Source organism: Panicum virgatum, chromosome 4N, assembly GCF_016808335.1.
Source record: "Panicum virgatum strain AP13 chromosome 4N, P.virgatum_v5, whole genome shotgun sequence".
Taxonomy (NCBI): Eukaryota; Viridiplantae; Streptophyta; class Magnoliopsida; order Poales; family Poaceae; genus Panicum; species Panicum virgatum.
The window spans coordinates 5,663,509-5,714,834 of record NC_053148.1 but is presented as its reverse complement, the minus strand read 5'-3'; the positions used below and the strand labels follow the sequence as shown (position 1 = coordinate 5,714,834).

At 46.6% G+C, this 51,326-nt stretch overlaps 8 protein-coding genes, 1 long non-coding RNA gene and 1 other non-coding gene across 11 annotated transcripts; 5 read left to right on the top strand and 5 right to left on the bottom strand.

Annotated features, from left to right (window-relative positions):
* Positions 1 to 880: 880 nt before the first annotated feature.
* Positions 881 to 4,353, top strand: LOC120669823. Its single transcript, XM_039949661.1, has 3 exons — positions 881 to 1,146; positions 2,677 to 3,151; positions 3,565 to 4,353. The coding sequence occupies exons 2-3, from the start codon at positions 2,690 to 2,692 to the stop codon at positions 3,712 to 3,714; spliced, it is 612 nt and encodes a 203-aa protein (XP_039805595.1). The 5' UTR covers positions 881 to 1,146; positions 2,677 to 2,689; the 3' UTR covers positions 3,715 to 4,353.
* Positions 4,354 to 4,405: 52 nt separating this feature from the next.
* LOC120669822 (hydroxyproline O-galactosyltransferase HPGT2-like) lies at positions 4,406 to 8,684 on the bottom strand. The gene is made up of 12 exons (XM_039949660.1): positions 8,448 to 8,684; positions 8,293 to 8,356; positions 8,150 to 8,199; positions 7,868 to 8,061; positions 7,548 to 7,608; positions 7,334 to 7,406; positions 7,006 to 7,129; positions 6,822 to 6,909; positions 6,291 to 6,341; positions 5,538 to 5,609; positions 4,842 to 4,954; positions 4,406 to 4,744 (listed from the first exon to the last, which is right to left on the bottom strand). The coding sequence occupies exons 1-12, from the start codon at positions 8,600 to 8,602 to the stop codon at positions 4,722 to 4,724; spliced, it is 1,068 nt and encodes a 355-aa protein (XP_039805594.1). The 5' UTR covers positions 8,603 to 8,684; the 3' UTR covers positions 4,406 to 4,721.
* Positions 8,685 to 9,930: 1,246 nt separating this feature from the next.
* On the top strand, positions 9,931 to 14,843 carry LOC120670882. The gene is made up of 5 exons (XM_039951062.1): positions 9,931 to 10,769; positions 10,902 to 10,978; positions 11,078 to 11,189; positions 14,163 to 14,215; positions 14,328 to 14,843. Exons 1-5 carry the CDS (start codon positions 10,010 to 10,012, stop codon positions 14,538 to 14,540), a joined length of 1,215 nt encoding a protein of 404 aa, XP_039806996.1. The 5' UTR covers positions 9,931 to 10,009; the 3' UTR covers positions 14,541 to 14,843.
* A 660-nt stretch (positions 14,844 to 15,503) lies between these two features.
* Positions 15,504 to 19,111, bottom strand: LOC120670346 (cytochrome b-c1 complex subunit 8-like). Its single transcript, XM_039950428.1, has 2 exons — positions 18,811 to 19,111; positions 15,504 to 15,823 (listed from the first exon to the last, which is right to left on the bottom strand). The coding sequence occupies exons 1-2, from the start codon at positions 18,978 to 18,980 to the stop codon at positions 15,775 to 15,777; spliced, it is 219 nt and encodes a 72-aa protein (XP_039806362.1). The 5' UTR covers positions 18,981 to 19,111; the 3' UTR covers positions 15,504 to 15,774.
* Positions 19,112 to 20,282: 1,171 nt separating this feature from the next.
* LOC120670605 (cystathionine beta-lyase, chloroplastic-like) lies at positions 20,283 to 23,899 on the bottom strand. The gene is made up of 12 exons (XM_039950749.1): positions 23,604 to 23,899; positions 23,394 to 23,506; positions 22,589 to 22,659; positions 22,423 to 22,514; positions 22,231 to 22,318; positions 22,032 to 22,143; positions 21,819 to 21,915; positions 21,646 to 21,727; positions 21,203 to 21,320; positions 20,953 to 21,060; positions 20,723 to 20,825; positions 20,283 to 20,610 (listed from the first exon to the last, which is right to left on the bottom strand). Exons 1-12 carry the CDS (start codon positions 23,857 to 23,859, stop codon positions 20,435 to 20,437), a joined length of 1,416 nt encoding a protein of 471 aa, XP_039806683.1. The 5' UTR covers positions 23,860 to 23,899; the 3' UTR covers positions 20,283 to 20,434.
* Positions 23,900 to 24,965: 1,066 nt separating this feature from the next.
* On the bottom strand, positions 24,966 to 25,068 carry LOC120671683. Its single transcript, XR_005673782.1, has one exon. It is a non-coding gene; the product is annotated as a U6 spliceosomal RNA (small nuclear RNA).
* Positions 25,069 to 28,136: 3,068 nt separating this feature from the next.
* Positions 28,137 to 30,010, top strand: LOC120671461. The gene is made up of 3 exons (XR_005673654.1): positions 28,137 to 28,413; positions 28,608 to 28,701; positions 29,758 to 30,010. It is a non-coding gene; the product is annotated as an uncharacterized LOC120671461 (long non-coding RNA).
* A 6,698-nt stretch (positions 30,011 to 36,708) lies between these two features.
* Positions 36,709 to 43,324, top strand: LOC120671071 (putative clathrin assembly protein At5g35200). Of its 2 annotated transcripts, none has more exons than XM_039951308.1 (16): positions 36,709 to 36,995; positions 38,508 to 38,639; positions 38,745 to 38,814; positions 39,070 to 39,167; positions 39,316 to 39,457; positions 39,551 to 39,651; positions 40,216 to 40,299; positions 40,391 to 40,441; positions 40,568 to 40,633; positions 40,734 to 40,799; positions 41,192 to 41,272; positions 41,367 to 41,435; positions 41,984 to 42,136; positions 42,213 to 42,288; positions 42,376 to 42,488; positions 42,598 to 43,324. In XM_039951308.1, exons 2-16 carry the CDS (start codon positions 38,541 to 38,543, stop codon positions 43,003 to 43,005), a joined length of 1,677 nt encoding a protein of 558 aa, XP_039807242.1. In that variant the 5' UTR covers positions 36,709 to 36,995; positions 38,508 to 38,540; the 3' UTR covers positions 43,006 to 43,324. The 2 variants fall into 2 exon arrangements, with proteins under 2 accessions (XP_039807242.1, XP_039807243.1); XM_039951309.1 differs by having other exon boundaries at positions 36,896 to 37,186.
* Positions 43,325 to 43,385: 61 nt separating this feature from the next.
* Positions 43,386 to 47,604, top strand: LOC120671072. Its single transcript, XM_039951310.1, has 3 exons — positions 43,386 to 44,413; positions 45,421 to 45,590; positions 46,820 to 47,604. Exons 1-3 carry the CDS (start codon positions 43,963 to 43,965, stop codon positions 47,333 to 47,335), a joined length of 1,137 nt encoding a protein of 378 aa, XP_039807244.1. The 5' UTR covers positions 43,386 to 43,962; the 3' UTR covers positions 47,336 to 47,604.
* An 803-nt stretch (positions 47,605 to 48,407) lies between these two features.
* LOC120669045 lies at positions 48,408 to 50,097 on the bottom strand. The gene is made up of 3 exons (XM_039948870.1): positions 49,548 to 50,097; positions 48,785 to 49,146; positions 48,408 to 48,701 (listed from the first exon to the last, which is right to left on the bottom strand). The coding sequence occupies exons 1-3, from the start codon at positions 50,095 to 50,097 to the stop codon at positions 48,408 to 48,410; spliced, it is 1,206 nt and encodes a 401-aa protein (XP_039804804.1).
* Positions 50,098 to 51,326: the final 1,229 nt, after the last annotated feature.

Here is a 51,326-nt window from a genome sequence, read left to right as displayed (position 1 = left end):
CAGGCCGCGGGCACGCGGGCCGTTGCCGCGAGTCCTGCAGGCAGCAGGGCGCGGGTGCTCGGGCTCGTGGACCACCGCCGCAGCGGGTATGACCCCAACCGCCATCTTTGCGCAGAATGTGGACTCGTGCGTCGCCCCGTGGAGGAAGTTGTGGTATGGCTCGATGCGGAGGCAGCCGCCGGCGTCGACGCAACTCTGGTTGGTGTTGATATCGGTGAAGTAGCGGCAGAGGCCGTAGTGCTCCAGCTCGAGCCGACGGACAGAGGAGGAGGAGGAAGGGAGGAGGAAGAAAGGGTTATGGAGGTTATTTCCCTCCCGGATACACGTTGGCATGCCGAGATGGAGCGCCACGTCAGTAAAATTGGCAAATCTGTTGAGTTCTCTGTTTGATGATGGCAAAAATATAGGAGCCATCTTAAGGATGGCAACTGAAAAAGTGCCATTCGGAAATATGGCAAAAATTTTAATAACCCGAAGCCTGAAGCATGCCACTTTTGATTTCCCCAATCCCCGAGCTCCATAATGTATATTCTCTGTTTGAATACGAGATTATTCACGCTGTATTTTATAGACTTGTACTAGAGTTGCTCACCTACACAAGTACACCGAATTAACCATTAGATTATTAATAATAACTTTATTTAGTTAGATTATTAAATTTATTCTAAATTAACCTAAGAAATTATTTACTATTTATTACCACTAGTTTATATATATGAATGTTATTATATATATTATGTAATGTTTATAGGAAGTATCTATTACTCTTACTATGTTGTCATATAAAATGAATTTTGTGGATCCAATCGAATTTCGCGTGTCTACGGGTTTCGATTTTAGGGATAAATTTTCAGCCGAATCGGTGTTTGGAGCGGTTTCATGTTTTAAGCTCGGGCGCCCCGTTGCCATCTTACGGTATCCCCTCCCCTACCGGCGGCTACCGCTGCCATTCTCCTCTGATCTCGCCGCCGCCGCCCTTCGCTCAGATCTCTCTCCCTCGCTGCCGCCGCCCTCCGTTCTCCACTTCTACCATCGCAGCCAGGACGAGCGGCCCCTCACAGGCAGCCTCCACGCGGCAGCGCGGTCGCGCCCGAGCGGACGGGACGGGGAGCCGCGGGCAACAGGCGGCGGCGCCGGATCCACGAGGTACGTGCTACTGCTGCTCCTGTCCTCTGGGGCTCCGGGTCCACGGTGTCGCTGCTCCCCGGTCGGGGAGGAGAGGAAAGAGGGGGCCTCATCCGTCGGGGCTCGGATGAGAGATGCTCGTGTCCACAGCCAGAGCCGCGCCTTCTCTCCGACTATTCTTACTTGTCCAACTCTGGCGGGTAGCGGTAGACGGCCAGCGACGGGGTGAGTCCTGCCTGCTCCTCATCCCTCTCTCAGATTGAGGCATGGTGGTGGCTAGGTTAGGGTTTCCGATTCAGGGTCGTCGGGGGAGGGTTCCATGGCCGGCGGGCTAAGAGGAGCGTCTGGCGGCGGCAGTAGGCACAGCGGGCGGTGGAGGGTCAAGGCTGGCGAGGTGAGGCGGCGTGGGTGCTCCGGGCGGCGGATGACAACTGACGGGAACGTCTAACGGAGGGGGCGAGTGTCTTCCTCAGTTGGCGAATGGGGGTGGAGGGTGGCTTGTGGGTGGCGCGGGTGGCGGCGCCATTGCCTGTGGTAGTGGTGGTAGACAGTAAACATTTTCATTGCACGAATGATTGATTGCGATTATGATTACATGGTGCTTATCCATGGATTGTCATTTCATTATGTTCGCTAGGAGGTAATAACAGGAAGCATCAATCACTAGAAACATAAATATCACCAGTTGATCTAAAATAAGGAAACAACATTTTTGGCTAATGATCAAGCAATCGAGCAAACCATGATTCCTAAAATCTGATATCTACAAAGGAGATACTCAATAATCTTGTCAATTCAGGTGTACATAGAACTAATGTTAAGCTCATCACCATTATGAAAAATTGAAAATGGCTCAAACATTGTCTTAACATGTTACAAGGCTGACAAAAGTACTCGCAGGACCATCCAAATCTTTAAATTACAAATGAAATGTTCTGGCTGAAAGCAGCTGCCTAAGGTTTTTGAATGGCAGATTCAAGTACTAAACATTTAATTTCTCTGTGTTTAAAAAGTTCATCGGAAGAATTTGCAGGATGGTAAAAGAAACAGCATTTTTTTTCTATCGCCGCTATTGCCATCAGCTAGAAATTTATTATCAGAACTTACAAAATCTAGCTTAACTGAAGCATCACTGGTTATCATTTTGGATCCAGAACACAACCATAGTCAGGCATTTCTTTTACTGCTCTAAGTTTTTATCAAGTTTTTCGTACAATTAGGCTTGGAATTGGGATATTCTAAATCGTGCTGTTTTCCCCCTTTACTACAAGTTACCTATTGTTATGTGTCTTGGTTGAGTGGTTTAAGTGCTTAGAAGTTGGCCCTACGCATGCAAATTCAGCAGCTCCACCACTGCTAATGAACAAGAGATAAACAGATTTACTATGTCAATGACACCCAAAAAACAATTATATGGTTTGTATTTGTCACTTTTTTCATCGCTAAACCTATAATGCTTTTGTACACTTTTCTCATGAAATCTGTATGTGTACTTCTTGCACAAAACAGTTACAGATTAGGGCAACTAAGCTTTGAACCTTATTCCTGCAGAGATTGCCCTTCTATGGAGACATCCAAAGAAAAGGCTTCCAAGGACAAGGAGTATGCTGATTTCGAAGAGAAGGTTAAGAGGACCATATATATCGACCATCTTTCTCCTCAAGTTACGACCCCAGTCATCAAAGCAGCTCTTGCCCAGTGTGCAAATGTTACCAATGTGGAGTTCATTGTCAACTACACAATCCCGTATGATATACCTTCTGCCGCGTTGGTAGAATTGGATGATGAAATGCAGGCCAAGGCTGCTGTCGAATTGATGACTGATTTCCCATTCATAATTGGTGGAATGCCAAGGCCTGTACATGCTACCCATGCAAAGGCTGAGATGTTCCGGGATCGCCCTCCTTGCCCTGGTCTTAGGAAAGATTTCCGCTGGATAAAACAAGGAGATGGTGAGTATGAAGTAATGAGGAAACTGAAAAACCTTGCAAAGAGGCATGAGTCAGAGAACATGGCTCTAATAAAGGTAAATTCTTTAGTTCGCTCATGATTGCATTCATCCATGCTTTGTACAGTCCTGCAAAAATATGCATATTGCGTTGATACCTTTGTGCAACAATATATGCTTAATTTGTTAATAACTATGTCAAATAAAATATTCCCTCTGTTCTTACATATATGATGTTTGGGACAAGATGATTAGTTCATGGTAGTAGGTATTTGTTAATTCCTTAGACTGGAGGCCCGTATCTTATATAAAAACTATGCATACTCGTCAGATTGGTGCCTGTGCAAGTACTTGGTTTGCACCTAACTACAATATTAGTAGTTGGTGGATGCTGTTACTTTGATCTTGATTTTTTATTGAAATACTTTGATCCTAAGTTGAAAATTACACATGAAAATACTGACATGAAGCTGTTGTTTTTACTATCTCAGAATCTATTGGATGAGGAGAAGGAACTGGCAAAGCAGCAGCAAGAAGCACTTAATGGGAACGGCAAGAAGTATGAAATGCTGGAAGATGTGGTGTCGGATGGAACCATCAGGAAACTTGCTCATCATTACGGAGTGCGCCTGGATGACTGAGGGGACAAATTCATGGAACAGCTGCGCAGTCATCAGTTTGTCCTGGGGCGTTGGAAGATGCTGTGATGAATTAGATTACTTGTGATCCAGTAGCTGGATCCTGCAGTGTAACATTTGGCCCGACAAGCTGTGGCTGCATTAGAATCCGAGATAGTGGCAGCCTTAGTATACAACCTTTTGTTTCTTAGCCAGTCACAAGTCACCGAAACTGAAGCATCCACTGTCGTACCTTTCTTCCTTGTGTCCAACCTGGTGGACGGCTCCAACCTGCCCATGGCGATCAACCCGGTGAACGGGCAGGGCAACTGCATGTCTGCAGCGCGGCGGGGTGCGACCGCGGCCCGCACGTCGGAGCTGGCCGTGAGAGCCAACGGCAACGGGCATTCCTTCCCACGACGACGTTGTGCTCCAACCTCGAACAACTATTCTTTCTGCAAGTTACGCCTGCTACTACTAGCTTTGGTGCCTGTGTCGTTGCTGCGTTGATGGTATGGTTCTAAGGTATAGGCTTAGGCACCACTAGGTTTCTACGATTGATAATTCGGGATATCGTGATTGCAACTGTTGTCCCAGCAGAGGTACATTGTTGTTGGGCAACTGCAACAAATTTTGTGGTTGGAGTAAAGAAATTATTGATCCTTCCCAAGGAAAGCTAGGGCATGCTGAGACATTTTGGAGACAAATACCAGTCTTTGCAGTAATTTTTCGCTCTGTATTGCTGAGAAGAGTATTTTATCAGAACTATGCATCCATAAATGTATTGCAAATTCAGGTGTATGGTTCTTCATAAGTGTGGTCTGGCTCCAAGGAAGAGGGTCAGCAGGAACATCAATCTACAGGTGAAGAATTCTATGGTTGCAAAAACTTGTTCTCCTAAAGTTGGTTAGATATTCTGATAGAGCAATACAATACTATCTGGATAGTAGCCTTTTCCAGTGTGTAAAATGCCAGATGTACAAAGAATTCTTCATCGCGATAAGCAGCCAGAACCATGCCTTCCGCTCAACTCAAGCATTGGAACATACTTTCTCTGGGAATGATGGTTAAAAAACAAAGCATTAGCAAAAACAGATTCCTTGGAACTGCCCAGAGCTGATAGGTAGTTTTGGTTAAAAAGCAGCTTCTACCTTGTCTAGAACTACCGCAGCACAACTGATCATCATCAACGTAAGTTGCATTCACCCCCATCATCCATGAACCTACTGATATATCATCATGTGCATAGCTCTGAAGTGATGCACTGCATGATGAAGAGAAAAACTTTGTTCAGATAAAAGATTAGATGTTCAGAAACCTGGTTTGCAGAAATAAAGCATCAGAAAGTGTAGGGCTTTGTCTAGGGTAATTTTGGCAGCACATACTTCTGACCAGAATAGTGCTCAAAGTTTGACAAGGGCATGCTTAACAGGATTCTTGCATCTTGAAGATCAATCAGTAGGCAGGGTATGGAATGTTATGTGCCCTTTAGGCTGTAATGGCATTTCAATCAATGTATCAATTTTCATATCCTGCAGTCTATTCAGTTACGACTATTTGGGTAATTATTCATGACAGCGGACTCACCATGTGATCACACAATAATCAAGTGTATGAAAGCAAAATAGATATATGAGAGCAAAATTGGAAATACTGTAGGGTGTGGAAGATTCAGACTAATGTCACATTCAGTTCCGTGCTGATACAACTCATGGATAAGATGTTTAAATTCAAAAGCTCAGGACTCAGGAGATGTGCAAGCTAACTTGGATCCTGTTGCTCAGAGCGAGTGCAAAGTGACTTGGCACTGATAAAGATAAAACAGGAAGACAAAAAAAACCAATTACCTGTTTATGTTGATGTAACGAGCCAAATTATTCGAGAGAATAAACAAAGAACCAGAAGCATGGCGAAAATATCTGTTTTATGAAAATTAAATCACCGTCAGTGAGAATGCAAAGGCAAGGCACAGTTCATAATGGAAAAGAAAAATCATTCCTCATATGTCAGTTTCATCCAAAAAGGACCTTGAAGGCTAAGGTCTTGAGGATGCACATATAACAAGAAGAAAAGGTACCAAAGAATATCTCTGAATAGGGGTAAATGCACCATGTGTACTGAAGGTGCAGGGCGCAAGAGGTGGTAGTGCCAATGCACCATGTGTACTGAAGGTGCAGGGTGCAAGAGGTGGTAGTGCCATTCTTAAATTTAAAATTGAACTAGAATAGTAGAATGGACTTTACAAGGTTGACAAGGCCACTCATTGCCCCAAGGAGGCAGTGCGATTGAATAACAGTTACTGGGTCATAGAGTTTCTGGTGAAATTGTCTGATGCACGCCACTCATGGTTATGACAATGACAGGTTGGACTAATGATATCACATAGTAAGGCTGACATCACAGGTTGGATAACAATTATCAAATTAACAGACTGTGAATCTGTAGTGTCTGAGCTCGAGCTTAGGTGACTAACATACAGGCACACTTATTACTTACTAGCCAACATGGTGAAACAAATAATTAGTTGAATGTTCATATGTATCAACTCCAGAAAAAGTAATTAAGTAGTTTAGGAGAATGAGGCCGTGCAAATTACTCACGTTTTTGAGTCTCCAAATTTCCACCACTCAGGTTCGTACCATTGTTGGCCCCTGAAATTCAAATTGGCACCAACACTCTTAATAGTTGACTAAAAAGAGGCAAAAAAATTCAAACTAAAATGCCATTAATTCTTGATACAGTACATGAGTACAACAATGGAAAAATGCAACTGAGCCAACTACAAGCATGTGTTTCTCAGGTTCGCACAGCAGTAACACCTGAAGTACAAGCTGTTCATTCGAATAATTTATAAACGAAACTGAAATTTCAAAAAGACCATGAACCATCCACAAGGTAGTTGGACTGGATAAAACACTATTACACTAGGGTTGCTGAAGTGTATTCCACTACATGAGCACAGCTTTTGAAGGATGCAGCATAGAAGCAACATTACTGAAATAACCAGAAAAAAAAGCTACTTTACTTAACAATGGAAAGTCTAGTTGGAGTAACAGAGATATCAAACATGCTAGGTAACGAATAAATTGAAGACCTAGTGGGCTAATGATTAAATAGAAGAGAGCACATACTCTTCGCTTACGACAACGCCTGATTTCATACAGCCCATGTACAATCCTTGGTTACCTCGCCGGCCTTCAAGCATCTCAATTAACCCAGCTGAAAGAAAGCTTGCAATGAGTCAATGGGGAAAAAAGGGAGAGGTAAATTAACACTAATCATATCAACATACACAGAAAACAGGAAAAGTATTACCTAAGTCGAGATTAATGTTATCCTCAACTTTGACGTAGAATTCTGCATCCCAGGCTTCAACTGCAGCACTAAAGAAAATTTTTGCTTTGCTCGGTAATTCTTCTGCAGCCTCTTCATGACTTTCCTGCCCAACCATTTATAATTATTTAATTAAGACATTCCATTGACCACAAAATGCTTACAGTTTAAGGGCACACTGATGACGTGTATAAGATCACATGGGTTCAACATTGTCTTTGATGGAAGCAATAAAGGTCTAAACTCTGAAGTCCTTTTCAGTACTACAATTTGTGAAGGACAATTGAAAATACAAGAAGTAGAACCTTACAAGAATCAAGAAGTCGTTTGTCCTCCGATTTTCATCATCAATATTACGGTCCAAGGTATCCCCTCTATTTGCACTGCAGGTCCAAAAGGTACATTTCATCAAGAAAATAAGACAAAAAAGGGAGCAGGGATTTCTTAGAGAATGAGAATGGCATAGTCCAATTCTAAACTAAGAACTATATGCAGTAATTCAAAGGTATAATCAAGAAGAAAACCTCCGACCAATAACAAAACGAATGACTACACCCTTTTCCTCAAGCTTCTTCAGAGCATCACCTGCAATTTACAATGATATCGAAGAATAGAGTTATAGTTATGAGATGCAGTAAATCCTTTGCTAACTAAATTTTAAGTTTTATTCCATGTCTATTCAACAGTTTCAAACAATTCAGATTGCAGGCACTTCATCTCTTGAACTAGCACTTTTCAATCAGTCAGTTTTTTTTTACCACAATCAGTCTCTTCAACTGCCCAGTGTTGTTAAGGGATTTCTATCACTAAGAGCTATTGAAACCAAAAGAACAAGAGGGCAAACCTCTTGGCATCCACGAGCCACGGAAGGTGTTCCTCTTGAGCCGGGAGCCGAAACCAGTGTAAACTCCAATGACGGCAAGAAGCTGCTGCTTCTTCTCAGAATCCACAGCAGCAGTCCTGTTCCCCCACAAGTATCCCTCGCTCTTGGCCTTGGTCAGGTCCATCTCCGCCTCAACAATCTTCCTCCCGATCTCCCTGCCACCAAAACACTCATTTCGAGTCAGCAAACCCGGAACTCAGACAACCAAGCCCCAAATTCCCGTCAGAAGAAGTGACAACTCACTTGCATCCGAGGTTCCTCAGCTTGTCCTCCACCGACAGCACCTTCGGGAGCTGCAATCAGGCGCCATCGTCAGGACCGACCAAGAGATACTCGTAGCTAAAAATGCGAGTACGCGGAGAGAGGAGGGAAGGAGAGATCCGCACGTTGCCGGAATTCTTCTCGAGGAGACCGGACAGGATCGCCCGGGTCTGCGCGTCCTGCCACAACCTGGCGACGGAGTGAAGAGAAAACATCAGGAGCCCTCTCTTGTGCGTCTCGGATCGGGGCGGGTGAGATCTGAGCTGGGATGGGGACGTACCGGCCGGCGACGTAGAGCCAGGCGAGGCAGGAAAGGAAAGCCATGACGAGAGGGACCCTGCCCGAGGCGACGCCGGCGCCGGCGGAGGCGGCACCGGCGGAGGGGGCCTTGAAGCGGCGGTTCTCGCGCCGCATGGCGCTGGCCAGCGTCTCCATGGCGGCGGCGGAGGGGGGAGATCTCCGGCGCTGGGCTCTCTCGGCGCCGGCTCCGTCTGCTTGCTGCCGTGCTTTCCTCCAATAGGCAGAAATTGAAGGAAAACGCCGAGCCACCTAATTGTGGGCCGTGGAAGGCCCGACTTGGGCCGTGTAGAAGATCATATATAAGACTTGGGCCCAAGGCTAAAAGCTTGGATCAGGGTTTTTTTTTTTTCCCTCGTGAGATTATGAAACGGGTAGTTCTTGCCATCCGTGCTCAATATACTCCCAACGTTCCTTTTTGTCACTTAAAATTTTTAAAAAGGACTTATATTTTTTTTAAAAAGGTGAGATTATATGGGACCAACAAGGAGTTACAATTTATTTCAGCAAAATTTGAACGGCATCTACATCTTTTGTTTGCTACTAGTGCACGTGCCATCCCCACTAATTAGCACTTTAAGATGTTTGGATCGAAATACTAATATAAAAAGTACTAATAGGGTGGATTAAACTTTGAAAAGGTTTAGAAATTTTAATAAATATGTGAGTGATAGTATGTGCTAAAGTTTAGTACGGAGTACCTAACTTTAGTATCCAAAACAGGATCTAACTTTCTTCAATGCGAGCGTCGCTATAGACACATTTGTAACAGGAAAATTGATCGACGGATAAATAATTAACAGTTCCTTTCTGGAATTATCGTTAACTTGAGCAATTGAAGAGCAAGACGAGACGCAAAACCTTGTTGACAATGACATGTGAATGACTTTGCCCTTTTTGCAAATAACTATGGTAGAATTCTAAATCTAGTGTACAGAAGTCGCATCCGATGATCATGGGAACGGTTTAAGATTTGCAAGTCTAGTACTTTGGGTGTGTTTAGTTCATTTTGCAAAATTGTGTAAAGATGTAAACAGGACATTTAAAGTATTAAATGAAGTCTATTTGCAAAACTTTTTGCATAGATGGGTTGTAAATCGCGAGACGAATCTAATGATGCTAATTAATCCATGTTTAATCAATAATTAGCGGATGGTTACTGTAGCATCACTGTTGCAAATCATGGATTAAGTAGGCTCATTAGAATCGTCTCGCGATTTACAGCCCATCTATACAAAAAGTTTTGTAAATAGACTTCATTTAATACTTCAAATTAGTAAGATACCATTTCACTTTAATGCGTTTACGGTTTTTTTCCGTTTACACGCAAAGAAGCCTTTGTCAGGAACGAGCTGGACGTGTTCACCGCGTTTCGGAAAAAAAAATTAAACGAAACCACGGCCCACTTTGAGGCAAGCTGCACACACAGCCACGGTGCTGGTCCAAAACGAGCACCTGGCACGAGTCCACGGGTGACGGGTCCCTCTTCAAAACCCTCCTCCTAAACCACCCGCCGCCGGCCATTCCCCTTCCCCCGCCCCGGCCATGGCGCTCCTCCGCGCCCGCATCCGCCGCGACCCCCTGCTCCCGCGCCACTTCTCCTCCTCCTCGCCCTTCCCACCTCCCCCATCCGAACCGGCCTCCGCCGATCCGCCCCCGCGCTTCCCCTTCGCCGACGTCCGCGATCGCCTCCGCTCCACCTCCACCGCCTCCGCGCCCCCCATCGACGACCTCCGCCGCAAGCTCCGCCACTTCGCCAAGTCCCATCCCTCCACCTCCACCGCGCATTCCCCCTCCTCGTCCTCTCCGGGCCCCTCCTTCCTCGACGTCTTCGCCAGCGCGCCCTCCTCGCCCCTCGCTCCCAACAACCGGCCCTCCCCGACTCCCTTGGACTTCGGCCAGCTCCGGGATAGCCTCAAAAGGCCGGGCTCCGCGGCGGCGGGCCTCCCCGTCCCTGGCGCCAGGAAACTCGACTGGAAGCCCTCCCTCCCTCCGCAGCGGCGGAGGCCGGCGGGGGCGGAGGCTGCGTTCGGGAGGGATCTGGGAGAGAAACCGGAGCTCCTGCGGCAGTACAGCTACGGCGACCTCGGCAAGCGGCTCGGGGACCTGCGGCCCGCGGGGGCGGGGAAGGACGGGAGGGAGTGGTTCTCGCTGGAGGAGCTGAGCTCGCGCCTCGGGAGGCTGCGGGAGGTGGAGAGGGAGGAGAGGGAGAGAGCGCTGATGGCCGGCATGGGCATCGGAGTGCTGCGGGAAGCACTTGAGGCGCACGCGCTCCAAACCAAGGATCAGAAGAAGGCTGGCGGTGGTAATGATGATGGATTGTGCAGCTGCTCTGATCATTTTCGTGTTTAATTATGCTAGTTGATTGAACTGATCAGTGGTCAATTTTTTTGTGGTTTCTGCCAATGCCGCGGGTGCGTTCAATTGGTGGTGGCAGTGCCGAGTATGTCAGCTTTGATGGGCTTTGGCGGGCAGACGGTGCAGGGCAAGCCACAAGAGGAGCTGATGGAGAGGGTGAGCTTGGAGTGGCAAATATTTGGTGGACGCTGCTCCATTTGTTTTTTTCTGTTTAGGGGATGTGATTTACTGATTTTTTTCAGTTGCTCTCTGCAGTATTTCCATCCTGACCACTTGTCATCGGCTGAGAAGATGAAGCTGGAGCTGAAGAGGGTAAGGGACAAGTTCAAAATGTCAGAGAATGATTGTGGTTCTGCAAGAGTTCAAGGTAACCTCTTGACCATTCATGACCATAGATCTATATGCTACTGATTTTAGTACATAACATACATTGCCTTGCATTCGAAGTCTAGAAATCACAACAGTTTATTGCTAGCTAGTTGGGGGGCAGAGTAACATGCTTCAACTATATGCAAAGCTTTGTAAGGCTTGATTTTGTGAATTGAAAGGTACTCCTCTTGGTTCCAAATTTAGGTTGTTTAGGACATCAATACGGTCTCGAATATGGTACATTTACTCGCAAATTATTGTAAAACTATGCTATTTTAAAAACAGAAAATTATGCACTATGAAAGTATTTTTCATGATGAATCTAGTAACATCAACCTTGTGTTGCCAATCTATGTAATTTTCATATATTGAACGACGAAGTTAAAAAAGTTTGACCAAATAGAATCCTAAAACGGCCTACATTTGGAACTGGAGGGAGCATTATGAAATCTGAGTGATTTGATTTATTCGTGTAATGGTGTCGGTGTCCTGACCCGGCGGTCCGGACCCAACTAGTAATGTTGCTGCGTGTTTCCTCGTCCCAGATGTTGATGCAAGAGGCAACACAGTAACGCACGGGTTTATCCTGGTTCCGGCCGCGGAGCCGTACGTCCAGCAAGGGGGTGTGCGAGGGCACTGTATTATCTTGCACCGGAGGTGCCTGTAGTAGGGGTACAGGCGAGGCGAGAGAGGGAGGGAAACTCCTAAGTCTCTGCTAGAGAAGGAGTTGATTGAGGCGTGTTCCAATATCGGAGGCTCAGTGGTGCTGAGTGTTGCGTACTATCGAATGGGTCCGATCGCGACCCCCTTAAAGGAAGCCCGCCTCCTCCTTTTATAGACACAAGGAGGGACGGTGTACATGCGCAGGGGATCGTGGAAGTCGTCGTCTTTTCCCCGAATCGCGGGGGTGCAGTGGTCGAGCACTGTGGGAAGTACACTGTGGGGCATGGCGTCGGGCGTGGCAGTTGTCCTGCATCATCCTCGGCCTTGCGGAGATCACGCCGGCGTCCTGACAGCCCCAGCAGGCGGCGTGGTCGTCGTTGTAGGGTGTACCGTCTTCCAAGTGTGGCGTGGCGGCGTTCCGTGGGCCCTGCAGGCCAGGGTCCTGCATATATATGTGCGCCAGCGGTAGTGGGGCACGTGGTGGTCCCGCCCCCCCTGCGTGGAGTGCTAGCGCATGCGCTAAGGGGGTCCGGGAGTCACGTGGAGGTCCCGGACCCCTCGAGGGGGGAGGTCCGGGCCTCCGGCTGCTAGTGCTGAGCATCCCTCCTTGGGGGACACGTGGCGACTCCGGATTCCTTCCCGAGCAGGGGACGGGTCCGGGGCTGTTGGTGTGGTGAGGTGGAGTCCGGACAGCAGGAGTTGGCAGAATAGTAACAGGAGCTGTGCCGAGCACGTCTCGTACTGTGTCGCAGATTCCCACAGTGTTGCCACAGCGTCCGGGATGGCGGAGCAGTGACCGGAGTTGGCGGACGGGACTCCGGTCACAGCCACTGTGGGGAATGGCGGCCTGACGCCATCTGACCTGGGCGCTTTGGAGGAGTGGTTGGCATTTAATGCCTCCGTACGACGGGCGGGTGAGCGGAAGGGATGTTTGTCCTTTTCGTCGAGGGGTGGCCTCGAGCGAGACGGAGACGATTCGCCCCGCTCGAGGGTAGGTTCGCTACCCTCGAGCGAGGTGGAGACGATTCGCCTCCCCGAGGGTAGGCTCGCTACCTTCGAGCGAGGCGGAGACGCGGGGCGCGGTCGAGAGTCTCGATGGGAGCCCTCGAGCGAGACGGAGATCACCCCGCGGGTCCGAGGGGGTGCGGATGGGCCGCGTGCTGGGCTTCTTTGAGTCCTTTCCTTTCTTCCAGATTGGAAGGAGGCCGTAGGCCTTCGTGGGCTCAGTTGCCTAATATGCGTTTGCGTTTTTAGGGTGATTTTAGTACCCCGATTAGGGTGCCCCTAATCGTGGTCCCCAACAAATGGTCATAAGCATTTTGATTTTTTGATAATTTTGGTTGTTTTTCCAACAAACTTCAAGCTCTGTGCATTTTTGTCAGACAGCAGTGTGGTTAGTGGTTTGCCACTTACTATTTTGTTGTGAATAAGGAGGTACTTAATTGGCAGCAGATTAGAAATGATGATATTCAATTAATCATCTAAACTATTTCTCCCTCTGTTTTGACCTGACCTGTATGGTACTTTTCTTTTTGTTGTTCCTTGTATTTAGTTGTTTGTGTTAATTAAGTGAAGTCCCAAAGTATTGTTTTTCCCCTAGTTACTGTAAAACCCTACAGACCTTCATCTGTTTTGAATGTGTAATTAGTAGCACCACACACACGAGTAGTGTGAGCTTAGTTGACTAGGAAGCCCTAGACTCCATCTAAATTTGTTTTTTTTCTCCCATCGAGCTACCTAACACTTCATAGCTTCTGTATCTGCACCCTGGCTGCTTGCATTCACCAAAATTTGAAAATCTTTTGTTTCCGGATCCCAGCTACCCGTCATCTACAAAATATGAACTCTTCGTGGTCCTGCTTTTGGTTGGCAAATGTGGTTATTAAGTTAAATTATTTGGTAGGTCTTTAGGAGCAAGTGACATTGGATGATTTTTTAGGAACTTTGAGTTATTATGATTAGCAAGGATTTTGTGTTCCTGGGAGCACATGACACTATATCCACACCATTGCATATGCATGTGGTTTTTGTTTTGTTTAGTCACAATATAAATATCAACTGGTTCAACACATGACCTGGCTTTTGGAAGTATTTACTACAGAAATGGACCTTTCTTTTGCTGTTGGATAAACAACCTTCAGTATAATGATTATGTAAATATGAACGCCCAATTCTCTCTGATGCTTCAGACTAGCTTTGATGTATATAAAATGTACATCTGCCCATGTTCTACTTCTAGTTGTGTAAAACATTCCTCGTTAAACAGGATTATGTTGCAACTGAGCCTCATCTGATCAATGTTTTGCAGTAGCACAACTCACAACAAAAATCAAACATTTGTCAGCTACTCTACATAAGAAGGTACGTTTACAAACATATCTCTATACTTTTAGTGGCATACCTTCATAGCTGGTGATGTTTTTGTTGGACATAACTGATGGTGAAAGTACTATGTGACTTCAATGTGGCGCAGGACAAGCATTCTAGAAAGGGACTGCAAGAGATGGTCCAAAGGAGGAAGAAATATCTCAAGTACTTGCGGAGAACCGACTGGGATTCGTACTGCCTAGTGTTGAAAAGCTTAGGGCTCCGTGATGTGCCCCAATACAAGGCCCCAGATTACAAGAGCAAGAGCAACACCAAGTCCAAAAACAAGAAAAAGAGCAGGAGGATGATGAGGGCATAATCATTTTCCTGGCTTTTAACGTCCCAGAATTGGTAGTTAGGCAAATGCTCAGGCTGTGTATATGTCAGCACCTTTTTTTTGAAGGAATGTCAGCACCTTTTCCAATCTCAACTTTCTTCTCTTACATGACACCTTTTTTTTTAGCCGACTGCCTTTTGCTCTTCTAGCAATTCTTTGGCTCTTCTCCAAATTGCTGGGGAGCCTCGGAGTGTTCCCCTTTGTTCTGAACAACTACTGCTTGCAGTTTCGGAACAATCTAATAATAACAGCAGTTGATGCTGCAGAAGAGATCATTTCATTGTTTTGAATATTCTGTCATTCTAAAATTCACATGACACCAAGCCAGAATTATAAGACTATGGTTGCTGCTGTGCTGTAAGGCCAGTTTCTACAAGCAAAGCATGCAGGCCAAGAGGCAAAAGCGTCGGAGCAGCTTTAACGTGACGAGCTACATATGATTTTAGAGAATATAGACCAAAAGGCAGAATCCCAATTCACGGAAACAAAAGCTTAATCAATGGCTGAAGCTGAAGGAAGAGGGGGGGGGGGGGGGGGGGGACAGTATCTGGTCGATCCTCGGCTGCATCCCACCCCCTTGTTGGTTATTAGCGTTGCAATCTACGCCGTCCTCACCGGCTGCCGTCTCCAGTGCGAACTATGAAGAAAAATCATGGTTCCCAACAGACCAACACTACTACATCTCCCGCAACAGTTGAGACTCAAGAAGTAGCTGTGTGGTGACATGAACATGAAAAAACAAACTCAAAATTTGGTTTAACACCACAGATGGGTTCAACACGACAGTCCCCATTTGAGGCCATGTCCAACAGAAATATTATCATCACACCGGGAAAATTGTCAACCAGAACGCAAGGAGAGGGGCCAATGGTCCAATGGCTGGTGGCATTGATCAACAGATCACATCAACTCAAAAACAAACAAGTGCAAGTGAACCAACTGATAAACCCAGTGAGGCAGTTACCAATCGCTAAAAAGGGAAAATAAAACGAAGCAGGCAGTTAATTTGATTTATTTAACAACTTCAGGGACAGAAGATGCCACCAAATGGAGCAAGCCTCAACAAGTTTGCAAGGCACAGATGTCTTATCTGCATGGGAAGGTGAAAAGGAGTACAACCAAAATTCATCCAACAAATGTTAATCATCCTTGAAGGATATATAATCCATCATGAAAAATCCAGCTGCTGTGGCAGTCAACTTGGACGACCTCTCATTTAGTATCTGTGGGATAGCTTCTCCTGCTCCTTGTACCACATCGCATATCTGCACATCAAAATGAATCAGGATTCAGCAATCAAGAATGCCAATTATGTGAACTGCAACCCAGTAATCAAGAGTTGTTCGGAATGTACTAGGTTTCCTATTATAAACGGAAACTTTAATTGCTCAAACCACATGTCCTCAAAGATCTGCATAGTCGCAATACTAATTCCAAGTTCATGCTACTGAATTTGAAGGGGATTTTGCAGCCACCTTCAGAATTACTGAATTAGTGTGAGATTTATGCTAAGTAGCACAAATGTTATAGCTAATTCACAAAATGAATATGATTATATGAGAAGTTTTAGCATTACAGTGTTCACGAAAATAAAGTCTACAGAAGCATTGCCTTCAGAACAGGCTTGAGATTTATGCTAATAAGGATCAATGCTATAGCATTTCCCAGTTTGAGATGATTAAGGGAACTTTGGTGCTACGAAAACAAAATGTCTAGAATCCAAAGCACACAAAGAGGTTTCTCGATCCAAATTTGCGCCCAAACACATGGCACTTGACTACTTGCTAGGAGACTGTTGAGAGTTACTAAAGCATATTGACACTGGTTCTTAAATTAAACTGAATTGTGTCAACCGTTTGCCCTAGCTCTCATCACTTGGAAAAACCTTCATAATAGCCTGCCTAGCGCTACTTAAACCAAAAAAGGTCAAGACTCATATGAACACAAAGGATAAAACTCAATCTGAGAAATCATGGCTTCCATATAAAAGTGGCTTTGTTTCCCAGGAACGTGGAAATTATGTGATTTAATAAGAATACTTATAACTAAGTCAATAGTTCAGGCTCACAAGGACATTAGATTTGTATGATCACCAGTATAGGAATAGGAGACGCTACACTAGTTAGTAGCTTTCAAGCTATTACAAATCAGAGGCTGAATAGGCCTATTACTTGCCGAACTTGAAATCTGTACTGCCATCTAACATCTTGCTTTAAATTAAAATATTTGAAAGTTCTGTCCAGAAAAGATATTAGATTAACTAGATCACCATACTTAAGATTTAACTAGTTTGAACTTAGCTATATGATAAAACAATCCTCACCCCTACACTATGTGACACCCCTACACATCTAGCTTGGTAACAGTAATCAATTAAATGTGGTGTCATTTTGTTGGTGTCCTGACCCGGCGGTCCGGCACCAACTAGTGAAGTGCTGCGTGATCTTGATTCCTGGATGGTTGATGCAAGAGGCAACACAGGAACGCACGGTTTATCCTGGATCCGGCCGCGGGGCCGTACGTCCAGCAAGGGGGTGTGCGAGGGCACTGTATTATCTTGCACCGGAGGTGCCTGTAGTAGGGGGTACAAGCAAGGCGAGAGAGGGAGAGAAACTCCCAAGTCTCTGCTAGAGGAGAAGTTGATTGAGGCGAGTGCCAATATCGGGGCTCAGGAGAGCGTGTGTGCTCTTGTGAGTTGTGCTAAGTGTGGAGAACAGCCCAGATGGAGAAGACAGAGACCGCCTCCCCTTTTATAGACACAAGGAAGGGCGGTGTACATGTACAGGAGGGAGGGAGAAGTCGTCGTCTTCCCCGAATCGGGGGCGTGCAGTGGCAGAATACTGTAGAAAGTACACTGTGCCGCACTGGAGAGTGAGGCGTCGGGCGTGCAGTCGTCCTGGGTGTCATCCTTGGCCTTGCGGAGATCGCGCCGGCGTCCTGGCAGCTCCAGCAGGCGGAATGGTGGCTCCTGTAGAGGGTACCGTCCCCTACACTTGACGTGGCGGCGTTCCGAGGGTCCTGCAGGCGGGGGTCTTGATTTGGTCAAGGTCCGGACCGCACCCGAGGGTCGTGCCCATGCCGTTCGAGGGTTCCTGCGGAGGGGAAAGTACATGGAAAGTACGAGGAGTTGGCAGCACAGTGGAGGGAGGAGCGCCGCGCACGTTCGCACAGTGCGTCGCAGGTTCCAACAGTGGTGCCATAGCGCCGGGGATGGCTGTGCAGTGACCAGAGTTAGTGGATAAGACCCTGGTCGCAGCCACTGTGCGGAGTGGGAGCCTGACGCCGTCTGCTCAGGGTGCTGCGACGGAATGGTTCGCGTTTAATACCTCCATACGGCGGGCGGGTGGACGGATGGCCGTTTTGTCCTTTCCGTCGAGGGGTGGCCTCGAGCGAGGCGGAGTCAATCCGTTTGCTCGAGGGTAGGCTCGCTACCCTCGAGCGAGGCGGAGACGCGGGGTGCTGTCGAGGGTCCCGACGGGGAGCCCTCGAGCGAGGCGGAGTTCGCCCCGCGGATTCGAGCGGGTTCGGATGGGCCGCACTGTGTTCTTGGGCCGTGGATTGGGCTTCTTTGAGTCATTTCCTTTTCTTCAGATCGGAGGGAGGCTGTAGGCCTTCGCGGGCCCGATTGCCTGGCATGTGTTTTGCGTTTTAAGGGTGATTTAGTCCCTTGGTTAGGGTGCCCCTAATCATGGTACCCGACACATTTCATCTAATCTTTCCAGTGTACGTACATCAGTTAAATGTGGTGTCATTTCATCTAATATTTAATTGAAGCATATATCAATTAAATAGCATATAGTAGAAGAGACATGGCCATGTTTCATCTGCACAAATTCTTACCTCGCATCAAGACCTACCAGACCAAATATGATCGAAAACCATAGTGAAACATAAATATCGCGCGATCTGTTTCTAGGTATTCGGTATTCCAGTTCAAATTTCCACAACCAACACAGTGGCTTTATTCATCAAGCTAATGCATTGCAGACACCAAAATGACACAAATCACAGATTCCCAATTCGACCACCGTCTCTCATCGCCTCGACGGAACGACCAAAATCACACAACAGAGGAATCAGTCCACTATCGCAAACAATCATCTGCATCCTCCCACGCAACACGAAACTAACACGCGAGCAAACCCTAACCGGATATCCCAGCCAACTGGAGCGGCGCACGACCCGATCCGATCTGGAGCAAACGCAGTCTAGCGAGCGAGCGCCGAGGGGGTGGGGGAGCGGGGCGGCTTACTGGTAGGTGCTGACGACGGGGCCGAGGAGGAGCGTGGCGGAGATCCAGTTCTCGGTGACCTTGTGGTGGATCTTGGTGGTGATGTCCTTCCACAGCCCCGGCATCACCTTCTGCTGGAACGGCGACAGCGCGTACACCACCGCCTTCATCCGCACCGGAGTCTTCCCCATCCTTCTTCCCCCGGGTCGCCGGCCGGCCTTCCTCCTCGTCGCCTCGTCGGGATGGTGTGCTCCGATCCGATCGCCTCGCGCACGCCGCCGAAGTGTGTGGGTGCCTTGGTGGGTGGATGGTTTTGGTCGCCGGACAGATGGGCCAGTCTTTAGTACGGGCCAGAGGTGGGATTGGGCTGGCGGGGTGGGCGAGCTTTGATGGGCCAGATGGGCTAAATTTTTGCCTCAAGATCTGCGAAGCCCGGGGCTTTTCGCGGACGCCACTCGGCGCGACTATCCATCACTTCAGGTCCACAAAGCATCGCATGGATAGAAGCCATATTGCTAGGAATGAGAGTCCCTCTTTGCATCGAACCCTTACCAAGCCAGATGTAAGATCAAGGCTAGGGTAACCGCAAAGGCAGATCTTAAGCACTTCACCAATGCCAAAGGTCCTGTAAAAGACTTCTCCTTCGATCGCCTTGATGCATATGGTGGAGAAGTTCGTGCAATATGCTCCTAATTTCAGTCTGATCTGTTTTTTCGTGCAAATATGCACATGTTATTTCCACAAACATATGAAGTGTGTGAATCTTTCAATAACCACCTTTAGAATAATGATGACATGCTGATTCCGCAAATTGCCCGTTGTCTGTATATATTGTTTCCTGCCGTCTCCTAACATGGCAACAATCAAAGAGACTAAGTCTAGTCTCAGTGCATAGTTTCATGATAGTTACCAAAATTGATAACCTAGTAATAACCGAGTTGACGGATGAGTGTCCATGCGAATGAAACTCCTATTATCTTCTTATAATTACTATGTCATGTCAGCGAATTTAATGATGTGCATATAATTTAATGCTTATGAAGCTCTTATGAAACCCTCCACTAAAACCAGTCAAAGGATCCGGCTACAAAAACCAAAGGTAATGCTACGATCATAGCCTCGGTTCGTGAAGGAGGAGAGGAGTGCGTACTCACCATGCCACCGAGATGAAACAAGGAATGACGAGCTGCTGTTCGCAGGTCGCAGGAGACGAAGCCAAGAAAAGAGAGATCAGATGCGGAGTCATGGCAATTCGCAAAAGGGTGGAGCGAGGGTTTGGGTCTTTCTCGGAAGGGCTTGGCGGCTCGCCACTGTCACCGGCTGCCGCCGGCACCACCAGAGGGGCGGCGAGAGAGGTGGGGGCCTGTTGAGCGTTTCACATTTTTCTTTTCTTTTTAAGGGTGCGTTTCACGTTTAGGCCATAGCTAAAATGGCCCAACCGCTAGGACATAGCCTGATTCCAGTTCGCGATGTACCTAAGGCCCAGACACCAATTGCTATCAACAAACATTTCCATTATTATTATTCCTCACTCAATCAGTGCACCAATGAAATGCCAAGACATACCACACCTAATGCTTCTACCACTATCATTTCTGTAAACCGCGGTTCAGGATTCAGGAAGCAGCGGGGTTCCTGCAGCCCTCTACGCCGGGCCGGTTCTGAGCGCACGGTCGAGGTCGGCCACGAGGTCGTTGACGTCCTCGATGCCAACGGAGATCCGGACGAGGTCGTCAGTCAGACCGCGCTGCTCGCGGACGGCGGCGGGGATGGCCGCGTGCGACATGAAGCACGGCAGGCTGATGAGCGACTTCACGCTCCCTGCATTTGGGAACCAACAAGGCGACGAAAACGCGGTCAGCTAAAGAGTTTCAGCCGGCAGGTGGTGAAGTTAAGGCATCGTTGAAAGGACCGGGCTCGTTTGGATGCTCACCGAAGCTGACTGTCACATTGAAGTACTTGGTAGTCTCGACAACGTGCTTTGAGAGCGCCAGTGAGCCGGTGAGGAAACTGAGAACAGAGCCCGCTCCCTTTGCCTGACATGAGCAAGAAGGTAGTGCAATAAGAACGGATATTAAGGACAGGCGTGGAGGTCCGATTTCTGTCAAGCAAAGCAAGCTAATTGATGGGAGGCAGCGTAAAAAATTTGAGAAAAAAAGGTACCTGAGAATAGTGTAAAGACCCCCCAGGATGGTCAGGAAGCCCGGCATAGTTCACTTGCTTGACCCTTGGGTGAGATGCTAGGAATAAAGCAATCTTCTGGGCATTAGCCTACCAACGACAAATCAGTCATCAGTATCTTCACGAGATGAAATGATGACAGAGATTTGAGACAAAGAAATGGACCGAATCGATGTCAACAACAGATCAACATATATATATGTGATACATATGAGTCACAGCAAAGTTTCACCTGTTGTTTCTCCACCCGCAAGGCCATGGTTTTGATTCCCCTCAAGCAAAGCCAGCAGTCAAAAGGCGCCAAACCAGATCCTTCAGCATTTTGCAGAAATGCAATTTCTTTAGCCAAGCTGTCAGCAATCAAAATAAGTATTATGTGAGCAATTCAAAAACCATCCCAACTGAATATGAAATTGGAAGAGTGTTTATAGCTGCGTCAAATTTAAAAAAAAATTAGGGACAGTCCATTATATTTCACAACATCAATGATGTATCACAAAATATTCATGTCGCACTGTAGTAGACTGACATAGATTGAGTCCATCCAATAAGAGGAATGGTAGTCAGAATTAGTGTTTACAAGGAGACAGTAACATGTGACTAAACAAGGGGGTCGTTAGTACTGGACAGCATAGAGTACAATCATTAGGAGCAAGGGAGAAACAGAGAACACACCTTTCGCCCTTTACTGCAAGAATTCCAGCCATAAGATCACTATGTCCAGCTATAAATTTGGTAGCTGAGTGCATGACAATATCTACAGAATGGATCAATAGACGGCAGTGAACTTTGAGATTACATAATATAGAATGGTGCGGCTTCTAGTTAAGTAAACCTATTATCCATACCTGCTCCAAGTTCTATAGGGCGGCAGAGCACTGGAGACATGATACTGTTGTCTACCAAAACAAGAGCACCACGTGAATGAGCTATTTCCGATATTTTCTGTCAAGCAAGCAAAATAGTGGATGGAATAACAGTTTTTTCTTAAGAGAAAACTTCTAGACAAATCAAAATCTTAATACGTTCTAGTGAATGCATCCATAGATCAAGAGGCTTACCTTTATGTCAGTAATCTGTTGACGAGGATTGGTGGGACTTTCAAGCCAAACTAGTTTAGTCAAGGGACCAATTGCAGAGGCCACATCACTAATTTTGGTTGTGTCCACTCGCCTGTAAAGAAATATATATACCATATGTAAGTCAACAGCAAAAGGACAAATACATCATTTTCATAAAGATAGTGAATATCACACTAACTTTACAACTATTCCATGTCTTGGCACAACTTGCGAAAGCAGACGATCAGATCCACCATATATGTCCTCTCCAGCAACAATTTCTTGTCCTGAAATCATAAGTCTTAGCTGTTATTCTGTTAATTTGTAAATATATACAGGACACAATGCCATGTATGAGAAAGGGATGCAGAAAGGAATGCTGAGTGCTTACTGGACTGAATGAGGTGCGTTACTGCAGCTAGTGCTGCCATTCCACTGGTGAAGCAGAACGCTTGATCTGCCTTCTCAAGCTTAGCCATAAGGCTGAAAATGGATTAAATTTCATCAGTACCACTAAATAATTTATTTATTTATTTACACAAAGCATTTGCACTAACCTCTGGAGAACATCACGAGTAGGGTTACCACTCCTAGTATAATCATAAGTTCCATAATCTGTTGCTGAAGGCTGGAAAATAACTTTGAACAGTTAGGCACAACAGTGCACTAGGGAGTAGGGACTGAACAAATAAAAGAGAAAATCATGGACCATCCTAACCCCTAAGGTCTGTAGGGTGTATAATGTATGACAATTTTTCAAACTGGACAGCAAATACTGACACACAGTTGGCCACGATCACTAACTGCACACTAAAATACCGGCATAATAGAAAGCAATGAAGAGTGAAGGCTCCATATAATTGCATCTATGTAAAAACACAGTAACATGCAAATTTTGCCAAATTACACCTAATGGTAATCAAGCCTGTCAACATAATAATGTTTTAGGGAAAAGAGATCTTCATTTAAACATTACAGGTAGCTAAACCTTAATCGAATGTCAAGTGCACTACAATTTTGAATGAAACATTTGGACGCGGAAATGGCTATGCTCATAGCAATCTTCAACCATCTACTACAACAACAGAGTTTATGTCTTAAACATGAAAATTTTCAAGCATATTGCACCCAGCTTGTTACTGCCACGTTTACCTGAATATTCATTCCGTGTTCCATCCAATAAAAATCCAAACTAAAATCCTAAAATATCACACGATTACAGTTGCTGCCCTCTACAAGAACACATCAGAAGTAGGACGAAACAAACAATGTACTTCCCACAAGCAATCCCATTGTACTTGACGAAACATTGATGCCTTTAGTTCCCCATTGTGGCCATGTACATCAAAAATTCCAGATTACCTGCTTAAAGGTGGCCGTTTGGTACAGAGGCGTGCTGAGCGCCCCGTACATGTCGAAAGAGTTCTCGAAACTCGTCAGGATCGTCGCCACGCTCGGCTCCTTCGCCTCCAAACCTACACCGCCAACACGCAACATCATCAGCCCATCACCCACAAATCCCCATTTCCCGCAAAGACGGCCAGCCCAATCGCGGCGGCCCCAGAAACGCACCGGAATCCGAGGCGAATACGGACTCCTGGGACTCCATGGACAACGCCGACGCGCTCAGGTCCCGCTCGGAGCCGCCGGAGGCGCCCGCGATCGCCGCCGGCGGGCCCCCGGCCATGCGGCGGGAGGGCGCGAGGCGTGGGGACGGGGCGCTGAGGGCCTGGGCCTGGGCCGAGGCGGAGATGCTAGGGTTCGCGGGCGGAGTGGACAGGAGGATGAGGCGGGCGGCGGCTGTGGGGGCGGCGGCAGCGGCGGCCATTGGCGAGGAAGGGGGGGAGTGGGGAGCGGGAGTTGTTTGGTGGGCGTGGCTCCGTGACAGTGGCGTGCATATATCATCCAGGATTGCAGAGGCCGACATGCGGGCCCGGGGATCCGCGTGACAGCTCGCGCTTTTTACTCCCCGGGGTTAACCGAAATGCAGGGTGGTTAGTGCGCCCAGCGGAAGATTAGCACGCCACAGCTCAGCTAAGAGCTCGCCGTGTCTAGATTCGCTGAACCGTGTCGCGCGAAATCAGGCACGTTTCGTGGGATCTGTTGGCAGCAGGGGTGCTGACGTCACGTTCCAGCCCTGGTCACTTTTGTCAGTGATGGTGATGGCATTGAGCCAGACCGTGGATGATCTCCGGTTAATTGCCGGCGATATTGTTGTTCAGCGCGAAGTATATCAGTGTTGGGCTCTTATAATGTTCCTGAAGAGAAATTATGCTCATGGTTGTCCACTGCTGATCACGTACACAAATGCTCAAGAGAAAACCGGGTAAAATCGATGTAAAATAAATCATAATGTACTGTTCCCTTCAGAATACAAAGCTTCGAAAATGCATTGTTTCTGAGTATTAAAAAAATTAGCCTTCAGAATGGTCAAACTTTATGCGGACTATAACGCTAAGTTCACGGACCACGTGGTATTTTGCGTAAGAAAAATTATGGCAAAGGAAGTACATCCATGAAGATGTGGTGCCTTTCTTGCAAGAGAAAGGTAGCAGAAAGGATTTGTTTGCAATACCATACCGACGGTGATGCTGCAAGATTTTTTTTCTCGAAACAATAGGATGCAAGATTTGCTCGGAGAGAATCTAAAAAAAAGATTTTATTTGCAATATCATACTTGCTCGGAGAGGACACAAAATGGATCTTACTGCAACAGGCCGGAAACATCAGGTGCTCGAAAGTAATCTCCAAGGGCATATCCGCGAGCCAAAAATTTGCAGCAAGGGACCGGCGACTAAAATTACAGCAATCTCCAGGGGCATATCTGAGATCGAAAAAGCGAACGCCGGGGGCTAGCGCGAATCATCAGGGACCCCGAAGTAATCTCCAGGGGCATATCTGCGATCGGCCAGGGACCAGCGCGCAAAATCTCAAAAAAATTTGGACCATTTCTCGATTTGTGCGTGTCATCCTTGCGCAGGGGCCATGCTAATCTTCTCTGTATCGTTCCAATTTTATCGGATGTCTCCGAAGAGACGTTGTAGCTTGGGAGGTCCACGTATATAAGTTGGTCCTGGCGCTGCTAGTTAGGCGATGTGGTACTAAACGTCGAAGTCTATTGCACTGCCTCTCCACCCGCGCACCCGCGGAGCCGCAGCGCACGGGAGGCCCAGCGGAAGCCAGAACGTGGGCCGCTTCTCCCCCAACGGCCCGGTTCCGCGACTCATGTGGGCTTCCGTAAATTCCTTTTTGTGTTGTTGTTGGCTTCTGTAAAATCCCTTGTGCTTCGAACTTTTTGACGCGTTGATCGGCCCAGTTCAAAAGGTAGCCTGACGAGAGCGTCTCGTCCATCTGCAACTGCAAGATGTGCTCCAAAAAAAAAAAAATCTGCAACTGCAAGAACGCGCCGTACCATGGCGAGGTCAAATGGTTTGTGAACCTCGTTTTTTTGAAAAAAAAAACTAAAAAAGGGACAGTGTAACGATTCGTCCAAACCCTGGGCAAGGTTGTATGTGCCCTGACTCCTGAATCCATGCGCCGCCGAGGCCGAGCTTGCAGTTTCTACGCCGCCTAAGAAGAACGGTCAGTGACCTTCATGTGGACAGCTTCCAGAACCTAGGACGATTCAGGCTTCCAAAACCCCGCTCCCAATCAGGGCCGTCTTCTAGATTGTCAGAGCTACTGCTGCTGCGTGCTAAGCTGGATGATTTGGACGGGTCATGCGAGACAAGCCCATAGCGCCATGGAATGGAATGACCAATCAATAGTCCATGGGCTCATCTCGTCCCTGGCGCACTGCTTTGACTGGGGGATTCATCCGGCGACCACACTGTTGTTCAAGGGAGGAAGAGCCGAATAGGTGGATAGCAGCCGTTCTGCAGATCCGTCCTGCAAACATGAAACATGTGGCTGCAAAACAGCCCGACCAGCCAGCCACAACGTTTCGGGTCGCTTTCAGTGTTTCACGGGTTAGCCAAGCCAAGCCCTCCCGTTGATCCAGGAGTCGTGATTTTCCCTGAAGAGTTACTGATCGACCCACAGTCCGACACACTGGCATGGTTGCAGACTAGAGAGGGCGGCAATCCATGGCCAATGACCAACTGCAAGCCCATCCTTCGACATGGATCATGACGCCACATGATGAGAGAGCAGGTCTGTAGGGACTAGGGAGGGATCACTTTTCTTTTTCTTTTTCTCGGTCCGTGTTTAGTTGGTAAAATTTTTTACCCTAATGTTTCATTGGACATTTGACCGGATGTCAGAAGAGATTTCGGGTACTAATTAAAAAACTAATTTCATAACTTGACTGGAAATCGCGAGACAATCTTTTAAGACTAATTAATGAGTCATTAGTAAAAGTGGGTTACTATAGCACTTATCATATACTAATTAGGCTCAAAAGATTCTTCTCTTTGTACATCCAAACTATACAATTAGTTTTCATTTCAACTACATTTAATATTTCATCCATGTGTCCAAAGGGTGGTCCAAAAATTTTTGGCAAAAAATTTTAGAAACTAAATATGTCCTCAGTGTCACAGCCTCAGAGTCTCACTCTTACAGCTGCAACTGCAAGAAGCCCAGATCATTGTGAAGCGAAGACAGGGGAGGAGGCAGAGCAGGAGAGACAAGCCCAGCAGGGAATGTCGGCGCCGCCTGCCCTGGCCGACGCTGGATGCTGCCGATCTTGACGTTAAAAAATATAGCTAGTACGAGTAGCACAGGGGAGGGGCCCAGTGTAGTGTAGATGCCTTGCCCGTTGCTGACTTTTGTGCCCCCCGTCCCCTTTCTTTTCCGAGTAAATTCCCTTTATGCCATTGTAAAATTTAGGTGATTTTTTATGTGCCATTGAAAATTAGCACATTCCTTCTATGCCATCGTTTATAATTTTTCATCCCCTCCATGCGATTACTGTTAACTCTCAATAACAGATCCGTTAAAGCTTATGACGAAAAGACCAAAATACCACTCCGTTGCCTTATCCCCCGAGAGCCCACCCCCTCCCATCCCCGACGCCAATCCCGCTTGGATCCCCCTGCCGCCGAACCCTAGCTCTTGCTGGGCGAGGGCGCGCCGGTGCCGGAGGGGAAGCAGACGCGCCTCCCTCGCGCGGTCCCTGCGGCGCGCAGTTCCCTCCCTCGCCGGGCCCCGCGTGCCCCCTCGCGCTGGCGCAAGCACTGGGCGGCATCTGCAGCGGCCGGCTGCGGGAGCGGGGCGGGCGCGCCGTTCCTCCCTCGCGCGGACCCGTGTGCCCCATCGCGCGGGCCTCCTCGTGCGGGCACGAGCGGGGCGGGCGCGTGCCTCGCGGGCGCTGGGTGACGGGAGCGAGCGGCGCGTGCGCCCCCCTCGCGCAGGCATATGCACTGACCAACCACGATGGGAACACAAGGAAACCACTCTGATTGGCTTCCTGAAGGGTGAGTTCTTTACTTTGTTATCTAATTTCATCCCCTAATTGTCTGAATTGAAACCAGAAACGATTAGTTTTGATGGTCCTTCATTAACAGGATGGACCCTAAGACCAGTTTTCTGCTATCCATCTCAAAGCAAATCCTAAAAAATGTAGGAAGGATATTCCATGCTATAGATTCAGCAAAGTCGTGGACTCTGATCTATGCAATTTCAAAGACTTTGTACGAGAAATTGTGGATCAATTCCCTCATGGATACCAGAAAATAGTGCATGTCTTTTATTATGATGATGTCAAAAAATATTCAGAAGTGAGAACAGATCAGGAATTGCTTGCAATGTTTAGCAAACATGTTGATAGTAAGAAAGTGCGCATGACCATTACATACACTGAACTTAGAGATGTGTCGATCGCTGAGTGCTGCCATCCAGAAATTTCAGCGGGACTTGATATCCCTTGCACCCCATCTCTTGATGCTCCATCTCTTGCTGCAGCAAGCCAATCAACGCAGCATTTAAGCAGTCAACATTGTAAGCCAACAACAAGCCAGTCAACCGAGTATGTATCTGTAACACCCCGTGTGTTATTTACCTTAATTAGGATTAATTGGGAGTTTAACTTGATCATTAGTGCTAATCGGGTACAGTTTATGGGTCCAGATATTTCTTTCCGAAGTCTCCCGAGCCGGCCAGCATGTTCCGTGTTCAAGTCGTCCACGACGTCGTCTCCTCCTCGCGCAGACGAGAGCCGAGCAGAGCTACTGCTGTGCCGGCCATCCCCGGTCGCGCCCCCCCTCCAGTTCTTTCCGCGGGTGCCTCCCCAACCTCATCCTCCACCTCCACCGCGCAGCAGCAGGTCCGGCCGTGCTCTACCCCGACCGGAATCGGCCATCTGCGGGCCGCTAGAGCTGCTGCTCCGCCCCCAACATCAAGCTCCTTCCTCCGGCCATTCCCCGCCGGATTCGAGGCCTTGGTAAGCACCCCCATACCCTCCTATACCAGCCCCAACTCGCGCCCTTCCTTTTCCCCACCGGAACAGAGCTCCTCACGAGCTCCCGAGGTGGCAGCAATGGCTGTTTGGGGCTGACCCTATTCCACCCCTTCTCCCGTGCTTGGAGTCACCAAAAAGGAACCCCCTGACTCTCCTCTCTCTCCCCATGCCTTTAGCTTCAAGAATGGAGGCCGGGAGTGCCATCCCCAGGGAGCTCAGTGAGCACGAGCTCACTGTAATGGCGACCAGGGACCTCGTGCAGCAATTAGAGTAAGTCCAAGGGGTTTTCTGCGAAGTCTATGACTCATATAAATAGTGCTGCGAAGGGTTCCTTTGTAATGCATTGGCTGAAACTTTGAAAAATCGTAGTAAATCATAGAAAAATCAAAAAAATGCAAACTAAAATTTGTTGGATTCCTTGTTCTAAGATCTACAACTTTCCTTGCAGGTTGATCTTAAGTTTCTAAATAGTTTTTGCTCTAGTTTAAATGTTAGTTTAAGTGGTTGCAAGCTTTGAAAATGCATAGTAAATAGTAGAAAAATGGTAAAAAGGTAAAACCAGTTGGGATAGCTTTTTTTTGACATGTATAACTTAGGAAAAATATTTAAGCTGCTGGTTGTTTAATGTTTCTGTGATATTTTGATTTAATCATGAATAATGCTTGTTTTAGCTTGTTTATTTAATATATGCAGTTTTGGAAGTTGAAAAATTATGAAATTTATGCAATAGCTTACTCTTTGCATGTTTAGTTCATTGTAAAAATTTCATGTCCAAAACCTATGCACATGTGTGTAAATCTATTTTTGTTCAGCTTGTCTTGTTTAGGCTAAAATAAATGCTTTATGTTAGAAATAAATGTTGGTAATTTGTTTTTACACTCTTTATCAGTATCTTGTCATGCTAATTAAGTTGTGCTATCAGGTTCTTGCTGCATGACAAGTTTTTACATTTATATGGTTCCTAGATATAGTTTTTCTTTTGTTATTGCTAAGAAATGTCTTCCTGCATAGATAATTGCGGCAACTTGTTTTGTTCATGTGCTAACCTTGTGAAATCATTTAGAGCTAGTATGTTGGTGGTTTTTATAAAACTTGCTTATGTTGGCTTGTTAGCTAAATAAAGTCTTTAGTTGCTATCTCGTGCTTTGCTTACCATACTTGATGTTCCTTGCTATCTTTCTATGGAAGAATTGAGTAGTATCTAATTAAACACCTTTTGGTGCTTAAATCGGTGTGGTGTGACTCGGTTTATCTTGTATGCCTTTTAAATGCCTCGTGTGTTGTTTTCTTTACGTTCATGCATTTGCATCGTTGCATATCATATAGGTACGCTAGATGTACGACGCGTGGAGCTAAAGGATAAAGTCGGAGCCGAACCCGAAGATGATGTTTGGTTGACATATCCAGAAGATGGATGGATGGATCCCGATGTGCACGACCGAAGGCAGGTGCTCGTCAAGCGAGTGTCATCTAACCAACACTAACTAATTCAGTGTTAATCCCAGGCAAGCCCCGGAGCATAACCCTTAACTTCAGTATTCAATGTTTATTTATATAATTATTGTGCATTTACGTTCTAGGAGTTGATTGGAACCGTAGATGCATGATCCCTAGGTTTCCTCAGTTACTCCACTAGTGTGCAGGTCGTTAGTATTGCAATGCTTAATTAGGGCTCGGTAGAAGTCGAGTGATTCCTGTCACTCGCGAGCTATAGGTCCTGGTTGCTTATGGAAAAGTGGTTTGAGAATGAATCTGTGAGGAAAGAAAAATGGAGACCGGGCGGAGAGGAATTGGATTATGGATATGGAATGTTTGGAAAGTGGACCTCCGCCTGTGTCGATTGAGGACCGTTCCGTTGTTGGCAGTGCTGATCGAGGATTGAACAGTACTAACCACATACCGGAAGTAGGAGGTAGTCGAAACCGGTAAGCTGTGTACCACCTTACAGCGGTGATTTGAATTCCGCCATGCTACGCTGGGCGTGGGAGTTGGCGGGTGTTGGATAGGATGCCACCTCCGGGTTCTCCGGGAGTTCACCGCGAGGGGCCCATCACCTGGGTTTTAGCAGGCGTAGTTCAGATGCCGTGGTAATGTGGAAACAGTTGACGCGCGTGGCCCGGCAGGGCTTGCATGTGTCGTGTGAGTTAGGTCCACCTTGCAAGGTTAAATCGGATCGATTCGCCGTGACTCGCGGTTATGAGAGCCTTGATCTCTTTGTCACATCGTAGTAAGAAAGTGGAATGAAAGAGGAATGGAAAAGATTGGTTTGTGAGTTACTGAAGAATAATCCGCTCCACCATGTGTGCTCTAGATGTTTAGGCGAAGTTAGTTAATACTCGCTGTACTAAATGGAGCTAAAATATTGAAAGTAAGGATTCACTCCTAGCAGCATTTCAGCAAAAGAACTCCAGAGCCAAAAAGCCTGGCATGTCTAGATAATGGGCTAAGTATACCCAAAGTCGGGTAAGCCTTGCTGAGTATTAGTATACTCAGGGTTTGTTGTCACCCTGTTTTCAGGTAACTGCTGCTGGCTGGAGCTAACCAGGATTCACATCGGTGGGCTCGATGTGACGTCCTCACGTCATCGTAGTAATCGTTGTTTTTCTAAACTCAACTTCTAATTAGTTTCCGCTGCATTTTGAACTCTGATATTTTACGTAAACTTGTGTGTAAAACTCCACTTTGTAAATTAACTTTGAGAAATTTTGTCTGCTTGTAATCATCTGTGCTCGTCTTCGTGCGAGACTTCCAGTGTTTTTCGATCCTTAAACTGACAGACGTCCGGATTACACCGTTTTAAGTGCACAGTAACTTGATTAAACATTAAGATGATAGTTAGCGCACTTAAGCCGGTTTAATTTGGGCGGTGCTGCTACAGTATCCAGCCAACAACTAACAAACAACCTGTAGAACCTAGTGATGAACCTGATGATGATGATGGCTGCTTGCCAAATCCTAAACCACACAAAGAACATGTGGGAGTTCATGATGAAGGTGTGTACTATGCTGCTCCTAAAACACATGTGGTGGGTGGTGGTTTGGGTGCGTAAAGTGAGTCTGATTCTGAATCTGGACTGAATCTGATAAGGAGTATGAGGAAGAGGATGGACTGATTGGAAAAGATCTTGTGCTACCTAAGCCTAATGTAGCATATGATCCAAATGATCCTCCAATGAGCGTAGGCAGCCTATATCCCAATATTTCACAATTTAGGTTGACTCTTTCTCAACATGCTATAAAGAATGAATTTGAATATAATACTGAGAAAAGTGATCCAGAGAGATTGAGGGCTTACTGTTCAAAGAAGGAAGAAGAAGGATGTAGATGGAGGTTGCATGCTTCTACATATAGAGATGGCGTCATAATAAAGATAATTGGTTATTCTTGTCAACTTTGACTTTTGCTGCTAGTACATAGATTTAACATGTATTTTTCTACATTTGACATTTTTTCTTGTATGTACCATGCTAGGTGAAGAAGAATCCACGGCGGCATACTTGTTCAAGTGCAAGAAGAAGCAAGGTTGTGAAGAACGCAACCAAATTTTGGATCTGTGATCAAGTAAATTTTGGTTCTGGACACTCTCTCAGGTACATGTGCACCACTTAATTATTCAATATCATTTAGATCATATCACAATCATTATCTGTCCTCATCCATGAAACACATGTGCAGGTCTGGAAGTGGCTCAAACCAGATAGAGCAACTTTGCATTGAGTACCCAATGCTACCTACACATTGAAAGTGATCGGGTGCTCTAGCCTAAGAGGGGGAGGGGGTGAATTAGGCACTAATAAAAACTTAGACCTATGGCTCCAACTAGTTTGCACAAAACTTAAACTAAAACATGCTATCAATATGTGCAACTAGGTTGTACTAGTGTAAAACCCCTATCCCAAAAGAGTTTAGCAACCTATAGCCTTTCCTATCAAGAAACTATTCTATGAAAGTAAAGGCATACAAATTACTAGAATGAAATGCGGAAGCTTAAAGAGCGGGATAGGAGATAGCAAACTCTTGACGCGGGTGTTTATCCCGTGGTTCGGTTAGCCACAAAGGCACACCTACATCCACGTTGTTGTAGCACTCACTAAGAGTATTGCTACTCGGCCACCAAGTCTCTTCCGTGAACACAATCACGGTCACCTTGGCCCCGGGTTCCACTAAGGAGCTTCTCCACAAAGGATGGGGGTCTCCACGTCCCCCGCACAAAGGTGTCGTCGCCGCTCCACACCAAGTCGGAGGGTCGATGACGTTGCCGGCGAGCTCCACGCTCCAAGGTGCCGGCGCACCAAGCTCTTGTTTTGGTTCACTAATGAACCACAGCACAAAGGCTCTAAGCCTTGCAAACTCACTCACTAAGAGCTAATCCTTTACACAACACTCTCAAAGTGTGCTAAGGGCTAAGGATATGATCTTGATGCTTTTGTATGGCTTGGAGATGTTCTTGGGTGTGTGTGGGATGTCCAGCAACTCCAGCAATCTTCAAATGGCCGGGGTGAGGCGTATATATAGGCCACCAAGTCTTGTAGCCGTTGCTCCAACGGTTAGCTGAAAATCTGCGTACCACCGGAAGAACCGATGCCTCTTGGCAGGGTAGCGTCGGTTCATCCGGTCACTCATAACATGAAGTAGCCGTTGGACTCCTGATGGCTGACGCAGAGACCACCGGTTGAACCAATGCTTTGCACCGATGCCTCACCGGTTCAACCGGTGCTGAAGGAATCTTCTCCTGGACGCTGACGTCATTACACAGGTGGTATGCACCGATGCCCCATCGGTTGAACCGGTGCTGAAGACACTTCTCCTGGGCACCTGACATCGTCTCTGGTACAAAGGACGGCCAATGCACCGATGCCCCTTTTTGACCCGTCGGTTCAACCGGTGCCTATAGGCTGACTTGGCTTCGACTCCCTTCTGCACCAAAGTACCATGGCGTCGGTTCTTCCGACTACCATCGGATGCTCCGATGCCCATAGCGTCGGTTCTTCCGGTGCTACTGACCGAAGAGCTTTCAGGGCGCTGCCCTGAGACCCGCGAGGGGCGGCTCCCCCTCGACCCCCGTCCGCTAACCGGGTAGCGGAACCCCCGTAGGGGCTGCCCTTCGGACCTTGCTACGCCTATTTTTTCTTTCTCTTTGTCATCACTTGAACCTAAAAGCCTGAGAATGATCATCTTAACAATCATATTAGTCCAAGTGTTGTGTTGTCATTCGATCACTAAAATCACTCGAAATGGCATAAATGGTGCCATGTTCGTTACACACATGAAACCAGTCAACCAGCAGCTATCTTGGAGCCTACAAAAGAGAAGAAAGCAAAAGAGAAGGCAAAGACTGAAGGGAAGGCAGCAACAAAGAAAAATAAGAAGAAGAATCAAATTCAAGTGCCACATGATAGTCCAGCGATGGGTACTAGAAGCAAGACAACCCCCCACAAGGATAGCCCTGCCTCACATACTAGAAGCAAAAGAAATCTTTCCCTACCAGATCTGAATGTCTAGTTGATGCAATTCATTGTGTATGGGCTGCAAGTTGATGTGATATATTTTGCTTCCTCTTCTGTGGAACCTAGTCTATGCACTGTTATTTTGCTGGAACCTTGTGGAGCTGAACCTTGTGAGGTTGCTGCTACTAGTTTGAGGCATGTACTACTTTTGGCATGTATGGACATCACTGGTTGCTTGTAATGATGCATGTTTGGGCATCAAAAACTAGTTGTATGAACACCACTGGCAGCTTGCAATGAATTTTATATATTTAATATCTTTTTATATGGGTTGTTCGGTCATTATGTTTGCCTTCCATCTCTTGATAAAATAACTAGGTCAATATATACTATTCTTGTTTCTAATGGCATGGAAGGAATGAAGGTAAGAAATATGCTTCATCCTATGTAGGGGTATTTTGGTCTTTTCACCATAAGCTTTAACGGATATGTTATGGAGAGTTAACAGCAATGGCATGTAGGGGATGGGAAATTATAAACGATGGCATAGAAGTGATGAGCTAATTTTCAATGGCACATAAGGGATCACCTCAATTTTACAATGGCATAGAAGAAATTTACTCTTCTTTTTCCATCCGGTCGTCCTCTGCAGCTTCCTCCTCCTCCTCCTCCACATTCTACTCAACAAACCTTTCAAAATGGTCCATGGTAGGCCATGTTACGAGCCCCTTGGCATATGATGGTATGGTAACAACGACCTGCCGTTGGTTTGTTTATTAGCTCGGCGCTAGGCTAATCATCTTGCCAACCCACATGCAGATCATAGGCGGCTGGAGTTAGGTAGAGATGCCCCTTTTCTCGTTCTAGACCCTGCCATGGCCGGGTGAAATCAAAACACATGACTAGGAAAAAACATACAAGGCGTAAAAAGGCAGTATAACCTGAAGTAGTATTGATGGATTAATGGGAACTTTGTTAGAATTGACGGGAGCTTATTGACGTGCCATCATGGTTGACCCATTGAGCTCAAAGCATTTTTTTTTGTGGTGGTGGAGTGTAAGAAAGAAAGAAAGAAAGCTCCCCAAATTCCTTGCTTCCCATCCAAGGTAAAAGTCTTGAGCAATTGAGTAAGTATACTAACGCGCCAAGAATTGGCGCGCGCTCGTGCGCCGCGGGCCCACGTGGGCCCGGGAGTACTGTTTCATGTGGGCCCGTGAACACTGTTCGTAATTAAAAATAATAAAAGGTACTGTTCATGTGGGCCCGGGGTACTGTTCGTAATAAAAAATAATAAAAACCTATTCATGTGGGTCCGGGGGTACTGTTCATAATTAAAAAATATAATTCGTAATTAAAAATAAAAAAATAAAAAAGTGGCCCCACGTGTTTAAATGTTTAGTTTTTATGCACAAAAATAATTAAAAAAATGTATACTACATTTATCTCTATTATTTATTGGATTTTAATTCCACTTCATAAACTCGCAAAATATAATTATATCACAATCTATGAACTATATCTATCAGACTTCATTCAATACATCAACACGTTGTCAAAATATATCAACACGATATTGCTTTAACTGTAACACATGATAATATATTCTTATTATTATTTTAGATCAAACCTTTTGCTACAGGCGCGCAAAGCGCGCCAACCTGCCTAGTTATACTAAATGCTTCTTGACCATACAAACTTACTAGATGCTATGCTTCCACCGGCAAGAAAAGAAAACAAAAACCCGGCATAGGGGCCCATCCCCAAGCTCTGAAAATTCCTCATAAATTGGAAATGAATCTCCCTCCTCATAAACACCGTACTCCTAGTCCTACAAATTCACTCATGACGAAGCTGCTGGCATGGGTGCTAGATACACAAGTACACAACCACATATAGTAACAACACCAAGGACTAAACTTGCCAAGAACGGTGAGACTACGCAAAAATTTCCAAATTTTTTTTCTTGAGGTGAAGGATTACACACACCTGCCTTGCGTTCACCGGAACGGCGAAACGTGGAACACTTGGCCGCAAAAGAAGGGGGGAAAAGGAAAAAAAAGAAAGGCAAATCCACCGGTGGAGAAAAGGGAAAGTCTGGACAGATTAGTCCTACTCAGCATGCAACCACAACTTGTTTGTGCCCCCAATTATTATACCACTCACACTACTCGCTCAACTGACGGCTACGGCGGTCTGCCAATAAAGTATGCGATCACGTACCTGGCTGCTGCTAATGCTAATCCCCCTCTGCGCACCCCTGCCACTCCCCTCTTCGTTGTCCTCGTGACGCACCGGGTTCTTCTTCTTCCTCCTCCTAATCATTCGACTAAATTATTCCCCATGATATTTTATGGTTCGCATACGTGTGTAAGGAACCCTTGATTACTGCTAATTTGTCAGTTATAAACATGTTTGCAGAATACAGCTAACAGGGTAGTCTTTCTCAACAAGGGAATTTCATTAGCAATTTCATAAAAGAAATGTTTTAGTTTACTCTCAAGTTCGTCGGTTCTATCTATACATATGGATAAGTTATTATGATTGTGCTCTTGATTAGTAGAGAGGTATAGTTCCTGTTTAAACAAGTTTGGAGCAAATATAATCAAATATTGTTTTTTCTTTTGGAGAGGCAAAAACTTAATGATATTGCACAAGGAACAATCCACCGGCGAGAGCAGGACAGGCAGAATGGAATTAGAATAAAATTCGCAGGACGGTGCGAAAAGGGCCGGAGGATGGGGCACCGCGGATTAATCAAATCGATTAATGCACCGCCAGTGATTAACCTGGACGGCGCCACTGATGATTTGAGTATTAGTAGTAACTACTAACTAGCTTAGTAGCTTGATGTGCTTGCTAAGCTGTGTCCGTGCAGCGCCGTGCCGCTTTGTTTAATCGGGTGCCGCGTCCCTGTCCGGCCACCGGGTGGTGGTTCGCCTCCGGGTTGGCCGAGCCGCGAAAGCGACCGCCCCTCCTCCCCTTCCTCTTCTCCTCCTCCTCCTCCCTCCCCTCCTGCCAAGAACGAACTCACTCCTCCTACCCCTCCGCATAGGGAAGGCTCCCCGCCCTCTCCTCCCGGGAGACTCCTGAGGATTATCCGTTCACCCCTCCGCGGAGGTGAGTGCTCGTTCGCCCCGGTTTACTGGTTCTCGCCCCGGCGGCCTCAGCTCAACCCGAGCTCGTCTGTTCCGCTCTGGTCGCTGCTTGGTTTCGTCTGGGGGCAAGAGCAGGTCTACGATGCTATAAATGGAGTAAAATTTCATTCCGGGCATGTCGCGTTCCTTTTGGAGATTCTGGGTCTGGCGACGGTAAAAAAACTTTCTTTTCCTGGGGGCTCGTGACGGTGAAACGGCTATCTATTGCTCTTCGGCTCTCCCCCAGCTCGCCCGGGCTCAGTTCGAAATCGGTTCTCGGTGGACCTGTCCTTGCCCTTCGTAGGATTGCCACTGTGCTGGCGGCTGGCCTCCTCACGCGTTTGTTCCTTGCTTGATTCGTGGCTGCGCAATTGGATCCGGCCTGCCGACATCTCGTGGATTTGGTGGGTCAGTGGGTGTGTGGCTGTGCTCGGTCTGACGGTCTGGGTCGGATCGTGTGCGGGAGTGGGATGCTTGGCGATAGCTCGTTGCGTGATCCGTTGCTTGGATGTGAAATTTGAATTGTTTTTGTCCTTTTTTCGGGGAAGTTCTGAGATTTCGGTGGCGCTCTGCCGGAGAACCTGGCCCTGATTCTTGCCTTGCTCTGCTCGATTTATGGAATCTGTTCGCGCCTTTCTTGGTTCGTTTCTTTCCTCTGCTGCGGCTGTTTCGGCCAGAATCGAAGCTGCCTGTGAAGGCTGGAGCTTCTTGACTTCAGTCTGAGCAGAGCAGCCTCTTGCAATCGCAACTGTTCTACTCGGTTCGACCGACGCTTTTTGTGATTTTGCTCTGCTTGTAAGTTGTCTCTTTCTGAATCTTATTGTGATGGCCAATTTCGCTCAGTTTGATTTGTTCAGACGCTCGGCATATTCCGGAAGCTCGCTACGCTATTGCTCCTGCGATTCTGTTCCGGTTTTCTCTCGCTGCCCTGTGTCCGTTGAGTGCGTTCAGAGACTTTCGCCTTGTTTGTTTCGTTGAGTCCTGGGATTTTCGGTGTTGTTTGTTCGTCTGTCTCCTCGGCTCTTGTTTGTAGGTCATTTGGATCCATACGATTTAGACGAACCTCATCTTGATACATTGTTATACAGATCTTGATCCATTTTTTCTTAGGTCTCTGTCAAATTGATCTCCACCTCCTCCTGTATTGTTCAGTCGTTGTGGTTTCAGGTGTAATGCGTGAAACAGTTTCCCACATGTTCTGATTCAGTGTTCCGATTTATTCTTGTGGTACTTATTGATGCATAATTATAGCGTTTATTTTTGTCCTCCCGTTTAGTTTGCTGAAACAAAGTGGCATTTCCGGGCTCCATGCATTCATCACCCAACCACTGTTGTGCAGGCAGTTACTTCTTGTACTGGTCTCAACTGTAGATGTAATTAAACGGATTAAGATTCAGGAGATGTTTGCCTATATTTGTCTGTAACAAACAGTATTTTCAGTTTGAGTCAAACAGACGTCTCGTGTACTGAGTTTGGTTCTGTGCTCCTTATTCAGGCCAACTAGGATAACAGCTAGGAGTTGAGGAGAATGGCGGTTGGCGGAACTCAGCCGACCCTCAGGAAGTACCTTGGTGCTCTCAAGGACACAACAACTGTGAGCTTGGCAAAAGTGAATAGTGATTATAAGGTTCAAACCTTTTTCATGATCCATCTGAATAATTTCCGGAAAGTTTCAAGTTCTGACGGACCTTCAGTTCACTTACTGGGGACTTATCATTCTTTTCTATTACAGGATTTGGACATTGCAATTGTTAAGGCCACGAACCATGTTGAGCGTCCATCAAAGGAGAAGTACATAAGAGGTAATCACGTCTCTTGGTTGAAACACTAGTTCAAACTCCAAACTACACCCTATGGCTCAGTCTCCATTTTCTTTATAAAAATCCAGCATTAATGAAATCTAATTATATTTGAATGTTTGAATTTTTTAACGCTATGTGCTCATGCTGAAAATTCACTTTAATTGTGAAGTACTTTGATTTCAATTTTGTCAGTAGTCGTGCCATCATATTTTGTGGCTGCCACAAGTCGCAAATCACATCTTTATTTGTTTGCAGAAATTTTTCTTTCTATTTCTGCTGCAAGGCCACGAGCAGATGTAGCTTACTGCATTCATGCCCTTGCTAGACGCCTTTCGAAGACTCGCAACTGGGCGGTATGGCTACTATACATTTTCATTTTTCATAGTAGTAATGTTACAAATGATATCATTTCACTAAATCAAGTGTGTTTTTATGGCTGTTACATAACAAAGGAATTTATAAAATACTCATGAACATTTTCCTTGACTATTTTCCCACCAGGTTGCACTGAAGACATTGATTGTCATACACCGTGCTCTTCGAGAAGTTGATCTCACTTTTCGTGAAGAGCTTATCAATTATGGCAGATCTAGGTCCCATATGCTCAACATGGCCTACTTTAAGGATGACTCCAGTGCAGAAGGTGCGAGTTATTAGTAGCATCCTGGTACTGTCTCTTGTATTACAAATTAGGATTTAAAACTCATCCTCGTTTTCCTTCTAATTTTTCATTCAGCTTGGGATTATTCTGCGTGGGTGCGGATTTATGCTTTATATCTAGAGGAGAGGCTCGAATGTTTCCGAGTGCTGAAGTATGATGTAGAAACAGATCCACCGGTATGCAATCTTATGCTACTGCTGCATTTGTCTTGTTTCCTGCACTTGCAAGACTTTTTAAAATCTCATTTCACATCTTTTCATTCTGTTTTAATCCATATAATGTAAAATGTCACCGCATAATTTACTGTTGAGTGGCACCATATATTCTTGTAATTGAAGAGAAGAGAATGCCCAGTATTGTCTGGTCTCATTTCATTGTAGGGGCCTGAGGCGTAATTATTGCTTATGCCCAAAAGTGAACCTCCTATGTTCATACCACGTGGAATTTGTGCTATCACGCAGAAATTCAATGTTTATTTTTGGTGTGAGAAATGGCGAATGCAAGTATGCAACAGATGGTTGTTTAGCCAAGGAATCATGTGGTTTCTACTTTTGTGATATATCTTCAGAAAACTCAAAAGAATTTTGTGATTTGCTGTCTTTTTTCTCCTGTAACATGTCATACATCCGCCTGATTAGTAGTTTTCCTAGTTTTTGTCCTTTTTATGTGATTGAAGTTTTGTCATGAGACAGCAACTGCCAACAATATTCTAACTACATGGACAATTGTGATCTCTGCAGAGAAGTCGGGATCTTGAGACTGCTGCTTTGCTTGATCATCTGCCACCATTACAGCAGCTCCTTTTTCGGCTTCTTGCTTGCCAGGTAGACTCTTTTTACTACTACTGTGTGTACGATTCATGTGTGTGATGTCATTACTTGTTCAATTCTGTTGGCTAATTTCTGAAATTTTTAGCCACAAGGAGCATCATCTTACAATATAATAATCCAGCATGCACTTTCTATGGTAAGTATAAACACTCAATTCCTTTCTTTCTCGTGTTAACATTCTATGTTTGTTTCCTTCTAAGCAATGTACAAGTGCTTTTTGGTTCTTGGTGTTTGTTGACTTTGTTTTGTGCATTACTGGTAGGTTGCTTTAGAGAGTGTTAAGATCTACACAGCTATTAGCGACGGGACAATCAATCTGGTTGACAAGGTGAACTATCTTGTGCATACCACCTTGGATAAATTTGTAAATTCTGCTAATTGATTGTTATGGTTCTTTATTTTCTCATCAAACTTATTCCCTATTGCAGTTCTTTGAGATGCAAAGAAGCGATGCTGTTAGAGCACTGGATATATACAAAAGAGCAACTAACCAGGTTCAATTCTGTCCCTTGACTCTTGCTGATCTGTTAATTAAATAATCAAGTTTCATGAAGGGGGCAATTGTTCTTTGCTTTATTGGCTCAGAAAATAGTCTCATGAAGAGGACACATGAAACAAACACTGTTAAAAATGTCACTATCTAGTATCAGCACCCTTTCTTCAATAAAATTTTTTCAGATTGATTTATGGAGCATTAATAAACTTAGTCTTGAAACACCAAAGGATTTTTGGTTAGCATCAGAGGACTTATAGTTTTCAGCATCATTAGCTCTGCTGGCACTGATCTGTTGCCAAACTAAAAGTTGGAATTACTGATTCAATCCTTGGATTTTTGCTGATATGGAGGCTGACCGATATTGGTTATTTTTACTTTTGGATTGCACAGGCTGAAAGACTCTCAGAATTCTATGAAGTGTGTAAAACTATACACATTGGGCGCGGTGAGAAGTTCTTAAAAATCGAACAGGTAGGGTAAATGCTCCATGAGTTCTTTGCAAGTCTTCACTTTTTGTCTCCAAGATAGCAAATTACTGATAACATCTGTTGTTAATTTCCTGCAGCCTCCAGCATCATTCTTACAGACTATGGAGGAGTATGTAAGAGATGCTCCTACGATGGCAAAGGAAAAGGTTTGGAAACTACTGAGACCTGAACTGACTTATGGATAGGGTAGCTTGAACTGAAATAAGATATGTTTATGTATTAACCTTTTTTACCAACCAACTCGAACGCTAGGTGTTCGGGGTGTACACAGGCACCTCTCACCAACTGAACTAGGTTCAGTTCCTTATCTTATTTAAACAACAGAATGCTCACAATCACAAAGATTATGTATTTAGTTCAGAAGCAATCCTAGCAACATCAACTATTCGGTTGTTCACGTAATGCTGTGATTGGGGATTCTTAGTCCATTATACATTCTGTAATTAACTTATGTAGAGTATGCATATCTTAGTAAACTTATATAGTAATGTTTGAGAAATTCTCGTGATTACATTGGAAGTGAATCTATGTACTGTCTACAGAAATCTCAAATTTAGCATGCTCAGTTTGAAACATATAGTATATGCTACCAGCTACTGAGTTGGAGTTATTCAGGAGGCCGTTGAGCATCCTGTTTATTTAGCTAACATGTTCCTCATTAAATTGTCCCTGAGCATATTTTGTCTGTTTCCAGGCAGTGCTGGCGATAGAATACAAAAAAGAGCCAGAGGAGGAAGAAAAACCAGCCTCACCTCCTCCAGCTCCAGAGCCACAAGCACAACCAGAACCCGAGCCGGAACCTGAACCTGTCATTGAGGAACCACCAGTAGCTGAACCAGATTTGCTGGTAACATTCTTTGCTATAGCAATGAGTCATTGGTCACATGTTTTCTTTCCCGGCTAACACTTCTTTTGCTTGGCAGGGTCTGAATGAACCTAGCCCTGCTGCGACTGCGATAGAAGAGCAGAATGCTTTGGCGCTAGCAATCGTTCCGATAGGTAAATTTCTCGTGAATGATAATTGCGCACACCACTTGAGGTTGCTTAACTGAGAGGCATGCTGCTCACTCCGGCTCATTGTGGCAGATGATGTTCCTAAAGCTGCTCCAGCCTTTGAAAATGGAATCACAGGCTGGGAACTAGCCCTTGTCACTGCACCGAGCTCGACTGAAACTGCTGTGACCTCAAGCAAAAAATTGGTAGGTTGCTGAACCACTCGTCCATATAGCAAATTCAACATTCTCCAGACAGCAATGCTCATCAGAGTTTGCTAAATTTTCATCGTAAAAAATTTGAATTTTGCCGCAGGCTGGTGGTTTGGACCTGCTGACCCTGGACAGCTTGTACGACGACGCGAACGGGAGAGCGAGCCAGCCGGCGAGCTACAACCCCTGGGAGGCGCCCCCCGGGCCGATGCTGCAGACGATGGCGCCGGCGACGCAGGACCCGTTCTACGCGTCGGGCGGGTACGCGGCGCCCCACGCGGTGCAGATGGCCGCCATGGCGCAGCAGCAGCAGGCCTTCATGCTGCAGCAGCAGATGATGATGGCGGCGCCGGCGGCCGCCGTCCACCACCCGATGCAGATGCAGGTGCAACAGAACCCCGCGAACCCGTTCGGCAACCCCTTCGCCCCCGCCGGCGCGCACCCCTACGGCGCCGCCGCCGGCATGCCGCTCCACGCCGGGCCCGGCAACGCCTACACGGGGCTCATCTAGCCACCGGATCTTGGTCGCGTAGCACCACTACACCACACCACACCATTCTTTTTGTCCAGGTTTTCTTGTTGCCATTGTGAGGAGGAAATTTGTAGCACACGCACAGACAGAGACAGGCACAGGGTAGAGTCGGTCGGTCACGGTCGTATAGGCGTCGAAGGCTGTGGGTGTATAGAGTCTCAGTAGGTGGTGATTGTATGTATAGGGTTTGATTTGTGCAGTCGAGAGGGAGAGGGAGAGAGTCGATTTCTTTCTTGTTGCCAGGACACACAGGAACACGTATTGGATTATTCTTGCTGGATACGGTTCAATAACGCCACATTCTTTTTCTAGCAGTTGACTTTGCGCAATCTATCTACTCCTAGGTGGTTTTCCGACCAGGTGAATCCTGCCTGATCGTGCTGAAAACTTGCCTCGTGCGGTCGTGCCCTTTTCGCTGCTGTTCTTCTTTTCCTTGACTTTTGAAAAGAATTTTTTTTTCTTGACTTGATGCAACGTGCTTTCAGTTGGTGCTAGCTAGTGCGTGGCGCTCTCTTCTCTTCCCCAGTTCCCCGGCGATGGCGTGCACTTCTCGAGTCCCCTCGCCGCCGAGGCTTCGCGCAGCCTTGACGCAACGGGATCCCACGTAGGGAGCCAGCCCGGCGCGCCCGCGCGATCCCCCTCCGGATACCGGAACGAACCCGTGATCCGCGCGCGAGATCACCCAACCCGACCCCAACTCGATCGAACCCGTGCGCCGCACGCCGCCGAGCGTGCCGCGGCCCAACCCCGCGAGGCCGGAACCGGGAGCCTCCCACCTCCACCTCCTTCCTTGCGTTGCCTTGCCTGCCGCAGGTCCCAATCATTGCCTCCCCCACCAGCCCACCCCACCCCGCACCCCAAGCCAAGCGAAAAAAAGCTAGCAGCCTGCAAGCCCCGCAAAAGCAACCGCGGGAGCGGCAGGGCCGGGGCGGCGGGATGGCGCGCGGGCTGCGCGGCGTCCGCGACGACCTCTCGGAGCTGGGGCGCCACCTCCTCGACATCGCCTGCTTCCTGCACCCGCTCCTCAACCCGGCGCACACCGACTCCCCGCCGGCCACGCCCACGGCCGCCGGCGCCGGCCGCCGGCCGCCCCCGCGCGCGCCGCGGCGCTCCCCGTCGCCTCACCCGCCGTCGTCCCCGTCGCTGCTCGCGGGCATCCTCACCGACCTCGCCGAGATCGGCGGCTCCCTCCGCGGCGGCTTCTCCCGCGCCGCGACCCAGCACGAACACGCCGCCGCCGAGCTCCTGCAGGCCGCCGCGACCCCGCCCCCACCTGCCGCCGCCGCCGCCGTCGCGCAGGTCCCCGATGATGTCATGGGAGCAGCGCGCGCCCTCGCCGCGCGACCCGAGGCGTGGATCGACTTCCCCGTGCTCGCCCTAGACGAAAGTAATTGATCTCTCCCCTATTATGATACAGTTACTAGCTCCGCGAATATCGCTATCTGCTGACGCAGATTGCGCCTGTGATGTGGGAACCTAGAGTGGTTTCCGGAGGTAGGTTTGAAGGTTGCTGGATTAATGGCTGTTACTAGATTTCAGTGGGAAGTGAGAGGCGAGGGAACTAGCCTAGCTTAGGAGTAATTGGATAGAGCTATGGAGGTCCAAGGTTGCTGCTGTGTCAGTATGGACCATGGGAATATGGTGCGTGAGTGTTGCAAGTAGATGACCTTTGAGTTGTTTGATGTGAGTAATGTTGGATTGGTTGATTGGAGAGGATAGATCGATCTAGGAGTTCTCCAGTGTTTTGCCTGCTCCATATTTCAGGTTTTTCAGCTGCAATGTGTAGTGATATTTTTTCCCCTCACTAGACTTAGATTGACTGTTAAGTTGCTTGGATAGGCTGGAAACAAATTTTATTTAAAAAAAGGCTGGAAACAAATGGATAAACTCTTATGATGTGTACTATGCTTGGGTGTTGGGAGTTTGTCTTCCATGCTGTTGAGTACAGGCCTTCAAAAGGTCTCATGAAGTCATTATTTTATTTTGTACTTTTGTTCCATGTGCTATTAATGATTAATTGATTATAGATTGACTTGTTATTATTAAATATAAGTCTTAGTATTAATTGAGTACATTATCATGAATTTGAGATTGGTTTACTGTTTTACAGCTGCGGCAACTATATTTAGTAAATTGTTTTATGTTTAACTATAAATGTAAAGATATCTTGTTTATCTGTGCTTTTACTGGTTCAAGTTGTAGTCTTTTTTTGCAGAATTAAGTTTGGCATAATTGTACCGTAAGTTTTGATATCTTAAGAATGCAGGCTTAGTGCTGTGAGGGTGTTTTACACGGCTCCTTTTTGGGAGAATCATTTGTGATCTTGCCTTTCTTTGCTATGAATTTTGATTGGTCTTTGGGTGCAATAACCATGTGTTCTTTTGCTGCCTGCAGATTCTATAATCTCTGATATTCAAAGAGATCATTTGGAATCCATTGAAAAACTTGTTCCAGATTTAGCATCTCTTAGGACTAGGCTTTGTCCTTCTTACATGGATGAAGATGTATTCTGGAAGATATACTTTAAGCTGCTTGAGTTGAACATAAATGAGCATAGTTCGGAGGTAAGTTGGTACATGCGGTCTATATATTGTTCTCTACTTGCATACTTTCAACTTTATTGCACATTTTCTATGCTGATTTTAGTTATATCAATTTCTGGTTTTGAACTGAGATGAAATTACAGCACGACCAGCAAATGGAGCTGTAGGCATGTTTGATTTAGTTTTCATTTCCCTCTTCTGGTTACTATTATTATGGAAAGCTATACTCCCACATAAGTCATTTCTAAACGACATCCAATGTGATCTTTGCCAGCTTAGATTAGCAAATAAATACTAGGATTCACCCTGATAAGCAAATTACTAAAAGAGTAGACAACAACAACTAGTCCATAGATCACATACGTAATTTGAGCACTAGCAGGGTGGAGGGTTCAGACATGGATAATCTGTACTGAAACGATTTCATCATTATACAGATGGTCAGTGTGGGTCTCATAGGGACCACTCTCATGTACACTTTACCCTTGGTTATATTCAGATACAAAATGTCTTATTGCAAGATGAAAGTGGATCAAATCGCAGAGTTCATATTTCTTGGCAGTACTGTTCCTCGCATTGGTTTTTTAGCATGAAGACAAAGAATCTCACATGTTAATTGGTACACAGAACTCAACAGAAATGCAATGAACTGCACATAAATTTCCTGTATTAATGTAATAACCTGGTGGTATAGTGGACACATATCTGAATTTTCCATTCATGCCAGATTTAAATCTGGATATGGTAGTTTTTAGTACCTTGATGACCATGAATTGCATCTTGCATTTGTTAGACTAGTAAAGTGGTTTATGCAAAAGGCTATTACCGTTGTTGGATTTGGTGATCTGGCAAGTTGCATAACACACGTTTCACTAACAGTAACCATACCTTTTACTGTTATTGCTGCTTGTAGGCATCAAAATGTTCATTTGAATGAATTCTTTTTGGCCAGCACACATAATAATATGTAATATTGATAGCTGTGCTTGTGTTAGTGGATCTCTTGTAGGCATCAATTTTTTTTTACTATCTACTTGAGGCATTCTTCCCATTTTTGCCAAAGTTCAGACTGAAGCGCTAAATACAGTACAATGAATTTTGGTCATATAAGAGCATCTTTTAAGCTTCTTTAAAAAAACATATCTGATGAACCCTATTAATTAACTCAGTTATGTTAATATATTAATTAACTCAGTTATGTTAATATATGAGATTATATTGCTTATTCATCTTACTAATTCTACATGCAGGAAGATAACCAGAGTGTGCCAAACTCACATCACATCAATGAGATAGAGTCAGATTCTCCGCCTCATGTGTGTGAGATAGAAAGTGTCAAAAGCAACCAAGAAGGCTATCAATCTTCAGATGGCCAAGCTTTTCCAAAGTCAAGATCTGAGCGAAGCATTGACCAATGGGTATTCGCAAAGTCAAAATCCGAGGATAGCATGGATCAGTGGTCCGAAATACCTTCGGATGTGGAATCTTTCAGAGAAGGTAAAAGATACCTTAGCAGCGAGGAGCTGAGTGACGTTGATAGTGCCAATGTTGTCGTCATGGACAAATACATGGACTCGCTCCTCTCAGACCGGAGGAACCTACCGTACGCTAGCTCCTCGGTCCGCCGGGATTCAGTCAGACGAAAACCTGCTTCATCCACCGACTACAGCCACCGTCCTCCGCAGCCAACTCCACCTGCATCGCTGTCCAAGAAGGAATCATGGGACGTCATTGAGGATTCGGAGTTTGATATACTTGACAGTTAGTAGTGGAGATCATTGTGATCTCTGGGTTCTTCGTCCTAATTTCTTCCTTGTCATCCTACACTCCGCCTGGTCTGTAAATGTTAAGACGTTCAGGTGGTGCCAGTGATCGTGGGAAAGGATGTTTACCAATATATCATAAGTGTGTGCATATCTCCCCTTGTATTTTGAATGCATCCTCTCAGCTCGCATGCTGTAAGCTTGTGACCTGAGAAAATTGTGATGAATCCCAATCTTTCTGCAATCAGTTAGTTTGAAATGGGGATGTGATATTGGCCTCCTATCTGCGAAAATGTGTTGCACACGCAGTGTTTGCATGGGAACCAAGGTTGGAGATTTCGGATTGTTGTTATTTTCCCGTTGTTGGGCGAGAACACCAAAGAATGCGTTGTCAAGTACTGCATTTAACACGATCATGCCTAACTATGCAACGAAAGAAATTGCGAGGACTGCATAATTGCTGCAAAACAAAAGGGCACGCCGACAGAATTCTTTCTCTTTGATAACGAAAATACCAAAATTTGGAGATTTGGAAAAAAAATATTGTGTTTAGTTCGCGAAATTTTTTGAGTTCGGCTATTGTAGTACTTTCGTTTTTATTTGATAATTAGAGTCCAATCATGGACTAACTAAATTCAAAAGATTTATCTCATCATTTTTAGCTAAACTGTGCAATTAATTATTTTTTAAAATTAATTATTTTTAAAGTTATATTTAATGTTCCATACATGTGTTCAAAAATTTAATGTGACGGAGAATCTTGAAATTTTTTGGGAACTAAACATGGCCTGAACCCTTGTGCAGAGAACGCAGAGGGGGCAAGTAGCTGACTTTAGGTAGCTCCATTTGCTGTGCTGAACATGTACACAAGAGAGATCGCAACTGAAAGAGCGAAAGATTTTTGTACCCTGAATGAAATGCAGCACAAGTTCACCAGCAAACTCATCTAGAGTAGTCAAGAGCAGTAAAACCGTGCAAAATTCAACTGCTCCCGAGTGGACCATTTGGTTCCAAAAACAGATCACCATGTCAAGAGTGGATCCAAAAGACGAGCTTTTCCTGCCGTCGCCGCCGCCTACTGGAAGCCACCAGGGGGCACGAACAGCCGAGCCGGGTCGATGTCGGGGCGGAGGCCGACCGCGACGCGCTTCATGTCCTCCAGGCCGCGCTCGTACCCCTTGAACGCCTCCTCCACCAGCCGGCGCTCGTGCTCCTTGGAGCCCAGGAACTCCTGCACCGCCGCCGCCCTGGCGCTCTCGGCCTCCGCCGCCGCCGCCTTCTTCGCCTCGGCGAGCTCCGCCCTCGCCTTCTCCAGCTCCTCCTGGAGCTTCAGCGCGTGCCCCAACGAGGCCGTCGCGTAGTTCGCCGCCTGCATCGCGCGCCCACACGCCATGAGTAACGCACGCACGTCGTGCACAATGCCGCGGCGCTGGCGCGGCGCGAGGATCGGACCTGGAGCGTCGCGACGTAGCTCGACGCGATGATGTTGAAGGGTTTCGCCACCAGGAACGCGCGCTCCCGCGCCGGCGAGACGATGCCCTGCAGAAGCTGCCGCGCCGCCTCCCAGTCGACCGTGTCGCCGTCGTGTCTGTCCGGCGCGTGCTGTGGCTTGCGGTCCTGGCGCGCGGAGAAGCCCTCCTTGGCTTTGTCCTCCTCCGGCATCTTCCTCTTCTTCCCGGTCGCCGGCGTCCAGTCCGGAGTGCCGCTGCCGCCGGGCTCGCTCTTCACGGTCACCTTGGGCGCCGCCGCAGCCTCCGCGGCTGCCTTCTCTGCCCGCATGTTCTGCAGCATGTTATAGATGGATGGATCCAACCCTAGCACACACACAGTGTCAAAACAATAAGCCATTTGCTTCGTGAATCCGCCTGGAATCAAGCATCGTGTTTCGCCATTTCACCTGTCGCTCCAGTAGTGTGACGGGGAGGCGATGGTGGCGGCGGCGGTTTTGGTGCGCAAGGGGTCGTCGTCGCTGCGGTGACATTGCCATCGTCGCCGAGGTAAGTCTGGATATCAATCGCGGCGGCGCCGCGCACGCGCAGCAGCTTTTCCACCATGCCCTTCTCCTCGCTGGTGAGCATCGGATCGGTTGCGGATTTCTTGGTCGGCTCGCCCCAGCGCACGGGGCACGGCCACGGCGCCGACGACTTGAGGAAGAAATACCCCTCCTTCCACCCCTTGAACGTGTTGGGATCCGGCAACCCCGTGAAGAGCACGCCGGCGGCGGCGTCCTTGGGTGAGAAACAGTAGAGGCCCCTAACCTTCAGCGCGCGCAGCGAGAAGAACTGCCGGAACACGGCGACCGACGGCGTGCGTATGCCGGCGGCGCGGGAGAGCGCGAGGAAGGCCGCCATGACGCGCCAGCAGTTGGGCGCGAGCTGGCTCGGCGCGAGGCCGAAGTGCGAGAGCACGTCGCGGAAGAAGGGGTCCAGCGGGACGCGCATCCCGGCCTTCAGCGCGTCCGCGTACACGCACACGGCGCCCGCCGGCGGCGGCGAGCACGCGCGCAGGCCGCCGGTGGGGAGCGGGGCGAACTCCCTCGTGTCGACGCCGTTCTTCTTGCAGAGGACGTCGAGCGCCGCCTGGCTCCGGAAGGACGAGGCGATGCGCCCGGCCGCGGGCCACGGGGACGCGCTTGCGGCACCGCCGTCGAAGCCGAAGCAGCTGTCGTCATCGTCGCTGCCGCTGGTGTCGACGGGGGTGGTGCCCGAGGCGCGCGCCGGGATGGGGTCAAGGATTTGGACGGAGGACGAGCAAGAGGAAGGCATGGCGCCTAGCACCCCTGTGCGGGCGGCGGGGCGCTTCGCGTTCTCCACCGAGCACAGATTGGCGAATGGCGATCAAGCTGCAGGAAGGAAGAGGCACTGGAGCAGAGGGCGGCAGTGACCCAGTTCTCCAGGCGCGAGTGCGCGCCGCGCCTGCCAACGAGTCCCAATGCAATGGGCCACCGGACTTTCGCATGCACATCAAATTTTATAAATAATTTTACGATATTAAATATTATTAATTTTACTGGTAAGTAAAGAGAAGTAAAATTTCATAAGATAAAAGAAGAGTTTCATTAGCATAAATCCAGGATAAAAGACGAGTTTCATTAGCATAAATCCAGCCGGTACAGTTAACTACTCATTCCATCCCCAAATATAAGGCATCATATAATTTAAAATTTATCCACAAATATAAGAGCATCTCCAATCTTTCATGTAGAATGATATTCATAGCATTAAATATACTGTAACATACTCTCTCCATCCAATTTTAATAGATATATTTCAAAAACTTTAATATTTAAAAATAATAGCTACATTTGCTATTGGTATGGGTGGTGGCAATAAATAGCACTAGTAACAAGTAGTTTCCAGTTAAAACATTGGATGACCAACAAAAAATCTGTGTTGCATTTATTAGATTGATAAGCACACTTATTGTCCTTGATCATTGTGCCATATGCAAATATATCTATCAAAATTGGATGGAAGAAGTATGATTTTTTGCTTATGTGGCACCATAATAAATGAGAAAGAGAGTGGAAAGAGGAAGAAACTGGATCTCATGCAAAATTTAGTGTCAACAAAACTCAGTGTCAACACGCAAACTAATACGCTATACATCACATGTTGTGCATTGGAACTGAGGTGGTGTCTTCATAATAAATAGAGAACAAATTTGATAGGTGGAGAAAATAGAGAGAGTTTAATAGGAATTTACACTAAAAAATTATGGGTTATAGAGTGAAGTTTTTAAAGATGATGTCTTGGTGATATGACAACATAGACACTACTCAAAAACACTATAGGTTGGGATTGGCCTAAGGCATCTTAGGTTGAGAGTGGACCTAACCATTTTTAATTGTGCATCGTTTGAATTTTTCTGATAGAAAACGTGCATGCAACCATGTAGAAAGATGTGCATGAAAAGAGGTGCATCAGAAATATTATTCTACTTTAATTAGCACATATTTAGTTACCAAAATAGAGTCCCAATGTATAATAATTAG

Coding starts and splice junctions, on each gene's coding strand:
- LOC120669045 (XM_039948870.1), bottom strand. CDS start 50,097: ATGCCTTCCTCTTGCTCGTCCTCCGTCCAAATCCTTGACCCCATCCCG. Junction 49,147..49,547: donor ACCCAAGGACGCCGCCGCCG/GCGTGCTCTTCA, acceptor TGTGTGTGCTAG/GGTTGGATCCATCCATCTAT. Junction 48,702..48,784: donor GCTACGTCGCGACGCTCCAG/GTCCGATCCTCG, acceptor CGCGCGATGCAG/GCGGCGAACTACGCGACGGC.
- LOC120670605 (XM_039950749.1), bottom strand. CDS start 23,859: ATGGCCGCCGCTGCCGCCGCCCCCACAGCCGCCGCCCGCCTCATCCTC. Junction 22,144..22,230: donor AGACATGGAATAGTTGTAAA/GTTAGTGTGATA, acceptor ATTTCTTTACAG/GCGAGTGGACACAACCAAAA. Junction 21,061..21,202: donor TGCGGGTGGAGAAACAACAG/GTGAAACTTTGC, acceptor TGTCGTTGGTAG/GCTAATGCCCAGAAGATTGC.
- LOC120669822 (XM_039949660.1), bottom strand. CDS start 8,602: ATGGAGACGCTGGCCAGCGCCATGCGGCGCGAGAACCGCCGCTTCAAG. Junction 8,200..8,292: donor TCGAGAAGAATTCCGGCAAC/GTGCGGATCTCT, acceptor GCCTGATTGCAG/CTCCCGAAGGTGCTGTCGGT. Junction 6,910..7,005: donor TAACATTAATCTCGACTTAG/GTAATACTTTTC, acceptor GCTTTCTTTCAG/CTGGGTTAATTGAGATGCTT.
- LOC120669823 (XM_039949661.1), top strand. CDS start 2,690: ATGGAGACATCCAAAGAAAAGGCTTCCAAGGACAAGGAGTATGCTGAT. Junction 3,152..3,564: donor AGAACATGGCTCTAATAAAG/GTAAATTCTTTA, acceptor TTACTATCTCAG/AATCTATTGGATGAGGAGAA.
- LOC120671071 (XM_039951308.1), top strand. CDS start 38,541: ATGGCGGTTGGCGGAACTCAGCCGACCCTCAGGAAGTACCTTGGTGCT. Junction 39,652..40,215: donor ATGTAGAAACAGATCCACCG/GTATGCAATCTT, acceptor TGATCTCTGCAG/AGAAGTCGGGATCTTGAGAC. Junction 40,800..41,191: donor ACAAAAGAGCAACTAACCAG/GTTCAATTCTGT, acceptor TGGATTGCACAG/GCTGAAAGACTCTCAGAATT.
- LOC120670346 (XM_039950428.1), bottom strand. CDS start 18,980: ATGGGGAAGACTCCGGTGCGGATGAAGGCGGTGGTGTACGCGCTGTCG. Junction 15,824..18,810: donor CCCGTCGTCAGCACCTACCA/GTAAGCCGCCCC, acceptor TTTGATGTGCAG/ATATGCGATGTGGTACAAGG.
- LOC120671072 (XM_039951310.1), top strand. CDS start 43,963: ATGGCGCGCGGGCTGCGCGGCGTCCGCGACGACCTCTCGGAGCTGGGG. Junction 44,414..45,420: donor CGTGCTCGCCCTAGACGAAA/GTAATTGATCTC, acceptor TGCTGCCTGCAG/ATTCTATAATCTCTGATATT. Junction 45,591..46,819: donor TAAATGAGCATAGTTCGGAG/GTAAGTTGGTAC, acceptor TTCTACATGCAG/GAAGATAACCAGAGTGTGCC.
- LOC120670882 (XM_039951062.1), top strand. CDS start 10,010: ATGGCGCTCCTCCGCGCCCGCATCCGCCGCGACCCCCTGCTCCCGCGC. Junction 10,979..11,077: donor AAGAGGAGCTGATGGAGAGG/GTGAGCTTGGAG, acceptor TGCTCTCTGCAG/TATTTCCATCCTGACCACTT. Junction 14,216..14,327: donor CAGCTACTCTACATAAGAAG/GTACGTTTACAA, acceptor AATGTGGCGCAG/GACAAGCATTCTAGAAAGGG.